Source organism: Balaenoptera physalus (genome assembly GCF_965194825.1).
Source record: "Balaenoptera physalus genome assembly, chromosome: 15".
In the NCBI taxonomy this organism is placed as follows: Eukaryota; Metazoa; Chordata; class Mammalia; order Artiodactyla; family Balaenopteridae; genus Balaenoptera; species Balaenoptera physalus.
In genome coordinates, this window is record NC_138894.1 from 36,660,014 (window position 1) to 36,732,102 (window position 72,089).

Consider the following 72,089-nt stretch of genomic DNA (forward strand, 5'->3'; position numbering starts at 1 on the left):
CTCCACAATCAACTTGATGTAACCTGCATCCCAAAATTGAGGTGGTGGACTTTGCGAGCAACTGTAGACTTGGGGTTTGCTGTATGTGACTGACTGGTTTCTGGTTTTATGTTTATCTTAGCTTAGTATTTAGAGTTTATTATCATTGGTGGATTTGTTTATTGATTTGGTTTCTCTCTTCCTTTTTAAATATATATAGAGAGAGAGAGAGATATTTTTTTTCCTTTTCTCTTTTTGTGAATGTGTATGTGTATGTTTCTGGTGTGATAGTTCTGTATAGCTTTGCTTTTACCATTTGTCCTAGGGTTCTTTCTGTCCTTTTTTTATTTTTGTTTTTAATATAGTTTTTAGCACTTGTTATCATTGGTGGATTTGTTTTTTGGTTTGATTGCTCTCGTCTTTCTTTCTTTCTTTCTATATTTTTTATTACATTAAAATTTGTTTTATTTTTAATATTTTTTTATTTTTTATTTTAATAACTTTATTTCTTTTTATTTTATTTTTTTCTTTCTTTGTCTCTTTTTTTCTCCCTTTTCTTCTGAGCCATGTGGCTGACAGGGTCTTGGTGCTCTGGCCGGGTGTCAGGCCTGTGACTCTGAGGTGGGAGAGCCGAGTTCAGGACATTGGTCCACCAGAGTCCTCCCACCTCCACGTAATATGAAATAGCGAAAGCTCTCCCAGAGAGCTCCATCTCAACACTAACACCAAGCTCCATTCAACAACCAGGAAGCTACAGTGCTGGACACCCAATCCCAAACAACTAGCAAGACAGGAACACAACCCCACACATTAGCAGAGAGGCTGCCTAAAATCATAATAAGGTCGCAGACACCACAAAACACACCACCAAACATGGTCCTGCCCGCCAGAAAGACAAGATCCAGCATCATCCACCAGAACACAGGCTCCAGTCCCCTCCACCAGGAAGCCTACACAACCCACTGAACCAACCTTAGCCACTGGAGGTAGACACCAAAAACAACAGGAACTATGAACCTGCAGCCTGAGAAAAGGAGACCCCAAGCACAGAAAGTTAAGCAAAATAAGAAGACAGAGAAACACAAAACAGATGAAGGAGCAAGGTAAAAACCCACCAGACCAAATGAATGAAGAGGAAATAGGCAGTCTATCTGAAAAAGAATTAAGAGTAATAATAGTAAAGATGATCCCAAATCTTGGAAATAGAATGGAGAAAATATAAGAAACGTTTAACAAGGACCTAGAAGAACTAAAGAGCAAAGAAATAATGATGACAACAAAATAAATGAAATTAAACATTCTCTAGAAGGAATCAATAGCAGAATAACTGAGGTAGAAGAACGGATAAGTGACCTAGAAGATAAAATAGTGGAAATAACTACTGCAGAGCAGAATAAAGAAAAAAATAATGAAAAGATTTGAGGACAGTCTTAGAGACCTCTGGGACAACATTAAATGCACCAATATTCGAATTATAGGGGTCCCAGAAGAAGAGAAAAAGAAAGGGACTGAGAAAATATTTGAAGAGATTATAGTTGAAAACTTCCCTAATATGAGAAAGGAAATAGTCAATCAGGTCCAGGAAGCACAGAGAGTCCCATACAGGATAAATCCAAGGAGAAACATGCCAAGACACATATTAATCAAACTATCAAAAATTAAATACAAAGAAAAAATATTAAAAGCAGCAAGGGAAAAACAACAAATAACATACAAGGGAATCCCCATAAGGTTAACAGCTGATCTTTCAGCAGAAACTCTGCAAGCCAGAAGGGAGTTGCAAGACATATTTAAAGTGATGGAAAAGAAAAACCTACAACCAAGATTACTCTACCCAGCAAGGATCTCATTCAGATTCGACAGAGAAAATAAAACCTTTACAAACAAGCAAAACCTAAGAGAATTCAGCACCACAAAACCAGCTTTACCACAAATGCTAAAGGAACTTCTCTAGGCAGGAAACACAAGAGAAGGTAAAGACCTACAATAACAAACCCAAAACAATTAAGAGAAAGGTAATAGGACCATACATATCGATAATTACCTTAAATGTAAATGGATTAAATGCTCCCACCAAAAGACATAGACTGCCTTAATGGATACAAAAACAAGACCCGTATGTATGCTGTCTACAAGAGACCCACTTCAGACCTAGGGATATGTGCAGACTGAAAGTGAGTGGATGAAAAAGACATTCCATGCAAATGGAAATCAAAAGAAAGCTGGAGTAGCAATTCTCATATCAGACAAAATAGACTTTAAAATAAAGACTATTACAAGAGACAAAGAAGGACACTACATCATGATCAAGGGATCAATCCAAGAAGAAGATATAACAATTGTAAATATTTATTCACCATACATAGGAGCACCTCAATACATAAGGGAAATGCTAACAGCCATAAAAGGGGAAACTGACAGTAACACAATCATAGTAGGGAACTTTAACACCACACTTTCACCAATGGACAGATCATCCAAAATGAAAATAAATAAGGAAACACAAGGTTTAAATGACACATTAAACAAAATGGACTTAATTGATATTTATAGGACATTCCATCCAAAAACAACAGAATACACTTTCTTCTCAAGTGCTCATGAAACATTCTCCAGGATAAATCATATCTTAGGTCACAAATCAAGCCTTGGTAAATTTAAGAAAATTGAAATCGTATCAAGTATCTTTTCCGAACACAATGCTATGAGACTAGATATCAATTACAGGAAAAAATCTGAGAAAGACAAACACATGGAGGCTAAACAATACACTACTTAATAACCAAGAGATCACTGAAGAAATCAAAGAGGAAATCAGAAAATACCTAGCAACAAATGACAATGAAAAAACGATGACCCAAAACCCATGGGATGCAGGAAAAGCAGTTATAAGAGGGAAGTTTATAGCTACACAATCCTACCTTAAGAAACAAGAAACATCTCAAATAAACAACCAAACCTTACACCTAAAACAATTAGAGAAGGAAGAACAAAAAAACCCCAAAGTTAGCGTAAAGAAAGAAATCATAAAGATCAGATCAGAAATAAATGAAAAAGAAATGAAGGAAACAATAGCAAAGATCAAAAACACTAAAAGCTGGTTCTTTGAGAAGATAAACAAAATTGATAAACCATTAGCCAGACCCGTCAAGAAATAAAGGGAGAAGATTCAAATCAATAGGATTAGAAATGAAAAGGGAGAAGTAACAACAGACACTGTAGAAATACAAAGGACCATGAGAGATTACTACAAGCAACAATATGCTAATTACATGGACAACCTGGAAGAAATGGACACATTCTTAGAAAAGCACAACCTTCTGAGACTGAACCAGGAAGAAATATAAAATATAAACAAACCAATCACAAGCACTGAAATGGAGACTGTGATTAAAAATCTTCCAAAAAAGAAAAGTCCAGGACCAGATGGCTTCACCGGTGAATTCTATCAAGCATTATAGAAAAGCTAACACCCATCCTTCTCAAACTCTTCGAAAATATAGCAGAGGAAGGAACACTCCCAAACTCATTCTACAAGGCCACCATCACCCTGATACGAAAACCAGACAAAGATGTCACAAAGAAAGAAAACTACAGGCCAATATCACTGATGAACATAGATGCAAAAATCCTCAACAAAATACTAGCAAACAGAATCCAACAGCACATTAAAATGATCATACACTATAATCAAGTGGGGTTTATCCCAGGAATGCAAGGATTCTTCTATATACACAAATCAATCAATGTGATACACCATATTAACAAACTGAAGGGGGAAAACCGTATGATCATTTCAGTATATGCAGAAAAAGCTTTCAACAAAATTCAACACCATTTATGATAAAAACCCTCCAGAAAGTAGGCATAGAGGAACTTTCCTCAACATAATAAAGGCCATATATGACAAACCCACAGCCAACATAGTTCTCAATGGTGAAAAACTGAAACCATTTCCACTAAGATCAGGAACAAGACAAGGTCGTCCACTCTCACCACTATTATTCAACATAGTTTTGGAAGTTTTAGCCACAGCAATCAGAGAAGAAGAAGAAATAAAAGGAATCCAAATCAGAAAAGAAGAAATAAAGCTGTCACTGTTTGCAGATGACATGACACTATTCATAGAGAATACTAAAGATGCTACCAGAAAACTACTAGAGCTAATCAATGAATTTGGCAAAGTAGCAGGATACAAAATTAATGCACAGAAATCTCTTGCATTCCTATACACTAATGATGAAACATCTGAAAGAGAAATCAAGGAAACACTCACATTTACCATTACAACAAAAAGAATAAAATACCTAGGAATAAACCTACCTAAGTTGACAAAAGACCTGTATGCAGAAATCTATAAGACACTGCTGAAAGAAATTAAAGATGATACAAAGAGATGGAGAGATATACCATGTTCTTGGATTGGAAGAATCAACATTATGAAAATGACTATACTACCCAAAGAAATCTACAGATCAATGGAATCCTTATCAAACTACCAATGGCATTTTTCTCAGAACTAGAACAAAAAATCTCACAATCTGTATGGAAACACAAAAGACCCCGAATAGCCAAAGCAATATTGAGAAAGAAAAACACAGCTGGAGGAATCAGGCTCCTGGACTTCAGACTATACTACAAAGCTACAGTAATCAAGACAGTATGGAGAGGAACCAAGATGGCGGAGTAGAAGGACGTGCTCTCACTCCCTCTTGAGAGAACACCAGAATCACAACTAGCTGCTGGACAATCATTGACAGAAAGACACTGGACCTCACCAAAAAAGATACCCCACAAACAAAGACAAAGGAGAAGCCACAGTGAGATGGTAGGAGGGGTGCAATCACAGTAAAATCAAATCCTATAACTGCTGGGTGGGTGACTCACAGACTGCAGAACACTTATACCACAGAAGTCCCCCCACTGGAGTGAAGGTTCTCAGCCCCACGTCAGGCTTCCCAACGTGGGGGTATGGCAATGGGAGGAGGAACTCCTAGAGAATCAGACTTTGAAGCCTAGTGGGAATTGATTGCAGGACTTTGACAGGACTGGGGGAAACAGAGACTCCACTCTTGGAGGGCACACACAAAGTAGTGTGTGCATCGGGACCCAGGGGAAGGAGAAGTGACCCCAGGGGAGACTGAACCAGACTTACCTGCTAGTGTTGGAGGGTCTCCTGCAGAGGCGGGGGTGGGGGGGTGGGGCTGTGGCTCACCGGGGGGACAAGGACACTGACAGCAGAAGTTCTGGGAAGTACTCCTTGTCATGAGCTCTCCCAGAGTCTGTCATTAGCCCCACAAAAGAGCCCAGTGTTGGGTTGCCTCAGGCCAAACAACCAACAGGGAGGGAACCCAGCCCCACCCATCAACAGTCAAGTGGATTAAAGATTAAATTTTACTGAGCTCTGCCCACCAGAGCAACAGTCACCTCTACCCACCACCAGTCCCTCCCATCAAGCCTCTTAGATAGCCTCATCCACCAGAGGGCAGATAGCAAAAGCAAGAAGAACTACAATCCTGCAGCCTGTGGAACAAAAACCACATTCACAGAAAGATAGACAAGATGAAAAGGCAGAGGGCTATGTACCAGATGAAGGAACAAGATAAAACCACAGAAAATCAACTAAATGAAGTGGAGATAGGCAACCTTCCAGAAAAAGAATTCAGGATAATGATAGTGAAGATGATCCAGGACCTCGGAAAAACAATGGAGGCAAAGATCCAGAAGATGCAAGAAATGTTTAACAAAGACCTAGAAGAATTAAAGAACAAACAGAGATGAACAATACAATAACTGAAATGAAAACTACACTAGAAGGAATCAATATGAGAATAACTGAGGCAGAAGAATGGATAAGTGACCTGGAAGACAGAATGGTAGAATTCACTGCCATGGAACAGAATAAAGAAGAAAGAATGAAACGAAATGAAGATAGCCTAAGAGACATCTGGGACAACATTAAACGCAACAACATTTGCATTATGGGGGTCTCAGAAGGAGAAGAGAGAGAGAAAGGACCAGAGAAAATATTTGAAGAGATTATAGTCGAAAACTTCCCTAACATGGGAAAGGAAATAGCCACCCAAGTCCAAGAAGCGCAGTGAGTCCCATATAGGATAAACCCAAGGAGAAACACACCGAGACAAATAGTAATCAAATTGGCAAAAATTAAAGACAAATAAAAATTATTGCAAGCAGCAAGGGAAAAACGACAGATAACATACAAGGGAACTCCCATAAGGTTAACAGCGGAGTTCTCAGCAGAAACTCTACAAGCCAGAAGGGAGTGGCATGATATACTTAAACTGATGAAAGGGAAGAGCCTACAACCAAGATTATTCTATCTGGCAAGGATCTCATTCAGATTCGATGGAGAAATCAAAAGCTATACAGACAAGCAACAGCTAAGAGAATTCAGCACCACCAAACCAGCTCTACAACAAATGCTAAAGGAACTTCTCTAAGTGGGAAACACAAGAGAAGAAAAGGATCTACAAAAACAAACCCAAAACAATTAAGAAAATGGTCATAGGAACATACATATCAATAATTACCTTAACATGAATGGATTAAATGCTCCAAACAAAAGACACAGGCTTCCTGAATGAATACATAAACATGATCCATATATATGCTGTCTACAAGAGACCCACTTCAGACCTAGGGACACATACAGACTGAAAGTGAGGGGATGGAAAAAGATATTCCATGCAAATGGAAATCAAAAGAAAGCTGGAGTAGCTATACTCATATCAGATAAAACAGACTTTAAAATAAAGAATGTTACAAGAGACAAGGAAGGACACTACACAATGATCAAGGGATCAATCCAAGAAGAAGAGAGAACAATCATAAATATATATGCACCCAACATAGGAGCACCTCAATACATAAGGCAAGTGCTAACAGGTATAAAAGAGGAAATTGACAGTAACACAGTAATAGTGGGGGACTTTAACACCTCAATTACACCAATGGACAGATCATCCAAAATGAAAATAAATAAGGAAACAGAAGTTTTAAATGACACAATAGACCAGATAGATTTAATTGATATTTATAGGACATTCCATCCAAAAACAGCAGATTACACTTTCTTCTCAAGTGTGCACAGAACATTCTCCAGGATAGATCATATCTTGGGTCACAAATCAACCCTCAGTAAATTTAAGGAAATTGAAATCATAATAAGCATCTTTTCTAACCACAACGCTATGAGATTAGAAATGAATTACAGGGAAAAAAAAACGTAAAAAAACACAAACACATGGAGGGTAAACAATACGTTACTAAATAACCAAGAGATCACTGAAGAAATCAAAGAGGAAATCAAAAAATACCTAGAGACAAATGACAATGAAAACACAACAATCCAAAACCTATGGGACGCAGCAAAAGTAGTTCTAAGAGGGAAGTTCCTAGCTATACAAGCCTACCTCAAGAAACAAGAAAAATCTCAAGTAAACAATTTAACCTTACACCTAAAGGAACTAGAGAAAGAAGAACAAAAAAAAACCCAAAGTTAGCAGAAGGAAAGAAATCATAAAGATCAGAGCAGAAATAAATGAAACAGAAACAAAACAATAGCAAAGATCAATATAACTAAAAGCTGCTTCTTTGAGAAGATAAACAAAATTGATAAACCATTAGCCAGACTCATCAAGAAAAAGAGGGAGGGGCTTCCTGGGGGCACAGTGGTTGAGAATCTGCCTGCCAATGCAGGGGACATGGGTTCGAGCCCTGGTCTGGGAAGATCCCACATGCCATGGAGCAACTAGGCCCGTGAGCCACAACTACTGAGCCTGCGCGTCTAGAGCCCGTGCTCCGCAACAAGAGAGGCAGCGATAGTGAGAGGCCCGCACACCGCGATGAAGGGTGGCCCCCGCTTGCCACAACTAGAGAAAGCCCTCACACAGAAACGAAGACCCAACACAGCCAAAAATAAATAAATAAATAAATAAATTAGAAAAAAAGAAAAAAGATAAAGAGGGAGAGGACTCAAATCAATAAAATTAGAAATGAAAAAGGAGGAGTTACAACAGACACCACAGAAATACAAAGCATCCTAACACACTACTACAAGCCACTCTATGCCAATAAAATGGACAACCTGGAAGAAATGGACAAATTCTTAGAAAGGTGTAACCTTCCAAGACTGAACCAGAAAGAAACAGAAAATATGAACAGACCAATCACAAGTAATGAAATTGAAACTGTGATTTAAAATCTTCCAACGAACAAAAGTCCAGGACCAGATGGTTTCACAGGTGAATTCTATCAAACATTTAGAGAAGAGCTAACACCCATCCTTCTCAAACTCTTCCAAAAAATTGCAGAGGAAGGAACACTCCCAAACTCATTCTATGAGGTCACCATCACTCTGATACCAAAACCAGACAAAGATACTACAAAAAAAGAAAATTACAGACCAATATCACTGATGAATATAGATGCAAAAATCCTCAACAAAATACTAGCAAACAGAATCCAACAACACATTAAAAGGATCATACACCATGATCAAGTGGGATTTATCCCAGGGTTGCAAGGATTCTTCAGTATAGGCAAATCAATCAATGTGATACACCATATTACCAAATTGAAGAATAAAAACCATATGATCTTCTCAATAGATGCAGAAAAAGCTTTTGACAAAATTCAACACCCATTTATGATAAAAACTCTCCAGAAAGTGGGCATAGAGGGAACCTACCTCAGCATAATAAAGGCCATATATGACAAACCCACAGCAAACATCATTCTCAATGGTGAAAAACTGAAAACATTTCCTCTAAGATCAGGAACGAGACAAGGATGTCCACTCTCACCACTATTATTCAACATAGTTTTGGAAGTCCTAGTCACTGCAATCAGAGAAGAAAAAGAAAGAAAAGGAATAAAAATTGGAAAAGAAGAAGTAAAACTATCACTGTTTGCAGATGGCATGGTACTATACATAGAGAATCCTAAAAATGCCACCAGAAAACTACTAGAGCTAATCAATGAATTTGGTAAAGTTGCAGGATACAAAATTAATGCACAGAAATCTCTTGCATTCCTATACATTAATGATGAAAAATCTGAAAGAGAAATTATGGAAACACTCCCATTTACCATTGCAACAAAAAGAATAAAATACTTAGGAATAAACCTACCTAGGGAAACAAAAGACCTGTATGCAGAAAACTATAAGACACTGATGAAAGAAATTAAAGATGATACCAACAGATGGAGAGATATACCATGTTCTTGGATTGGAAGAATCAATATTGTGAAAATGACTCTACTACCCAAAGCAATCTACAGATTCAATGCAATCCCTATTAAATTACCAATGACATTTTTTACAGAACGAGAACAAATCATCTTAAAATTTGTATGGAGACACAAAAGGCCCCGAATAGCCAAAGCAGTCTTGAGGGAAAAAAACGGAGCTGGAGGAATCAAACTCCCTGACTTCAGACTATACTACAAAGCTACAGTAATCAAGACAGTATGGTACTGGCACAAAAACAGAAACATAGATCAATGGAACAAGATAGAAACCCCAAAGATAAACTCATGCACCTATGGTCAACTAATCTATGACAAAGGAGGCAAAGATATACAATGGAGAAAAGACAGTCTCTTCAATAAGTGGTGCTGGGAAAACTGGACAGCTACATGTAAAAGAATGAAATTAGAACACTCCCTAACACCATACACAAAAATAGACTCAAAGTGGATTAAAGACCTAAATGTAAGACCAGACACTATAAAACTCTTAGAAGAAAACATAGGCAGAACACTCTAACACATAAATCACAGCAAGATCCTTTTTGACCCACCTCCTAGAGAAATGGAAATAAAACAAAAATAAACAAATGGGACCTAATGACACTTAAACGCTTTTGCACAGCAAAGGAAACCATAAACAAGATGAAAAGACAACCCTCAGAATGGGAGACAATACTTGCAAATGAAGCAACTGACAAAGGATTAATCTCCAAAATTTAAAAACAGCTCATGCAGCTCAATATCAAAAAAACAAACAACCCAATCCAAAAATGGGCAGAAGACCTAAATAGACATTTCTCCAAAGAAGATATACAGATTGCCAAAAAACACATGGAAGAATGCTCAACATCACTTATCATTAGAGAAATGCAAATCAAAACTACAATGAGGTATCACTTCACACCAGTTCAGAATGGCCATCATCAAAAAATCTACAAACAATAAATGCTGGAGAGGGTGCGGAGAAAAGGGAACCCTCTTGCACTGTTGGTGGGAATGTAAACTGATATAGCCACTATGCAGAACAGTATGGAGGTTCCTTAAAAAACTAAAAATAGAACTACCATACGACCCAGCAATCCCACTATTGGGCATATACCCCGAGAAAACCATAATTCAAAAAGAGTCATGTACCACAATGTTCATTGCAGCTCCATTTACAATAGCCAGGAAATGGAAGCAACCTAAGTGTCCATCGACAGATGAATGGATAAAGAAGATGTGGCACATATATACAATGGACTATTACTCAGCCATTAAAAGAAACGAAACTGAGTTATTTGTAGTGAGGTGGGTGGACCTAGAGACTGTCATACAGAGTGAAATAAGTCAGAAAGAGAAAAATAAATTCCGTATGCTAACACATATATATTCAATCTAAAAAAAAAAAAAGGTTCTGAAGAACTTAGGGGCAGGACAGGAATAAAGACGCAGATGTAGAGAATGGACTTGAGGACACGGGGAGGCGGGAGGGTAAGCTGGGACGAAGTGAGAGAGTGACATGGACTTACCTATACTACCAAATGTAAAATAGATAGCTAGTGGGAAGCAGCCATATAGCACAGGGAGATCAGCTCGGTGCTTTGTGACCACCTAGAGGGGTGGGATAGGGAGGGTGGGAGGGAGATGCAAGTGGGAGGGGATATGGGGATATATGTATATGTATAGCTGATTCACTTTGTTATAAAGCAGATACTAACGCACCATTGTAAAGCAATTATACTCCAATAAAGATGTTTTTTAAAAAGGGGAGGTAACTAGGTATGAAAATAAGAGAAAATCTAAGAAGTTATGCCACTTTCTTAAGGGATGGGACTTATTTTCTGTGGTCCCTAGAGGTGGAACTCAAACCAGAGGGCTCCAAGAGGATCTATTTTAATTCAAAATGAAGAAGAAATCTTTCCCCTCCCAGTGGTCCTGAGATGGGATGAATTTAGGGGGAGTATTCTGAGATTCCTGCCCTGAGATGTAACTGAGCATAGCCTGAACATGTCTTTTAAGGTCTCTTTTGGCCCTCGAGAGACTGTACCCCTTGAATGGGAAGCGAGGTAGGTATGGGATCATGGAAAGTAGAGCGATAACTCCACTTTCTCACCCAGCCCTCTCACCTCCATCCAAGCCACAACTGCAGAAAGAAACCTGGGCAGTTAGAATTCTGCCTCCATCTTGGAAAACTCAAAATCCTGCTGATAAAGGAGAGGACCTTGAGTCCTTGCCAGGCAATTCATCCCATCTCTCAACTCACCAAACAACAACATAACCAAAGAAAAATCTGTAATTACATTAGTAGTCCTTCTCACAATCAATAAAATCTTAGAGTTGAGGAAACATCGTATTTTCTGGGCTCTTGTGCCAGTTCTCAGAAAAAGATAGAGCACCAGTGTCCCATTCATCACAGAGTCTAGCTCCACCTGATCATGAAGAAGAAGGAAAGCCCCTACCGTTCCCCCCTCCCTGGAGTACTTTGCACCCATTCCCTCAGGAAACCCAGTCCCAGGGGGGAGGCATGGGGGAACTCCTTTCCCAAAATGAGACACAGCTCTTGACCTCAGGGATGGCTCAGGTCTCTGCCTTCCTCTTGTCAGGGCCCAGCCTTGATATTCGTATGGGGAGGGGTCAGACAAGTGGCACAGATTAATGAAAGGGTGGACAGCCCAAGCAGGATCAGGACCTATTACAGGTTCTAGGGAACAGAGGGCCCTTGGGTACAAAGGGGCTCCAAGAGAGGGTGCAGGATGTGGGTTGGAGCAGACAACGCATCCTTCCTGGAATGGACTTGAAGTCACAGATTTGTAAGTTTCAGTCCTACACATGGCATCCCCCACTATCACCAACTTTAAGGGAATTTCCATCTCCTCTTTGCCCCTCGGCTCACCCTCCACCCCTGCCCAGTGTCCGGGATGGGTGGGAAGGGAACCTTGGAAATTCCCTTTTCAGGAACATGGGGGTGACCCAGAGAGCAGGGGGTGGTGGAAACAAAGGGAATACTGAAAACTGGGAAGGACCCCTTGGCTTCCTGCCTCCACTTTCATCCTCAGCCAGTGCATCCTCTGAAAGGAGGAAGGATTCACCAGACCCACTGGCAGGTGCTGAATTTTCCCAAGGCCTCATGCCCACACTCCTCCAGTCCCCCATCCAGCCCATCCCACTGGGGAGTCAGAAGGCCCAGCCGACAGCTGGGTTGTGCAATCAGCAGCCCAGATGTGGCTGGGACTCTGGCTTGCGGCAGCTGCCTCTGTCATCACCCAGGCCCTATGGCCTTTATTTCACCCTTGAGCTGTATTCTAGCAACATTCCTGTCCCTATCCCAGACGGGCCCCACCCTGGCCACCATCCTCCTCCAGCAACTCCAGAGAACACTTAACAGCTGAGAATCATAGGCCCAGCTCAGCCACACAATGCTTACTATGTTGTCCCACCAATGGGGAGGACCTTACCCTCCCTGGGCCTCAATAGATGCGTGCTAATGCTTGAGCCCTAAGTTCTCTCCTGAGTTTCTTCATCATTTCTGACGCCCTTGAGTTTAGTGATGCATTTATTGGCTCCCCACAGGAACTTGGATAAAATATAAAACCTCTTTTATTGCCCTTGGGTATTCTAACCAGGACAAGGTCACATCCCATTCAGCAGCTACCATGACCACTGTTTTCATGAAGCCTTGGGTGTGGTCAATTTTCAGGCAATGCCATTGATCTTTGGCTTCAGAATTGGCAGTCAATCAGACTTACAATAATCTCAGCCTACTCTCTGCTTCACACAGGACTGCCTGGCTCAGAGGAGATGCACTGTAGTTATTTGCTAAATGGAAAAATGAAATAAAGATTCAGAGAGATAGCTACCTGAGGTCACACAACAAACTAACGGCTGACATAGGGTTAAAGCCCAGGTGTCGGGCCTTGGAATCAGATTCCTTTCCCCTGCACCATACTCTCTGAATTCATAATAGAGATGGTGGTGATGGTGGAGAGAGTGATGGTGATAAAGGTGGTGGTAGTGATGGCAGTGATTGTGGTGATCGTGGTGGTGATGGTGGCGATGACGGTGATAGTGGTGGTGATGATGGTGGTGGTTGCAATGATGGTAGTACTGATGCCAGTGATGGTGGTACTGGTGGTGAGAGTGGTGGTGATGAAGGTGGTGGCAATGATGGCAGTGATTGTGGTGATAGTGGTGGTGATGGTGGAGATGTGTTAACGGTGGTGGTGATGGTGGTGGTTGCCATGAGGTCAGTATTGATGAAAGTAATGGTGGTGATGGTGGAGATGATGTGGTTAAGGTGGTGATAGTGGTGATGATGGCAGTAAAGGTGATGATGTGGTAATGATGACAGAGGTTATAGTAGTGATGATGGCGCTGTGGGTGGAAACGGTGGTGATGATGGTGGTAATGATGGTGAAAATGCCTTGATGTGATAATAAAGATGAATTCCCCTTCTCTCAAAGGATTCTCTTTAGGAATGCATAGCACATTCCAATAATTTCAGCTCTAATCTTCAACTTTGGAATGATTCAGGATCTGAGCCCTTACTCTAATCTTTCTTCAGCAGCAGAAATTAAGCCTCCTGAGGCAGCCATGAAAATGTGCTGCTCAGAATTGCTGCTTTGATGAGCATGTGGAGAGACAGCTCCAGCTGCTGCCCTTCTGGATCCACCACAGTGTTTCCCGTGCTTCCCAGGGCTACTCCAGGCAGTGACAGAGCACAGCAGGGCTACTAATGCTGGCCCATTCCTGGAGATGCAGGGCTCTTCAGCCACGTGAATTTGATTCAGGGGCTCCCCATCCTCCGCATGGCTGACTTTCTTGGAACTGTACTGCAGTCTCAGACTCTTTCTCCCCAGCCCTCCTTCCTTCCCTCCCTCCTTCACAGGGGGCAGACCTGCGCTGCGCTCTGAAGGCTCCCCTCGCTCCCCTTGCTTCGTCTCCTTTATCCTGGGAGGGTGTTCCTCCTTTATCCTTCCCAGGTGTTTCCCCTGGTAAATCTCTTTCGTGTCTTTTCACGTCTTGTTCTATGCTTTTCAGAACACCCAGGGGAAAAAACCTGAGTGATCAAGCTGGGTAATAACATTCTGGCGAAAATAAAATTTTTAAAAATAGATAAAACATTTTTTGAAATGAGATGGATTTTCTTCTCTGACTTTCAAACTGCCTCTGAGAACAATTCCAGGCTGGGATGTGTTGTATGCTTTGAGAAATAAAGTAAAGTTTGCCTTTAGAGGATTAAATCCTTGCTAAGGACTTGAAATAGACAGGAAGAAGGGAGGAAGGTGAAGGAACCATAGAGCAAAGACTTTGAGACAGGAATAAACTTGATATGTCCCAGGAATGACTAGGATGGAGGAGAGGAGTCAAAGAAGAGGTGAAGCTGAAGCTGAAAGGAGGAAGGAATGAGGGAAAGACGTGGAAGCCAAGGAGAGGACATGGGATTTGATGACACAAAAAAACAGGTGACACATAGGACTCTCGGTCAGGTGGGAAGTACATTACAAACTGGCTGGGCAAGGAGGGCTCACAGGGAAGAGACCATCTGGAGGCAGCTGGGGTCATCCAGCCAAGCAGTGATGAAAGTGGGATTGAAATGGTGAATGCAGCATCAACACAAGAGATGGGCTGAGCAAGAGTGAATCCGTCTTGTCATCTCACTGGATGTGACCCCTGAAGAGGAGGTGAGGCAGTGACCCTCGGGCTTCCAGTCTGGCAAGTAGACTTGTGGTACCTCTGACAGAAACAAGATGGTTGAAAGAAGTTATGTTCTGGAGGGAAGATTATGAATTGGTTTTGGTCATGTTTTTCCAGTAGTCCTGTCCACCAGGGACTTGGAAATGTGGGCCTAAAGCTTAGAAACGAGGCTTTGGACCGGGACATGGGCTTAGAAGGTGAAGAATCAAAGGAGCTGTCCTCCGAGGGCGATCGAGGGTGTGTGACAGATGCTGTGAGGGGAAAAGCAGACCTTGGGAACTAGCCACAGTGGTGGTGGGGAGGACGGAGTAGAGCACGATAGAGAGGGAGTGAGATGGAAGTAGGAAGAGAGAAAGGCAGAGGGTCCCCTGTAACCAGGGGAGGCCTGGAGGCTGGATCGTCCAGCCTGAGGGGTTCCCATGTTGGCCCTGAAGGGAAGTGGGGACGGGCATCTGGGGGTTTCTCGTAACCTCAGAGAAGCCCTCCTCTAGAGACAGGCCAGAACAGAGGGGTGACGTTCTGGCAGCGCTCGGGATGGCTGTGCCTGCCACCGGGGTGTCCTCCCACAGGCTGCTTCTGTGGTCCAGTGGACACATCGCCCCGGGGTCAGCACCGGGGCGGCAGCAGCCTCCTTGTGAGATGGTGGTGCTGGCATCTGCTTCCCTGGAACAGGGGCTAGGAAAACAGATGACCTCAGGCTGAAAGCTCTTAGAAGCATTGCTCAGAAGAGGACGGAGAGGACAAGGCTAAAAATACACGCAGACCCAAATTCCCTACCTCTCCAGAAAAATTCCAGGTAGAGTGTCCTACAAACATGTCTGACGCAGGCCCCTGCAATCGGCTGTTCCCTCACCAGCCTTATTCATCATGCTTGTCTCTGGCCTGTGCAGCTGCCCTCCACCTAGGCTGGCTCCTCTCTATCTCCGGGGCAGGCTGGGTTCATTCCTAGCTCCTGCCTGTGCGTACGTACCCTCTTCCACCTGAGGCACCTTCTTTATCCACTGGGTTTATCCCCACCTGTCCAGGACTCATCTCACAGACCCCCTCGCACCTCCTCCTCCCAGGAGCCTCCCAGGCCACCCATGCCGGGACTGACCTTCCCACTTCTGAGTCCCCTAAACCAAAAACCTGAACCATACCACCGACCATCAGATGGTCTGTCTTTCCCTCAGCTTCTGAAGGTTAGATGGATCTCTTACAGCCATAATAGTATCTTCTTAATGGAGGTGGGAACAAGAAGGGACTCCTAATGTTTTCCTTTTCTTCTATCTTCAAAAGCACTCAGTCTAAAATTAGGCACGTGTAGGTACTTAATAAATGTTAATGATCAATTGAATAAATAGAATAGCTTAGTTCATTTGAATATACTCAGCTTATTAGCAATAGAAAAGGGGGTAAAGAATGTGGAGGATGATGGGGAAGGATGGGGAGCCTTACCGCAGTGTGTGTGTGCACACGCACGTGTGCGCCTGCCCTTGTGCATGATATGTGTGCAAGACTCTGTACTAAACCAAAGGAAAGAACTAGAATGTTTGGGATTCCTGAGTAATTTCTGGGATTTTTAAGACAGACCTTGATACTCTGAAGAGACAATGCCCCCATCTTTTGTTCTAGAACTGCCTAGATCTTTCCCTGAACCTCCTCACTTTGGCTGAAGATCAGGGAGCCCTCCTGGTGGGACCCCGGAGCAGAGGATTTGGATGGTTCACTGCCTTGATCACTCTAATTTCTGTTCTTCAGGGGAGGGGGATGGGCACACAGAGTCCAGGTCATGTCTAATGGCCGACCATTTCTTTACAACGAACTGTTCCTTTGCTTTTCTCTCAGGACCCTCTCCTTCCCCCTGCCTCTATCCAAATGCTTCATTCCTAATCTGGGAGCCTCTAAGCTACAGAAGCCCTGAGCCCACCATAAGATCTGACCCTCAGTAGGTAGCCCAAAGTTGCAGCAGGATGGAAGGGAGGGAAGGAGGAAAGGGGGGAGAGGAAAATTCGTTTTCAGATCTAAAACGTCTGGCAGGAGGATAGTAAAGGGGAAAGAAAGGACCAAAATACTTAGACTTCCTGCAGCATCATTCGGTGTCAGTGCAGCACACACAGTACACAATCAGCACAGTGGCTCACAGAGACGTTGCCTGATCTCCGTTTTAACAAAGTGACTATCGAATAGTCAAAATAGTAAACATTAAAGTTTTTTTTTTTTTAATTTAATTAATTTATTTATTTACTTTTTTTTTTGGCTGTGTTGGGTCTTCGTTTCTGTGCGAGGGCTCCCTCTAGTTGCGGCAGGTGGGGGCCACTCTTCATCGCGGTGCGCGGGCCTCTCACTATCGCGGCCTCTCTTGTTGCGGAGCACAGGCTCCAGACGCGCAGGCTCAGTAGTTGTGGCTCACGGGCCTAATTGCTCCGCAGCATGTGGGATCTTCCCAGACCAGGGCTCGAACCCGTGTCCCCTGCATTAGCAGGCAGATTCTCAACCACTGCGCCACCAGGGAAGCCCCATTAAAGCTTTTGATATGCTGGGGAAGGGCACAAGATTCTGACCCCCCATAATTCAGCTTGACTCATGGGGGGACGCCCACTCCATCCCTCTCCAATCTAAGGAACATCAGGGGAGAATCTTGGACCTTCTCCTCATCTCCCTCCCAGCTGCCCCTGGCTAGCCGAGTTGGCGATCCGGTCAGAGCCAACACTTCCCTGGCAGGTTTCACGGTGGATGGGCTGACTCAGGTGCCACCTTCTTGTTTCTTTCACTTCCTGGGACTCAGCCTTCCCAGGCCGGCCAGGCCAGCCTCCTGTCTCCTCTCACTTCCTGCGCTGTAACATGGCTCCTAGAGAAGAAGGCAGCCACTTCCTCACAGCTTGTCTGTGGCCGGGTGGACCAGCCTACAGACGAGTGGGAAGGTGGTTGCCAAGTCTGCCACACGGCCCCAGGCTGCCGAGTCACAGGGCGCTGGGGGCAGGAAGCCCCCCTTGGACTTCCAGGCAGAGCTTCCTGTCTACTCAGCTCATCAGAGCAGCTCTGCTTTGGGGAGATGCTGGGCACTCGTCCAGAGATTAGGGAGCTGCTACTTTGTTTCCCTTTTGGATTTTATCCTTATGTTCAAGACTCCCTTGGCAGGAAAGCTGGAAGGCAGGGAGGTGAGCAGTAGAATTCAGGCCCCAGACCTCCCTGGGAACCCCTAACAAGGAGCCAGAAGAGCGATAACTCAGCAAAGATGCTAATAATGCATCCTCAAGGTCACATTTCCATCGTGTTCTGCTCCCGAGGCAGATAGGGTGAAGAGCACAGATAGGAGACTTGAGATTTCGGCTCTGTCCCGAAGGAATCCTTCCTCCTCCACGGCCCAGTCTCATCATGTGTAGAATGAGAAGATGACCCCAGAGGACCTCACAACCTCTCATGTTAAGCAACTTCAGGATCGGAATTCAGTTTGACGCCTTCAGCTCTGTGTGCAGGACAGAAGCCGAAGGAACTTAATGGTGGAGCGGTGGAGTTAGGAGAGAAACTCACATGTGTGAACCAACTGGAGACAAATGCTTGGCAGAGTTTGATTGAATGCCTGAGTGAGTGGATCAGACCGGCAGTGCCGGCTTGTGGGCTGGAAATCTTGCAAGGGAGCTGTACATCCATATGCCCTACAAGCATCTACCGAAGGCTGAATAAATAATACAACTTGCACGTATATGTGTGACTATTTTTCAAATCATCAATGTTGCTGTCACGAATGAAACACAGATTCACTCGAAAGTGGTCCTGCATGCGGACCGCCTTTGGGTTTCTAGGTAGTTTCTCAAACAGCAGACCTTACAAAGACAACTGCGGTTAACAGTGAAATAAAACGATATCTGTGCTCTTCTTTAAAATACTCAAGGGAAAAAAGGCAGGGGGTAGATGAAACTAGAAGGAGAGAATGTTAATAATTACTGAAGCTGGATGATGAGTACATGGGGGGCTATTATACTGTTGTCTTTACTTTTGTATGTTCAAACTTTTCCATAATAAAATGTTTTTTGAAAAGTATAAGTGCTCTTATGTGGTCATTCATGGAATCTTTTGACATTTAAAAAGGGATTTTTTTGTGGAAAGCTGTTCACAATACATTGTTGGATGAAAAAAAAGCAGTTATGAAGTTATGAAGTCATACCATATGTAAGTATGACTTCAATTCTTTTTCTTTAAAAAAGTGAGTGCAAGTATGCAAGAGTGTGTGTGTGTGTGTGTGTGCACGCGTGTCTAGAAAAAGGGCTTACTTTTCTAGATGGAGATGTGAATGGTAGTTACCTCTAAGTAGAGGGAATAGGGCCATTTTTATTTTCTTTATTCTGTTTATCTGTATTTCCAATGAATCTGTTTTCCTTTTGCTATCCACCCAAAATATTATATTTTAAAACATTATAATAAGTATTCTTAGAGTCAAAAAGGCTGGGAGGCATTCATTTGGACCCTCCAGTATGGTCAGAATGCAGGCTTCAGGGAGATGGGCATGGGGACCAGGCCTCGGGAAGCTGTCATGGCAGACCGCCTAGCACTGGGTCTTAAGGACGAGCAGGGCTTAGACATCCTGAGGCGGGTGGGAGGGCGATCCAGGCAACACTAAAACAAGTACATCCTGTCTTGAGACAGTGGCCTTCCCAGAGCAGGGGTGAGCCCAGGGGCCAGGGGGCCAGGGGGCTGTGGAGCAGGGATGGAGGGGTTGGGTGGGGCACGGCCTTTAAGGGCCATGGGGTTCTGGGAAAAGAGGAGCCTGAATGTCTGGCTAAAAATTGTCCCGGGTATGTGAGTGAGTGTGCACGCGCGTATTAACTGTGGCATTCAGAACAAGGGATAATTGGAAAAACATGACTGATGCTGAGCCACACGCATTCGGGGACATGTGGCTCCAGTTCTGGGATTGTTTGTCATTCCTTATTTCAGGAAAGCAGGAAGACAAAAGATGTAGCTTCGAACGCAACGAAGACTCAGATGTCACCAAGGAATCAATATGGGGCCAGGACCACCATCTACCAGCAGCCGCCTTTTGGGGCTGCCACCCACCCCATGACCAGCCTCATGCCTGGGCTGTCCATATGCACTGTGCCAGTTGCCAGACAGGACCCAGGGCCCTCCAAGATCTGAGCTTTCGCACGCTGGGAGAGGGAACTCTGGCACCTTCCCAAGAGTTTGCCGGAAGGGAGCTGGAGGGGCAGCGGGATGGAGAGGAAGAGGCTACATTACAGGCAAACTGGAGACAATCCGGGAAACTCCCAGAAACCCCAGCACAAACTGTGGAGCGAGCCTGGGTGATCCACAGAGGCCTACATGACCTCATGAAGGCACAGAGGACACTGGCTTCCAAAAGCCAGGGAAGTCGATGGCCCGCTTCTCTGCACTGCTGTGTCCTTACTGGCAATTGAAGCGGAGGCATCGGGATTGGGGCAGGGGCTCAGATCAGACCTCTTGGGGACCTGGAGCGTGAGGAAGACTTAAACAGCATCCAAACGCTAGGCTGGGCAGGTGGACTCCTGCTGGGATGACCTGCATTCAAACCCTTTGAGTAACGTGATGGAGAACGGGCTTGCTCACTGCTAGCATCCAGCTTCTCTGAGTTCCTTCACTCACTGGGACCCAGGAGAGTTTGACTCTTCACCTCGTGCATAAAATCTTGGCATTTTAGGACTGGATGTGACATTACCAAAACTTGTTCTGACCTTTGAGAGAACACGGTGCCTGGCTCTGAGTAGTGGCTCAACAAACGTGAGGTCCATTTACTGTCCTCATCCCAGCCCTGAGTCCCAGGAGGCCTGGGTGGCAGCCTCACCAGGAACACAATAGCTTCCTCCTTGCTCTTCCGGCCAAGTCCCTTCCCCCTTCAATCAGCCAAAAATAAGGTTGGAGTTTTTCAAAATGTTTACTAGGAAACTAAGAAACAAACAAAGCAAAATGGAATGCAAATGATGGAGGTTGAGGAACTATTACAGAATTCCAGAGTTTATCAACAGTCTTGGATCAAAGAATGCAACCTAAATCCCCCAGGATTTTTTTTCTTTTTGGAGAAGTGTTTCTTATTTCTTATTCTTATTGTATTGTTCTAATTCTCTTTCTCATGATTTTTGCTAATATTTTTGAGCATTTGCCATGTGTCAAGCGCTTTGCAATGTGACCATGAGCCATTTTATCATACTCAAGCAATGTGCACATATATCATTTTATCAGGCTCAGAGGGGTTAAATAATTTGCCCACATTCGCTCCTCTGTGGCAGGAATGAGAGCTGAAACCAGGCTCTCTGACCCCCAAACCTGTGTTTTGATCATCTTCTTCCCTGCCTCTCTTTGGCCATGTGTCTACATCCCTCCTTGTAATACAAGGCATCTAAGGGGGGGGTGGGGGTAGGGTGGGCAGCCAGAAGGCACATGTAAACCTTGGAATCCACTTCTGGCCCAGGCCTACTTTGTTCAAAGGCTCCCAACACTGACTGTGAAACAGTTTGCAACTTCAAGAAGACAAATAAATGGGACTGCCTTGTATTTCCTTAACTTCTATTTCTTAGGTACTCAGGTACACAAAGTTACAATAATACCCAACTTACCTCTTGGCTCATTATCATCATTGGTTCATATGTGGCTCTACAGTATTTTTTATTTACATATTTTTGTTTATTTCTAAGAAACTGAACGCCCACAGAGCACCCCCCAACATGACAGGTAATGAACAACTCCCTGTGTTCCCCTCCCTTCCTGCCCCCTGACCCCACCGCTTCAGAGTAACTATGCTGAATATCATGTGTACCATGCTCTTTTGTTAAAAAAAAATGTAGTTTTATCAGACATATATGTACGTTTAAATATAAAACTTTTAAAATTTTACTTGTTTTCCAACTTGGGGGATTATAGCTGAGCACCAGAACTTTCCAAGATTTCTTTTTTTCACACAGAATTATGCTACCGAGATTCATCCGTGTCGTAGTGGGCCCTTTCTCTTTTTTCTCTTTGATCCTGTCAATAAAAACAGACAAGCAAATAACTTTGCCAAGATTTTTGACCACCTTTGCATCTGATATATCTTGCATTGTCGCTTGAGTTGAGTTCTCTTCTTAAAGGACACTTCAAAGAGTGTCTTCAGTGTGGGTTTTTCATGGCTGGTCATCCAAGTCCAGGTATCACTAAGAATATTTTCATTATGCACTGTCACTCAAATGACAATTTGGTTAGATATATAATTTATGTATATAAATAACTGTGGTAAGAATGCATACCTGAGATCTACCTTCTTAACAAAGTTCTAAGTATACACTACAGTATTGCTAACTGTAAGCACAATGTTGTATAGAAGATCTCTAGAACTTACTAATCTTGCATAACTGAAATAGATAAGTTGAGATTATATCAACCTAAAAAGCTTTTTCACAGCAAAGGAAATGATCAACAGGGTGAAAAGACAATCTATGGAATAGGAGAAAAAACTTGCAAATTGTATATCTCATAAGGGGTAATACCCAAAATATAAAAGGAGCTGAGCAGCAAAAAATAAATAACCCAATTTAAAAATGGGCAAAGGGGCTTCCCTGGTGGCGCAATGGTTAAGAATCTGCCTGCCAATGTAGGGGACACGGGTTCGAGCCCTGGTCCGGGAAGATCCCACATGCCACAGAGCAACTAAGGCCGTGTGCCACAACTACTGAGCCTGCGCTCTAGAGCCCTCAAGCCACAACTACTGAGCCCACGTGCCACAACTACCGAAGTCTGAGCACCTAGAGCCCGCACACTGCAACGAAGAGTAGCCCCCGCTCACCGCAACTAGAGAAAGCCCGCGCACAACAACAAAGACCTAACACAGCCATAAATAAATATATAAATTTATTAAAAAATAAAAATAAAAATGGGCAAAGAACTTGAATAGACATTTCTCCAAAGACATACAGGCCAACAGATATGTGAAAAGAGGCTCAACATCACTAATCATCAGGGAAATGCAAATCAAAATCACAATGAGATATCACTTCAAACATTTTAGGATAGCCATTATTTAAAAAAAAAAAAAAAGAGTGTTGATAAGGTTATGGAGAAATTAGAACCCTTGAACACAGTTGGTGGGATTGTAAATGGTACAGCCACTATGGAAAACGGTATAGAGGTTCCTCAAAAAATTAAAAAATAGAACTACCATATGAACCAGGAGTTCCAAAAGAACTGATCCAAAAGGACTGAAATTAGGATCTTGAAGAAATATTTGCACTCCTATGTTATTGCAGAGTCATTCAAAAGAGCCAAGATGTGGAAACAGCCTAAATGCCCCATTAGTGGATGAATGGATAAAGAAGATGTGATATATACATGCAATGGAATATCATTTACCCATAAAAGATGGAAATTCTGCCATGGTGACAACATGGATGAATCTTGAGGGCATTATGCTAAGTGAAATAAACCAGTCACAGAAGAAAAAATACTGCATGATTCCACTTACATAAAAACAGAAGGGAGAATTGTAGATGCCAGGGGCTGGGAGAAGGGGGAAAGGGGGAGTTGCTGTTCAATAGTTATAAAGTTTCAGTTATGCAAGATAAGTAAGTTCTATAAATCTGCTGTACAACATTGCCCTGTGTTATTTTTAAATAATATTCCCTGACCCCATCTACAAAGCTAAAATATACCTAATGCAGAATGCTCAAAAAGCACACAAAAGCACAGAGCAAAAGCCATCTGCAATCTTACCACCCTGAAATTTCTTCTGTTAATAGTTCAATGTGTATAGATCCTGCCAAAACCTTCAAGAAGGTTGTAATGATGTACATGTCAACTAGGTGCTTGAGACTCCTATTTCCTGAGACCCAATACTAATGATGGATAATATTGATCTTAAAAAGTTTTGCCAAACTGATGGTTAAGAAAAAATGTAATTCCTTGTTGGTTTAATTTGTATCCCCAGAGCTGCAAGATGGCAGGGCATCACTTCATATGTTCATTGGCTATTGGCACTTCTGTGAGATGCTCATTCTTACTCTTCGCCCAGTTTGCTTTTGATTTGAATTTTTTCTTGTTGATTTGTAGAATTTCTTTGTATATTATTAATATTAACCCTTGTTATATGTGCTTCAAACATTTTCTCCTCTAAATTAGAGGGAATGTGATTTTCATTTAACTGTCTTTGAAAATACAGATGTTTAAAATTTTCATGTAGTTTCAATATTTTCCTTTAACATTTCTGAGGTTGTGCAATGCCTAGGAAGGTCTTCCCTATCCCACAATTAGAAGAAAAAAAATTCCAGAGGATCCGAATAATTATTTCTCTGGCAGATATGCAAACGGCCAACAAGAACATGAAAAGATGATCGACATCATTAACCATCAGGGAAATGCAAATCTAAACCACAGTGAGATGCCATGTATCTACTAGGATGGCTATAATCAAAAAAACTGATAATTACAAGTGGAGAAATTGGAACCCTAATACATTGCCGGTAGGAATACAAAATGGTGCGGCTACTTTGGAAAACAGTATGGCAGCTCCTCAAAAGATTAAACATAGACCATATGACCCAGAAATGTACTCCTAGATAAATACCCAAGAGAAATGGAAACAAATGTCCATGCAAAAACTTGTACACAAATGCTCATAACAGCATTATTCCTAATAACCAAAAAGTAGAGACAACCAAAAAGTTCATCAACTAACGAATAAGTGAATAAAATATGGTAGTCCATACAATGGAATATTATTTGACAATAAAAAGGAATGGAATACTGACATATGCTATAACATGGATGAACCTGGGAAACATTAGGCTAAGTGAAAGAAGCCCATCACAAAAGATCACATGTTATATATAATTCCATTTATATAAAATGTACAGACTATGCAAATCTATAGAGACAGAAAGTAGATTAGTGGTTGCCTAGAGGTGGAGACGTGGTAATGGTTGTATAACTCAACAGCTTTTGTAATATACTAAAAGCTATTGACTTGTACACTTTTTTTTTAATTTATTTTTTTGCTTTAAAATATGCTCTTTATTTTCTTCTCCAATTATAAAAACAATACATTATCCAAACAGATAGTTTAGGAAGCACAAAAATCCACCCAGGAAAACGACAACAAAAGCCCCTCCTGAGGCCGTGCACCACGTACAGATGATGGCTTTTAAGTCCGGGCAGAAGACAGAAGAACTCATACTAAAAGGAAGGCTGCAGTAAGGCTCCAAAGTTTCTGCACATAGAACGGTGGCCTTAAAGTCTCCTCCCTTGACCATTTTGATGCTGCAGAGCCCAACCCACCCGGGGACACAGGAAGAGCACGTCCCGGCTCCCTGGGGACAGGGCTGGCCTCTCCTCCCCGCAGCCAGACGCCCACGTCCATGGCCACAGGGGATGCCCCAGGGCTCCACGGGGCATAGCGGGGACCTGCGGGCAGGGACCCCAAGCCTGTGGGTGCGACCGTGTGTCCCAGAGCAGGCTCCAGGAGACGGGGCTGGAGTCCCAGCTCTGCCGCCCACTGCCATTGGACCAGGCAGTCTCTTGGGCCTCGGTTTCCTCTTCTATAAAACGGGAATAACGCCCACCTCATGTGCTCCTGAAGGGACTAAATAAAACATGAGAAGCAGGTCACAGCACGGGCACATCTCAAGGGTCAATAAATATCACAGTACCCATCACTCCTTCCCATTAACCTGCATAATGTCAACACTGTGGCTCTCATTTTTTAAAAAACTGTCCCTCTGAACGCTGACCAAAGCCCGGGGGTGGGGGGGGGCAGGGGGCTGGGTAAAGGGGAGGTTTATCCTATCCAGAGCCAACTCAAGTCTAGATCCAGCCAGGCCTGCCAGGTGACGAGAACCCGTGAGCCAGCAGCCTGGACCTTGGACCAGAGAAGAGCAGCCCTGAGAAGGTCCTGCGAGGGCCGCATTCACACTGCAGAGCAGATAGGGCCCAACAAAGGATGGGCTTGTGTGGAGGGGCCCCATGGGGGGCACCGAGGTGACCTGGCAGACCTCGGGGGAAGGAAGCCCTTTCACCGGCCACGCTGGAACCCTCCCTGCAAAACAATGAGTCCCCCATCATTGTTTTGTCTTTAATCACATTTTTAAACACTTAACATACAAACATCTGTTCCCTGATGTTTCATCTTTGTGCGTCTGTCATCCTCAAAATGAAAGTCCAGAACCTTCTGCACCAGTTTTAAAGTCGGGCTGAACGTTTAGTAATGAACAAAGCTGCTTAAATTTCCCTATAATTCTGTCTAAGTCTTCATGAAGTTTATCATAAGTAGGGTCATCATAAGGGAATTTCTGAATCATTCCAATCAACGATACTAAGACCTTCAACTTTTTGCTGTCTTTCTCAGTGGCGCAACGGTGCAGGAGACATCTCCAAGCAAAAGCAAAACCTTGGTAGCACCCGATCTCAGATCCGATTTTCGCTCCATGTAACGTGCCATGCTGTCGTCCTTCAATCATACCCAAACTACCTCTTTCTTCATAGCCTGCCTTCCTGATACCCTTCCCGGTGACACCGCTTCTGAGGAGGCGAAGTCCACTTCCGGGGGTGGCTGCGCGGGGCCGACTTGTACACTTTAAATGAGCAAATTGTACGGTATGTGAGTTATGTCTCAATAAAGCTGTTTTTTTGGGGGGGGAGGGGGTTGTTGGGTTTTTTTTATAATCTGTTTAAGTGAAAAGGAAATTTATTTACTCTGACAATGGAAAGTCCAGGACAAAGACTTAACATCAGGAGGTTTTGGTTTTTATCCATCTCTCTCTTTGGTCTTTGGATGCATAAAATTCATTCTCAGACTCTTTGTGGTTGGTCACATGGCCATCATCAAATAACCCAGGAGCATGGAGTGTTTTGGTTGACAGACCTGGATCACATGCTTGACTCTTGATGCTGAGGAAGAAGCTCTATCCAGATCACATGGACCAAGAATGTGTGAAGGAGTGGATCCTCAAGTGAAGTTTGTGAGCTATTTCAGGAAGAAGAGGCAACAGATGCTGCTGCAGCAATAGATATTCAATATGGAGACAATCAAATCTTCTGAAAATAATGGTGTTTTTGCATCTTTGTTTCCAATATTTATGCTACCGAATTTTTTTTTCTTGTTGCATTGTCTAGGATGTGCAGAACTATGTTGAAAATTGTAGCAATAGTATTCCTTGACTTTAATGGGAATGCCTATAGTATTTTACCGTTCTAGATAAAATGATGTGGATAAAATCTGACACTCTTTACCCAGTAAGAAAAATACCATTCTAGGCCTAGATGGCTGAAATTTTTTAATTAAAAGTTAATTTTGAATTTTATTGAATGTCAATTGCTATGATCATGAATTTACTCTCTTTTATTTGTGTAATGAATTACATGAATAAATTTTTTGACATTGGACACTTTCTGTATTTCTGTGAATTGCTTTATAATGGAGGGGATGAACAGACTACTTTTCTTATAAAACACAACAAGTAAGTTGTGACATTTTTCTATTTCAGGAGAGCTCCTGGTTAACGGAGAAAAATTTACATACCCATGGAGGGCATATATAAGCCAGGATTCAAGGATATGGAAAAAGGATATGGCAGCTGGCTCTGTTTTCAGGCCCAACTTTTAGGCCTTTGCCTTTCCTGGACCCAAGACACTTACAGTAATCATGTAAGAGGTAAGTGCCCAGGATAGCCCAATCCACCAATTGCTCCTTCTACACGTGACCTATATTAGGGATGGTCATGGGGGTAACAAACAGGATCAAGATCTGATGGAGTGAAAGAAGTATTCAGAAGACAGATGAGGACATGGTGCAGAGAGCCTGTGACTTACCTACAGTTACACAGGTTTTGAGCCCAGGTGGAATACCTCCAAAGCTTGAGCTCCTAGCCTCACCACTATACTATCCTGGAGATTGGTCTGTACTGCTCAGAACAAGGGCTATAAATTCCTTGGAATAGAAATTTCAGGGAAAGGAGGAACCAACATCCTTGTTCCTGGCTGGGTCTGAGGTCTCTTCTGGGCCACAGAGCCCTTTTCACCAGGATCAGATGCATGGTTCCCTCCAATACTGCTGCCCAAAGGGATTCCCAAAGATCCAGTCCACCTATTCTCACACGACCCACAGTTTTGTAGAGAGAGAGAGTTTTTAGGAAAAGGAAAAGCTTATGGAAATCCCAGCCAGACTCAGGTGAGAAAGGACTGACCCCATCACAATGTCCATGCAGCTAACAGCTCTTATGTTCAAAACTGCTAGAGTGGACATCAAAATTAATGGAACCAGGGTTCCTTGGAAGCCTACAGGGCTTTGGTAATCCCTGAAAAGTCTGACTTGTCTTAGTTATGATGAAGGGAGTGTGGGAAAATGTAGGACAAACATTAGTAACAGCTGAAGACAATGTTGGAAGCCCTTGGGGTTAGCCAGCTCTTCCTAACAGAGGATGGTGTTGATTTCATGGGACTGAATAAGGAAAAATACCATTCATTCATATTTTTGATGAATACTTACCTAGTTCCTTCTGTGTACAAGGGAGCCCACCAGTTGCTGGATATACAGTGTTGAACACAGTAAACACGGCCCCTGTTTTGACAGAGCTTTGAGTCTAGTGAAAAAAGAGAGTCAACAAGAGAACAAATTTCAAATTCTGCTAAGAGGGAAAAGAGAGTGTGCTACAGAAGAGGAAGAGAGGGGGTACACACATGGAAGTGTCAAGGGTGAGAAAAAGCCATCTCGTTGAGGAGGGAGGGAGGCCACAGCATGGGTGAAGTCTTGGCAGTAGGAAAGAGCATGTTTTGTTCAAGGAACTGGAAGGTCAGTATAGCAGGAGCATCACGTGCTGGGGGAGACTCATGTGAGATGACCTTGAAGAAGTATCAGGGCCAAATCATGCAGGGCCTCTTTGACCATGTTAAGGAGTGTGGATTTTATTCTAAGTGAGGTGTGAAGCCATTGAAAATGTTTTTCGGCAGGCGAATAAAGTAATCTGATTTCTTTTTTTTTTTTTTAATTGCTCTAACTTCTTTGTGTAAAATAGATAGGAAAGGGCAGCATAGGAAATAGGGAAACTGGTTAAAGGCAAGTTCCCAAATGAGAAATTATAGAAGCTTGGGCCAGAATGGTGTCAGTGGAAATGGAGATAAGTAAATGGACTAGAGATGTATGTTGGGGGAAGAATGAATGGAACCTGCTGATGAAGACAATGTGGGATGTAAGGAAATGTGGAGAACCCATAATTACTCCCAGGTTTCTGGATAGAGCAGTTTACTGGATGGTGATGCTATCTTGAGATGGGAAAGAATGGGGAAGGGGTGATTCTTGAAAGGGTAAATCGAGAGTTCTATTTCAGGCATGTAGAAATTAAACATCTACTTTTAAAACTCTCTTTTATCTAGGATCACACACTGGGCCTTACTCTGGGAGACCCTTGTCTGATGAGGGTGGTGTGGGCTCTACTAGCCAACCACCACGGACTCGAGCACAGGAGAGCCCTGGAAGATCTCATCACCCACTCTTTGCCCCAGACCCACAGTGGCTGTTCTCCAACAGCCTCATGGGGCCCCAAGTACCCCTTCCTCATTTCTCCATCTGGACAGGAGGATGGAGTTGACCCTGGGAGTGATTCTTGGTCTCTACTGGGAAACTGGGTCCCAGCAACCTCCTCCCCCTGTGTCAATCCTCTTCCCCTAAATGCTTCCCGGCTTCCCAGATTGTCTCCAGATAACCCGTACCCTCTCCCCAGGGTGCAATCATCATTCCTAGGGTCAGTTCAGCTCCTTGTATCCCTCAACGTAGGGAGAGTCATGAGTCCATCTGTCATCACCCACCTCCCTGGGAACTGAGGAGGGCAGAGAGCCAGGCCAACGGGCAGAGCACATCTGTATCTCCTTGTTCAAGCCCAGCTCTTCTGGTTAATCTATGGAGAAGTCCAGCTGGAAAGTCTACAAAAATCACAGGAATCACTAGTTTGAGCCTTCTGCCCACACACGCCCCCTCCCCATCACCATGCACATCCTGTTCGTCATCCCAGACTTAGCTTAAAGGTCACCTCATCTGGGAAGGCTTCCTAATTCCCAGACACATCTAGTCACTCTCTCTCCTCCACTTTGACCAGACCACAGTGGCAGTCTGATCATGCTGTGCTGATAATGAAATGGTTTGGTTACCTCTCTCTCTTTCCATCAGATCTGTGCTGTCTAACATGGTGCCCACCAGTCACATGTGGCTATTTAAATTTAAATTAATTAAAATTCAGTAAAATAAAAATTCAGTTCCTCAGCTGCTCTAACCACATTTCAGGTGCTCAGTAGCCATGTGTGTCCAGTGACCCCCATATTAGACATCACAGATTGAGAGCATCTTCTCGATCCGTTGACTAGCACTGCATTAGACTAAGAATCCCCTGAGGACCAAACTGGGTGTTATGCATCTTTGTGCCCCTGCCACCCAGTATAAAATCTGGAACATAGAAGATGCTAAATCTATATGGACCGAATGAGTAGATGAGAGAATAAGTTCTGGACACCTCATGTCAAGAGGAATATGGATGGCCTGCATGAAGTATGTTCCGAAGACAGGAACCAAGAGAAAATACGATGGAGGGAAAAGACAGAGAGGACAACTCAGTGTGGGTAAGGTGGCCTTTCTGTGCCCCAAGACACTAGAATGCTGTTGCCAGTGCCCTTCAATAGCACCACTATGTCGGCACAGAGTTGCATGGGACTGCTCATGCTACCAGCCTCTCCTCTGTGACATTTTTACCTCTCTGCCAATCCATGTCCCCCATTGTCCTTGAAATCCCCTGAGAAGTCTCCCTGACCAACCCCTCCTGGTCCTACTTCCCACACTCTGTCCAGCATCCCCAAGTATAATTTGAAGGAACTCCATTTGGCAGCTGTGGTCACTGCCCATTTTGTGTCTCAGTGCATATGTCTCATGTCCATGACTCTGCCCTCTCCTTTGGGCTGATCAGCCAACAGATCCCCAAGGATGAGGCCCCCTAAGACCTGGACTCCCCGAGGGCAAAATTTTACTGATCAAGATGAGTAAGGGCCCCCCCCAAGGAGCCCTTTCTCATAAGGCAGAGGGCCCTTAAGGGAAAGACCATGAGATCTGATCTTGTGGGAACAATTCACCCAGAGCCCTGCCCACCATGGCAGACACAGAGCAGGGGTTCGAGGGAGCTCAAGATGATGCTACTTCTCCTGTATAATATCAAGTGGACTTTATGCAACAGTTTCTCCTCAGGGCAGTGGCTGGGCCCTGGGTGAAGTGAGGGACACAGGCCTGAACCTTGAGGATTTGAAGAAGTTGAATCTCCCCTCTTCCACTGCCCTGTGTTTTCCTGTATCAGCTCCCATTTCAGCACCTTGAGGATTGTTTTCTGAGAATCCAGGGGAGATGGACCGGGCAGTTCTGTAGCTCTGACTTGGCTCTTTACGGGTTCCTCATCGACCCTAGAGCTATCCCTGCATCCACTGCTTCACAGAGACCCTCCTGCCATCAGGAAGGGCTCTCTGGCCCTGGCCTCTTAGAGCCCTGCTCTCACCCTGGGCCCATTTCTCTGTGGTCCCCTGAAGTGTATGCACAGAACTGGTGGTAGTAAAGCTTTGCTCTGCCCCTGGAGATAGTTCAGCTTCCTTCCCTCCTAGAAACTAGGCCATTCTCAACAACAGGCCCGAATCCCAAGATGGCGACCCTACCAATGCCCAAGTTGTGGAGGGGGATGTAGTATTTAGAATGTCTTCAGTCATTCACCTTGTCCTTCCTCTAGGCTCTCAATATCACCCTCTTTGACACAAACACTATCCTTTAAAGAGGATAGCAGCTGTTCCCTTTGTCCCATGAAACAGGTCTGGTCGTCAGCAGCTCACCTTTGGAAGCTGGAGGGTAGGCACACCCTGTGCCCCACACACAATCCCTTCTCACTGGTTCTATGTGACACCCCTCCCTCCCATCAGAGGAAAGTCTCTTAGAGTCATGATGTGAAAGGTTCAGCACAGTTCATCTGTATGGGAACACACATCTGCTTATCTGCTATGAGGAGGCTTGGTCGCATACAATTTTGCATGAGAGGTGTCGGGAAAGATATTCCAAGCCTCAGATCTGGCTCAATGTTTTCCCACTAGATTCATTCCTTTGGGTTGAGACTTGGCCTCCCCAGACCCTTTTATTTAAACAGCAGGCTTCCTGCCTCCCCCGAGGGGCTCCTGGGGCTGGTACCACAGGAGAGCTTTGTGAATGCCAGCTGACTCTGTGAGTGGTTCTCGAAAGGGCACCCGGAGCAAGTGGCCACCCCAAAGCCAGCCCCTGTGCTCGTCTCTCCCCAGCTGCCATGGCTGGGAGTGGAGGCTGTCTTTCCCATGTTCGGGGCAAAGGAGGGGAAGAGCTGGAAGTCATCAGGGTGTTGTTTTTGCCAGTGGAGCCCTTGAAGTGGAGACAGGAGAAAAACAAACAAACTCATGTCATCTCCCCAGGGTCCTGGAAGAGGTCCCTTTCACAGCCAGGAATGTGACAGGGAGTGAAGTCAGCCAGGAGGCTGCCTGCGGAGGGAGGGACGCAGGCAGCTGGGCCGAGGATCAGAGGCGCAGAGCCGGGGAAGGGGCCAGAGCTGGGAGGTCCGCTGCCACCATATCCCCAGGAAGGGGCAAAGAGCCACGAGGGAGAGATGTGCCCCAAGGCTGGGAAGGCCCCACGGCACAGCCAGACTTGCATCTCAGCTGGGCCACTTAGAGTCCACTAAAGGATCCAGCTGATGTTCTCCAGAGGTCATTTTTGTGGCATAGATGTGGCAATAATTACAGGGATTTGTCACTGATTCGCAGGGAGACCGTAACGAGGAAGAATAAGAGGGTTAGAAGTAGATACACAGAGAGCAAAGAAGGTCCCAGGAAGGAGACAAAGTGCCAGGGAGGGGACCAGCCCCAGGCTGAGCAGCCGAGTGAGACCAAATGGACGAGAGTCAAGGTTAGGCTGAGCTTGCCCAGCCTTCTGGCTCCACAGGAGGCCTCTGATAGGTCGCGGGTGGCCACGTGCACCACACTGCTGCTGTTTCAGGAACCCCGACCAGAAATCCACGGCATGTCCCAGCCTCACCTCTCTATCGTGGGGCAGCACTGGGCCCCAGGCTCAGTTTTCAGCTCACCGCAGTCCCTAGGAACAGGGGAGGGGGCGAGGGGAAGATGTGGGGCTTCCCATACATCCCCCTTCCTCCTCCAAGCTACCGCCATGACTTCGAGACCGCAGGCGCGGCCCACCTGCTCCCCCTTTTCCCTGTGCATCTGAGGGGGTCTGAGATGTGCTCTGCTCTGGCTCCCAGCCGTGTGGGAAAGCTGGGCTACACCCTGCGGAGCCAGCAGCCCAATTCTCCCAGCAGCTCTCTCGGTAGCACTGGGGTGACTGTAAACAGTCAGCGACTCAATATCCCCTTTCTGCAAAAGGGAGACACATCCCGACCTCATCTCACCCACAGTGGAGGGTTAACAAGAAACCAGAGTTGCCAGAGCACTCAGGAAGCAAACTAAAGCATCTGAAGTATTCTAGGAGAAAGGCCTCTCTTTGGGAATCTTCTGCTGTAGATGCTGAATCCGTCCCCAGCCTGAGACGCGGCTGTCAGAGCATCTGCTCCAGCTTCTCCACGGGCAGGTGGGAGGACAGAGGCCCACCTGGATCGCAGGCCAGCCTGCTCAGCATGGCTCTCAGGGAGGCCAGAGGAAGGGGAGCATGGGGGGAGGCAGGCCCATCCTCTGGAAGCCTTGTCCTTGTTCCTGTGTTCTGATAAGTGCGTTCTACCTGGTACCTGAGACCCAGGATCCACCCAAACCCATTCTCCGAGTCTGAACCTCCACCCTGAGATCCTCTTCGCACCATTTTGAAACCCAGGCCTGGGCTTTGCTCTTGCCTCTCCTCCCAGAGGCCCAGGTTCCCTCTGAATCCCCAGCCCAATGGCCAGAGCCCTGTCCCTGCTGCCAGACCCCTGACACCCCCCACCTACCGCTCCTCCTGACTCGCTGGGCTCTCACTAAGATGTGAACCCTCTGTGGGCAGGGATCTTGGGTCTCTTGTTCACTGATGGATCCAAAGCTCCTGGAGCAGTGCTAGCACAATGGAGAAACCAATATTTGTTGAATGCGCAGAGGCCTGAACCCATCATAAAAGAATCGGTGAGAAAATGGAACCCATGGATTAACGGTGAACCCACCAGGAAAGACACTCTGGGGTGGACACCTGCATCTCACAGCCCTTGCCCCTCACCACAGTTTGTCACCTCTCCGAAATGACTCAATCCATCCCACAGAGGAGCCCTCCCTCCACCAGCCCAAGTCCTGTAGCTCTCCAACGCCTGGCGGACTCCTCCAGCCTCCTCCTTCCTTCCTGGGTGCTGAGTGTCACCATGGCCCCAGGGACAGTCCCTAATCCATCAGGCTACAGGCTCACCATCCACATGGAGCTCACCAGGCCCCATCTGGTGGGTCCATCCTCCCAGCCTAGGGTGTGGCTGCTCAGAGCTCACCCCTGTCTTGGAGGCTGTCTAGGGTGGGGGCCCTGGCTGGACCCAGCTCCCAAAACCTAATGACTCATCAAGGGATCAGGTTTCTTCAGCCTCCCTCATATGTGCACTCCCAGTTCCTCTCCCCTGCCTCTCTCTCCATGTCCTTAGCACCCTCTTCCACTTGCTGGCTTCCCAGGGGTCCAGATCCAAGGCCATTTCCAGCTGCCAGCACCCAGACCACAGGGAGGCCACTATCTCTTCTCCCTGGGACTCCAGACCCAAGGAAAGGCCAGGACCTTATGTTCCTCTGCTACATTCCAGGCAGGACTCTAGCGGGAGAGACAGGGAGGCCACCAAGGTGGTTTGAGCTCCTGGGAACAGCCCGGCTTCTTCCCTCCCACCCCACTCTGCCTTCCCATCACCTCTCAAGCTTTCGGCCTCTAAGTTGCCAGAAGGAATCTTGGCCCAAATCTTCACAACCCCTCCTTCCACCTCCTCCAAGGTCACCTCCTCCTCTCCCTCTTGGCAGGGCCCTGAACACCCCACTCACCCTGTCATTCCCTTTTCCTGTCCCTGAGAAGTAGCCTGCTGGCTCAGAGATCTTAGAAAAGTTCTAATGAAGGTATAGCCCTAAAGCATGACAACCCCTGCCATTTAAGGGATATCATGTCTGCACTGTTCCCTTCACCCCAGCACAGACAGACCATAAACCAGTGTGGAGAACACACTCGAGGGAGAGACTATCCCTCAGGCTGTCCCCTTAGCCTCAGACTCTCCTGCCCTGGACACAGACAGGGCCCTAACTCTGGTCCTCATTTGACCCCAACTGTCCCTTCACAATGACCCTAGGCCCCTCCAGCCAACTCTCAAGTATGGGACACAAAGCACTTGAGAGAGCAGATTTTAGAGGCTTTTGGAGACCCTCCTCACAGCCCACCTTGGGTGGGAAGGGGCTGGTCTCCCACAGTTCACTGCCTCATAGAAACTCTTCTGACATCAGGAAGGGCTCTCTGGCCCTGAGCCCTTCCAGGCCTGCTCTCATCCTGTCCCTGTTTCTCTGTGCCCCACTGGCTCGTATGAAGGTTTGGAGGGTGATGTATTTACCGTGTCCTCAATTATTCACCCTGCCTGACCACTGGGTTTATTCAAGCACTATCCCTTCTACAGCCGTGCTCATCTCTTAGGCCCCTCTTAGGCCTCTGATCCCATTCAGCTCTCCTGAGGTCTCCATGGGTCTCTCTCCTGACCCTCGCTTGGATCCCCACCAGCACTCTGAGTCTCTCTTAAGTGTGGATGTCCCTTCTTCCATGCTTATCTCATCCCTGGGGCTCCTGAAACGCCATGTACTGTCATGGCCTGCCCTTCTGGATATATCGGGGTCTCTGGTGGGTCCGGTGTGGCAGAAACACTGAAGATGATTCCAGAGGTGGCCAGAGTCCCAAACACCACATTTCCTGCCCCAATTCTTTCCCTTCCCTTTCCCCAACTGCCTAAAAATGTGCCTCTTATGGATTTGTTTAAATAATAATAATTTCTGTTAAAAATGCAAGCTGTTCTGCAAAGGCTAGGCCCTTCCTTCCCTTCCTCACATTGACCTTCTATCTCTACCATCTGACCTTTACGGAACTTTATTAAACTGCAAAAAGACGGGGCATCTCTACTGCTGTTTTTCACCAACTCCACCTTATGTTTCTCTGTTCCTTCATTTGCCAAATATTGATCAACACCTGCAATATACAAAGTGCTGGGCACTTTCTGTCTTCTTTCTCCATTAAAAAAAAAAATTATTTATAAAGTAGAGCCAGGAATCCCAGACCAAGATAAAGTCTGACCAAGGATAAAGCTGGTCCATCCCAGGACTGAGTGGGGCACAGAACGTGGTGTGCGGAGTGGAGACTAAATTCCAAGAACCCCTTCTGACTTAAAATTCCAGTGGGCACCTGCCTCTCCACTGCTCGCTAATGAAGCCACCATTGACCAGCAGCCCCTCCCCACCCCCAATCCACTTGCACTCAGAAACCAGGGAGAATCTTCAGAACACAAATCAGATCCACATCCCTTCATGGTGCACAAACTACTGCATGATCTGGACCCCGATGACCCTCCCGTCTCATCTCAAGTTGTGCGTCCTCTCACTTGCTACAGACACACAGGCTTTCTTTGGGACCGCCACGTGCCATTTTCCATGTGCCTCCCTCACAACTTACACACGTGCTCTGCCCAGCCCACCACACCTTTCCCCACCCCCACTCTCTTCTTCTTGCCAACTTTTTCACATCATCCACATTTCAGTGTAAGTGGCACTTCTTCAGAAAGGGACATCTAACCTGACCTTCAGGTGAGATCAATGCCCTGTTGTATGCTCTCATCATTACCCTTAGCATCATGAAACTTCAATAACCATTTTTGTAATCATGTCTCTTTCCCTCAGCTAGAATCAGCATCTTGAGAGAGGGGTCCTGTCTGGGTTGGCTGCAAACATTGGGCTCACTCAAGTAGCTCCAGGCCTTTGTGGGAAAGAGCTCCAAGGCCTCTGACACACCCCTCCTTCTAACCGACCGGTTGAAGCCCGCATGCCAGATCAGAGCAGCAGAGAGGGAACCAAGCTGGGTTGGAGATGTTGCTCCAAGTACGTTTAGACCAGAGCTCCCAGTAGCCTGTACAGCACATTTGTGAGATTAGGAAAAGATGCTCCTTTTCCTGGGATGCAGGGGTGCAGCCCAATAGCAGAGCACAGGCCTTCATGAGTAGAGTCAGGCCTGGCTGCCTTTCAGCTCCAGCCTACCCATGGAGCAAGTGCCTTTTTGCAGGACATGCCCTGATTAAGACCCAGGTACAAAAACGGGCTAATTTGCAAGCTAGCTAAAGGCACTGACCCATGTTCTGAAACTCAGCAGCTTTCTCAAGACCCAGTTGGGGCTCTAGAAGTTATGTCCTCTCTTTTCTCACAGGGCCTTTGAAGCCTCTCTCAGAGTTCTATTTCCTAATCTGGCTCTGCCAACATCTCAGGCCCTTCCACAGCTCTGGCCACTTTCCCTCCCTTAGTTCTTCCCAAACCAATGTTTCCCCCTCCCCTACTCTCTTCCCACTTCTGCTGACATCTGTCATGGGCCTTACTAAGAATCATGTTTGAGAAGGGGGCTCATGCCTTGGGGACAAGGCATCCCCAGCTCTGAATACTTCAGTGAGCTCCCAGCTATGCTTCTGCAATTAGTGACAGCAGGTTGCAGGAGTGAGAGGTATGTGTCTCCATTCAGCCAGGGGGAAACATAGGTGTGAATTCCAAGAGCAGGGCTCTGGGAGGCAGCGGAGAAGCCAGTATTGCATCCATCTGAACAGCAGGAGAACCCACATTGTGTGATAAATCCACTGCAGCATTCCCAGTCCTCAGCAAGTTCTGGATGACCAGTCAGTGAGCAGCTGCACTGCAGCTGGGACAGCTCCTGCCCTCCCTGTCCTCCCCATGTCTGACCTCCGCAGGCCCAAAGGATCACACTGCCCCCCAAGCCAGCAGCCTGTCGTCAGCATCTTATTTCACTCTCTCCCCATCCTCCCGCTCAGAGCGTGCGCCACAGCTCATTCTCCCAGGGTGTCTGAGACAGAGCAAAGGCACAACTCAGGTGGCAGATGACAAGCACTTCAAGCCCCATCAAAACTGAGCCTTTGGCCCCTAGGGGTTTTCCCCACATGTTGCCACAGGGATTCAGTCTGGCCACATGAGGCTGTAGACATCTCGCTGTCCGTGTCCTGCTTCCTAGCTGCTGGCACTCTCCAGAGCCGAGGGAGCATGCCGTTGGAGCTCCTGGGGACCCAGATCTGTGGCTTCTGGCTTGAAGTAGTGTGAGAACTGCCTTCTCTTCCCTCCACCAGCTGCCCAGCCTTTTGTGGGCCTTTCTCACATTCTGCCTTCAAAGAGGCAGCTGGTGCTGACAGCAGAGGCCCCTCATTGTTCTTCCACTTCTATCCTGGCTCTAGTTCATCAATTCTTGTCAAGAAAGGAACTGAAGCCAGGGGTTCTAATCTTCCCAGCTCAGAGAATAATTTATTCAGAAAACCCCTCTTCCCTTGGGAGCTTGATTTTGGTATTGGGTTATAATGGGAAGGAGAAATCCAGGCCAATGGACTTGCTTGCCATAGAGATCTGGACATATCTTAGCCAGCAACATCAACTTACTGCAGTCAAAACCATCATCTTCAACACCATGATCATCACCACCATGAATATGGTCATGAAAACCATTACCACCATTGCCACCATCCAATGAACATCATCAGTCTCGTCATCCCCCTCATCGTTATCAGCTTCTCCATTATTTTCACCATGATTATTATCAACAACACCAACAGTCATTACCACCTCCACCACCAGCAGCACAATCATCCCCACTTATTACTAACATCTCCACCACAGTCATTGCTGTACCACTTTCACAAGCATCCTCATCAGCTTCTGTTGATCAACAGACATTTATCAACATCCTCATCATCACCCTCATCAGTTTTAGCATCAACACCACAACAGTTACACGCTCACCATCTCCTTCACAGATATCATTACCACTGCTGTCATCGAGCATCCCCAGCATCTAATCACTATCACCTTCACCATTACCACCACCAAGCATCACTTATCCTCTTTATTCGGATGATTTTCTCTGTAATGGATTCTGTGAAATTCAGCTCTATTCGAAAAATCTATACTAAACACAATCTATGAATTTAACACTCAGTGGATTATTCAAGTTGAATTAGTTGACTTTTGCTGTATAATGAACAACCCCCAAAATTGGTGGCTTAAAACAACAAATATTTAATTATTTAGCATATGATTCACGGGTCAGTTGGGCAATTCTTCTGGTCTGGGCTGGCTCAGCTGATCTCCACTAGGCTTCCTTACACGTCTAGTCAGCTGATAGGTCAGGTAGCAACTGGATGAAGGGTGGCCTCGCTCACATCTGATGGGCACCTTAGTTCTCCTTCATGTGGCCTCCCATCCTCCAGCGGGCTAGCTCAGGCTCATTCACACAGTGGTCTCCGGGGTCTAAGCTTAGCAAAATGGCAAGCCCCAATGCACAAGGGTGCTTTCCAAGCCTCTACTTACATCATGTTTGCTAATGTCCCATTGTCTAAAGTAAGTCACAAGGTTGGCATAGACTCAAGAGATGGAAAGACAGACCACCTCCTGATGGGAGAATCTACAGTGTCACTTTGCAAGGGCATGGATTCGGGGAGGGGAAGAATTTATGGCCATTTTACAATTTACCATACAGTGGGCTTAGAAAAAGTAGAAGACCTATTCTTCACAACCAAGAGCACACACTGGCTAAGAAGGCTCTAATATAATGCACCTTTTTATTCAGAGGAGTGCCCTTGGAGTAGCTTCCAGAACTGGAGTAACTTCCTACCCAGAGTCACTGAGTCCTTCCATTTTGCCTAATTCAACTTCTACAAACTCCTCAATTCGTCACCTTCATCTTTTGTCTCTCAGATTTCCTTCTTCTCTGGCTTTCTCTGGTCTCTAAGGACCATGACTCTGCAGGGACCCCCTTTTCATCCTCCTCTTCCAGAGACTCTTTCCATTTCTGCTGGACACGGCTTATGAAACGTCTCAGATTCTCTCAGACCCTCAGCTGCTTACCCCCCCCCCCCTCAGCTGCCACCACAGTCAACTGACTCCACACATGCTCACACAGTTCTGTTGTCTGAGTTTGACCAGCTGCCCCGCCAGAGTTTCAGGCTCCTACTGCACTTTCTGTCTTAGAAGAAACATCAATATGCAGAGTGTGGGCTCTGAATTCATAAGCAACTGCTGAAGGAGCTGAGTGATACAGTCAGGACGCTCAGGTTAGCTCCCTATGAGATGGATTTTGGCAGAGAGAAGATGGGAGAGGACTTCAGATAAAATTCTCTCTCCTTTCCCTTTCTAATGGATTGTTCTAAGGCACACTTTTTCTGTACAGTCTGTCCAGAAATGTCCTGCCTTGCTGATGGGATGCACTTACATCTTGATCGGCTGTGTCTCTTTGCAGCTCGTCAGGCAGCAATGGCCGGTGCAATAACTATCATCTTGCATTCGTCCCCATCCTTTACTGCTTCACTTCCACTTTGCTTCACTCTTGCTGCTCTGGATTTGCACCTCCCAAATAAAGCAGTATCACGTAAGCCTTACCTCAGGCTCTATTTTCTAGGGAACCCAAACAAAGACATCATCTTAAAGGAGTTCATAGTCAGGGATGTCTTAGGAGGAAGCCAAGGACATCAGGGGCTTACTGGTTATGCCTTCTAGCAAAAGAAGGCTGCAAAATTGACAGATTTTTTGTGGTGTTAGACAGTGGAGGGTGGGACATCTTCCCCCCACTCAAAACAAAATAGTAACCCATTTCTAGGAGGCCAGGGCTTGGGGATAAGGGTCTAGGAACTCAAGTCCCTGTTGTCCCAGCTCCCTGGGGAAAAGACTTCCTTTTTATTTTCTCTTTGCCCTGACACAAGTACGCAGGTGCAGGCCCAAAGATTCTTAGTTGTGCTAAGTATTAGGATTAGTCTTTGCTTTCTATCTGAGCCGATGGGTGTGAAGCTTCCCAAGTCCAGAGATCACCTGGCAGCTCCTTGCAGACCAGGACTTTGACTTCCTCATCAGGCTAGGTTTTTCCAAAGGCAGGAAATATGTGGCTCCCCCTAAAATCCAGCCCAGGATGACTCAGCTGGTCAGGAGGACAGAGCCCAGCCATGCGGCTGACGTAGACTCTGCCTGCTCCTCTCTCCCCTGATCATCTCCACTGTCCCCAGCTGTGTCCTGGCCTCCTCTCTCCTTCCCAGGGTCCGGCTCTCATTAGAGAGCTCACCACCATGCTCCCCTCGGTCTTCCCTGTTGGAGATTGAGTTATGTACATGGAGTTGTGGTCCCCTTTGTCCTTCTGTGTGTGTTCATGAAACTGGATGAATGAACTTTCAACAAGGTTCTAGAACAACGCTAGCAAGTAACCCCACAAAGGTATTTATACAGTGGGAAAATATTTTCATTTGAAGAAATTTAAAGCCCCTCACTCTAATTACTTTGCATTTGGGTTTCCCAAAAGTCCCAGCAAACCAGAGACAGGCCATGCAATGTTTCGGTCCTTGTGTCGCAGGACTGAGACTGAGTCCATGCCTGGAGAGGGGCGGGTGGTCACTTGGCCCTGGTCTCTAACTTAGGGCAACATCAACTCCACATCCATCTCCTGAGCAGCTCTCCTGCCTTTAAAGACACCTGAGTCTAAAACAGAATACAGACAAAATATCACTGCTTGCCCATTCCTACCCGTGGCCCAACCGCTTTTGCAGGAATTCTCCTTGCAGCTCACCCACACCCTTCTGGCTGTAGTTCAAGCCTGTTTCTACCTGCCAATTCGTAGTGAAACTTGGTGCTCTGCTGCCATGCTTCATTCATTGGCTCTGGTTTGCAGGGGCACAGGGTTTAGCTGGCTCCTTGGAGCTCTGGTTAACACTGAGTTCTACTTAACACTCAAAAGTCCAAGAGCACTGGCCAGGCAAGGCCGGGTTCTGTCCTTTCTCCTGCTAGGCATGCTCTCAACAGGCACGGCTAGGTCTTTGATTGCCAAAGTATCCTCAAGGGCAACTGCTGGGGTATGGCATGGGCTGCTGAGACCCATCCCTAGCACAGCAGGGTATGGGCTGCTGGGACCAACCAAGGTCATGCAGCACCTCTGGAGGGGCAACCCTTGTGTTCTTGGGTCCATTGTGAGATGCAGTCCATCTGCCGATGATATTAAATCATAAAATACGGTGCTCAGGGCATGGTGAAACTTTGCAATGCCCTGTCCCTGTTGAAAGCCCCTTGGATCTGATTGGTTTGGGATCAAGGGCAGACACCAGGATTCCTCCACTAGAGCCCTCAGTTCCCCTTTCCAGACTAATGACTACATTTAGCATACAGCAAGGAAGACAGGTGAAGACCTTGTCTTTGCAAACAAGACAGCAGGGGAAAGGGGAAGGGAAGGACCATCTAAGGAGCCTTTAGCATGTATGTTATCCTAGTAAACACTCAGAACGGCCCAATGGGGTAGGCTGGCCACCCCCATTTAATCTCAGACGTGGTCTTCTTAGACAAAGCTCAGGTCTCTTCTTTCCTTCTGGAAAGGAGGAGGGAGGGAGGGAGAGAGAGAAAGTCTTTGGTAACAAGCAGTCCCAGTTCAGCAGCAGCAGTTGGGGTTTCTCCAGACCCCACCACAACTCTCACCCTACCCAGTAGGCTGCTTTATAGCTGTAAATAACATGACAGCCTGTCTCCAAGCAGACTCCAAGGAGAGAAATTGATTGCCTCTTATTCTAAGAAGGTTCACCAGGGCTCCCTCTCCCTGTTTCTGTGATGCTCTTGATCTCCCCTCCCGTGTCTCAGCTTCATGCCCAGATGCTGAGGGAATTCCTGGCGTCCCAGCTAGGTATGGCTACGCCCAGAGGAAGGCAAAGGACCTGTTTTCCTGTGTCTCTGTCTTCAGAGTGAGGCATCATTTCCTGGAAGCTCCCAACAGACCTCCTTCATATCCCACTGATACATAAAGGGATTATTGTGATAGATAAATTAGAGCAGCAGCTGGGATCAGGTAGGCTTTCTCTAAGAGGCAGCTCCAAACCTGCCTGGAGTAGCTCCTCCAAGCCCCACCTCACACCAAGCAGTGTATGGGGAAAAAAAGGAAAGGCCTCTACCATCCTGCCTCAGGGCCTCACGTCCGACAAGGATGCGAAACAAGACAACATAGATGGATAAGTGACTAGGCATAACCTCAGTTCTTAGTTCTCAGGAGTTGGACAGGAGGCCCTAGAGAGAAGGCGGGGCCTCTGCTAGGCCCGCAAGACGCCTTTCACTGGGGCTGAGACACAGAGGCAGGATTGGGCTGGACACTCGAGAGACCGTGTGGAACTGAGCAAGCTGGGTAGGAAGAGGGGGACACAAGATTAGGAGGGAAGAGGAGGCTGATCTGAAAGGAGGGGAGGCTTGAGCTCAGAGTCGAAGAAATTCAGCAGCTGTCATCTCGGCCCTGGGTCTGGGCAGACATCCTCCCTCGCCCAAACCGCATACACCCCATAAAAGGTTTTCTCCGGGTAAGACCCTGTGAGGACATGCCGGGGAAGCCAAAGGCCAGTACGGGAGGACAGAGCAGCTGGGAGTCTGGAGATGGCCCCGGACAGACCGTGAAGGCCTCCCCCGGGAAGCTCCCGGCAGGGGAGAGGCACCAGCACCCCTGCGTATTCCCTCAGGTCCATGATAATTACCGTGGAGATGGGAAAACTAGGGAGAGTGTGCCCCCCACTGGCCAGCTAGGACAGGACCACTGCGAGTGTCGGGCCCAGGCCAGGCCGGAGAGGCCTTCAGGCCTTAGTCCATCTCCCCCAGGGGCTGCCCCGTCTGGGGAAGGACTGCAAGCCTCCAGACCGTGTGCCTTCCTGGTCCTGGGGAGGACCTGTGGGGCCTCTCCCTGTCTGGAACTTAATTTATGTGCTCCCACTGCTGTCGGCCGGGTTTTGCCCCTGTGGTCAGAGAGCCGGGGACAGAACAACCTTGGTGTGCACGCTCAAAAGGGAGTCTATCAGAAGTCTCTCTCCCTCCCCTGATATTAGGGTTGGTGAAGTTCCCAAATATGGCACTGTTCAGAGAGAAGCTGTTCCTCCAGAAGGCAGGAGTCTGGAAAGCTCTAAAGGATCTTCTGAGGGAGGTAAATCCCAGCAGGGTGGGAGGGGAGCGTCGTCCCAAGGATTTTCCAGCTCAGTGGGCTCCAAAAATGAAGAGAAAACTCAGGTCTCCCCCAGCCCAAGAGAGACTGGGGCTCCCTCCAATGTGAGAGGCTGGAGGCCAAGGTTTTCTGGCCTCTGGCTTTCCCTCACTCAGGTGTTCAGGCTTCTAAGGGAACCTAGGAGTTGAACGAGTTAATTATTTTCTCTTATACGGGAGAAATCATGCCTTTTATAAAGGTTTCCCCAGACCTTTCAAAACATAATGACGTTTCCCATCACCTTGTTTTTCTTCCTCACCTAAATCCCTCCTGCTGCAGTTTAAGCCTCTGGGACAGAGTAACGTGCTAGGCCAAAGCTGAATGTTTCTGTCTTAAGAGGGCCGCAGCTTCTGGGAGAGACAGGCTAGGCCCTCCTCAAAGGAAAGAGGCCTGCAGCAGACAAATATACAAAGTAGAGCAGAAATCATAAACACATTTTATTTCTAAATAATTTTAAAACCACTGGCCTTGTAGCAAATTGGAATATATTTCCAGAATCGACTCAGAGAGATTTTTTTTTACAGCAACATATGAAAAATGTCATTTAAACATCCACCAACAGCTGCACCACATGTTGGGCTCTTAGGAAAACACGTTCATTCTTTTCATCAAAGTCCCTTGATTAATGTTCCACTTTTCTTTGACACTTTTTCCATAGTTTGGGGGGGAAAAAAATCAAAGGCTGTACTATTATCTGGAAGAAAATTAAACCAATAAGATTTAATGTCTGCTGTATTCTACAGTCATGGTAAAAAATATCGTTTAGGCCTTGGGCCAAATGCAAATGAACATTACGCAGAGGGTACATCCCTGCGTGGGGCTTTTGGGAGGGGCGAGGCTGGGGCAGATGGGGGGGCAGAAAGAGCTGGGGCTGGGGAAACAGTGGGGAGGGCTAGCGTGAAGGTTTTGGGGCCAGAGGAAGGGAGGCGGGAACAGGTCTGCACAGAGGAGATTTTCCTGACTGCCAACCCCAGAGCAGGGGGGCAGGGTGTAGAGTGCATCGAAGGGTGGGGACCAGTATTGCCCACCTGCAGCAGGGCCTCCTGGGATGCTGGGATTTTGTGAATGGGACGGGCAGAGGAGGGAGACGGATGGAGCAGGAAAGAGGGAGGAGAAAGCAGCAAGAGGAGCGACTGCGCCAGTAGGAAGGCTAGGCAGATGGAGTGAGGGGAAATCGCAGCGTGTCTGGCACGGCAGCTCATGCTGTAATTTAAAGGTCAACTCAGTGGAAGAGGAAGAGAAAAAAGGGGGAGGAGGTGGTGTTGAAAAGACTGCCTCTTCAGTATGGCACTTAACCCCTCCCATGCCCATGCAGCCCCACTTGGCCTTTTCTCTTGACTTGATGTCCTCTGAGTTCTGGGGTCCCCCTGTTCCTACCTCCCATCCCCCAGTGTGGGCTCTGGAGGCGGCAGACCTAGCTCTGCCTCCTGCCTCCTTCCGTTACCTCATCAGAGTAGAAGCCAAGTAACCTCCCAAACCTTAGTTTCTTCATTCATAAAATGGGGATGATAAAACCTAATCTCCCCAGTTGATTATAAAAGTTAAATTGTATGACAGTGTAAAGGCTGGGAAAACTCATTAAAAAGTTGCAAATCTTTCTGGGCTTCTCTAAAGAAAGTGGCTTGAATTCCCTTCAAGAAAAACGTGTCCCTTTGTTCTAGGAAAACCACCATTTGGGCAAATAAAAACTAGTAGCCATCCTTTGTCCTAAGGCACCCTCTGTCCTTGGAGACAACTGGTCACCCTTAGACTGAAGGCTGTGAAGATGACATTTGCTCGTTGTCTGCTTTCCTCTTTGTCTTTCACCAGTTTATTTTGTAAATGAGTAAATCTTTTAGCAGAATATCTCTCTCTCTCCTCTCTCCCTCTCTCCTTGCTCCCTCTTTCTCTCCCCCCCCCACCCCACCCTCAACTGGCTGAGTTGCTTCTTGGGGAGGAATGTTACTTTTCTCTGCATGGATTTGGGCTGCTTTGTGCCTATAAATTATAGCAAGTTCTTGAGCAGCTATGGAGGTTTCTGTTGGAATGGTTTTTTGCCAGAGGGCTGAAGAGGAAACCCCAAGGGCTACACAAAAGACTTGCAGGCTTGGGTTAGAGCTCAGGCTGGGGGAGGCCGTATAAAGTAAATGGACAGGCCCACAACTTCCTGCTATGGTGCTATTGAAGGATGAAAAGCCCAGACTGAACCAATGTGGTGCTCTCTTGCCATGCAAGGGCCATGGGACAAGCCCACACTGCCTATTGTCTATGGCGGGACAGAACACAGGACATGAGGGGGTTCCGGAGACCATTCCTGTACTCCCAGGCCTGCTGCTGGGCTAGAGTACCCTGGTCTCATGGAATTGGCCCAAGGACTGACTGGAACCCAACTGGCCCCTTGCTTCCCTTCCATTACCCCCAACTGTGCAATGAGTCTAATTTAAAGTCATAGCCTAGACTCTACTGTTCTGGAAGAGCCAACTCCTGCTCCTCCTATCAAGACATGGCTTTGAAAGGCTTCGGTTGGAAAGATGGATATGGCCACGGTGCCATGGCTGGTGATGGGGAAGATGGAGGGTCCTTCTTCAGAGCCCCCACCACTGGGGCTGCAGGTAGCCACGTTCTAAGCCAAGAACTAGGAAAGTTATACCTCTTCCTCTGGTCTCTCGAGTATGATAAAGGCCTCCTCTCCTTTGAACCCACAATGACCAGGATACTTCAGCCCAGGACAGGTTTGCTGCTAGGCTGAGCTCTCTGGTTAGATAGTAAAAAGGGGCCCCAGCCTCTTGGCAGGCAAGGATGACATTGCCTTGCTTTCTGTCTTTCCTTTCCTGTTTTTCCCCAGTCTGTGGTCCCTTCTTCCTTGCAATGAAGGCTGAGCCTCTCTTAGAAGGTGGGGCCTTTCAGCGCAGGGAAGCTCAAGTCTACCCTGAGCTCTACGCTGGTTCTGGGTGTGTCAGGACTTAGCAGGGTGGGGTAAGGTTGTTCAGAAGAGGTGCCCAAAGAGGATCAGTGCCTGGAGATGCGAATGGGCCTTGACCTTACGCCTGGTGGGCAGCAAGGAAACTCTAACTCAGGGCCCTTTGGCAGCCACAGGGCTAGCAAAAGGGAGCCCTTGCCAAGGGAAGAAGCTCCCTTTGTCCACTTGAGGGCTGTAAGAGAACCCCTGGGGAGAGCAGCACTCTTCCATAGCGACCACCAGGGGGCTCTGGGGGACCCCGCAAGAGCTGCTTCTGGAGGAGAACCTTCAGTGACCCCTGGCCTGGCCTGTAGCCCTAGAGCAAATGAGAGAACTTAAAACTGACTAGCAGAGAGGGCACTCCCTGTCTCCACAGGTATGTGATGAAGGCTGAAGGAGTTGTCTTCCAACAGGGGAATTGGTTTCTCATGCAAAAGTTTGACATGGGTCCACCCTGGTCCAAGATCCCGTTGGCATGGCCCAGGCAAGCTGACACTGTGTTCCCATTAGCTGATCAGCACACACAGCTCTCTGCCACCAGCCATCCAAAGGACAGCGAAGACTAAAACCAACCAAGCCCGTGAGAGACAAACACAAGTTTCATTCATAGTCTCAATAGAGCCAAATGTAGCTGTTGGCAGTTCCGTGCAGATAATTAGAGAGACAGCTCACATTTGCCTAAAATAACTAAAGAATTGAAGGAATAAAACCTTTAGTTCCAGGGCAAAGGAAACCTGGGGGTTATGATATGTCAACACATCATAAACTGCAGAGGAGCCTGAGGGCAGAGGCAACACCTCCCTGGTTGGGACAGAGGCTTCCCCAGGGCAGAGTCTCTGTCGCCTGCCCCCGACACCACCTACCACATTGGTCCAGAAAACTCTCTAAGGGTGTTTGAGAGAGCTGATGGGCCCACCTCTCAGGAGCCTAGCTGCTGGCTGGGGCTCCTGGAATGGGTTCTGGGCTGGAACACTGCACCCCTGCAGTGGTCCAGATGAGAGGCAGCCTGTGGCAGCCCCCAGCTCCCAGCAGCATCTGGTCCCCTCTCAGCAGCCCTGCCCCTAAGGCCACAAGAGAACGTTATCCCACCAAGAGTGTCTGGCACGCAGTGCTGCTGACGGCCCGTCTCCAGTCAGCATTTTCAAGAGCTACGTGCCCCTGGTACACAAGCCTCCTGTCTCTAGGGAGAGCTTGCGCCACCCACCTCCAGCCTCTGCCTCCTTCCCAGAGTGAGCAGGTCTCCCTGACAGCCCGGGGTCCCCAGTGCCAGCTGCAGCCGCTTCTCTAGGTCACTCTCGGCTCCAAATCTTCCAGCTGCTTGGCCCCCTCTCCAGCCTGAGTTGTCCCGTGTGCCAGGCCTGCTCTGGGCAGTGGGGACACAGAAGTGAGCTGCCCTCTGTGGACCTCCTATTCAGGATGCTGACAGCCTCAAGAATCCTCTAGGGTTTTGCTTTCCAGAGATCCGTCCCAGATCACAGATCCTGGCAGAGACTAGAGGCTATGGTTGAGGGCAGGCTGTTGGGACAAGGAGGGATAGTCAGAATCAGGCTTGCCTGGGATGGGACTCTCAGACAGTTTGGGGGTATCAGCCAGGAAGCTGGGAGGCAGGGAGAAAGGGGAGAGGACGCACCAGCGGCCAGGCTGGGCTCTAGGCTTATAGTCTCTCGGAGTTGGGTTGGGCTCAGAGAGGAGGCATATTGATTAAACTCACACTGAACTATGTGGGCCTCACATCTGGGTCTTAGCCCAGACTTCAGCACTCACTCACTCACTCCCTCCCTCCTTCCTTCCAGCCTGTTTCCTCCTCTGAAAATCATAACGATCACCCCTATCCCTGCCCTGCCCCCTTACAGGGATGCAGTGAGGATCACATGCGACATAAAGACCACTACGAGCATAAAAGGTTTCATTCTCCAGCTCATACTTACATCCCTGCGGGAGAGGGAGCCCACTACCTCTCATGAGGGTGTTGGGTGTGTTGAGGTGGTGTCCTCACTGAGTAGCTCACAAGAAGCACACTGGAAAACCAGAGAAAAAGGCTCATGCAGCTCGAGGCTTCAGCTGGAGACTGGCTCCACCAAGGCAAGACCCTGACTGGGCAGAGGACAGACCCCAGCAAGCCAGAAGGTGATGCTTCTCGTCTTGGAGACTTCCCTAAGCAGCTTTCTCAGCCCTATCCAAACACCTCCCTGGCCTTCACCTGCTCTGTCCTTGCCCGCTGGCATCTGCAGGTCTGCTAAGGTCTGGGACCCTGTCACCCACTCTGAAGACCACACATCTGAGAAGCTAAATGGATTCTGCTTGTGAGCAGCGGTTTTGCCCTGAGCTGCCCCCAGAAAGCCTAAGGGACATCTCCCTCCACGCAGGAGACAAACCCCTGAGATGGGGGGGCGACCTCAGTGTCCCCTCGAGGAGGAGATCCCTGGGAGTGAGGGCATTTGGGGCAGCCCAGGGGACGGGGATGAGAAGCAGGCAGCAAAGGCAGGCAGCTGGTTCAGACCCGTGGCAGGAAGTCACAAACAAGATTCATCCTGGAAAAATGCAACTAATGCTGCACAGCTGGGGCCCGCTAATCAGAAACACAGGCCCAGAGGTGGCAGCAGGGACAGGCCCAGAGGGCAGGGCCGACAGCGAGGTGATAATTGGCAGCAAGGTCTAGGTCTGTCTCCCCACCCTCTCTGGCTGCTGTTTGGAGACAGAGGTTGTCACACTGCGATCTGAGAAAGGGGCAGCTTCTCAGCCCCTGACCTGTCTGCCTGGAGGGGGACGCGTTGCTTATCCATAACCCTAACATCAACTTAAACAAGAGCTGAAGCCTTGGCCCGGTCTCCAGAGGATGGAGTCGGGCACGGTGACCTTTACCTCTTCGCCTCCCTGGTGACAGCGCCCCCCCAAACCCTTGAGGTGTGTCCCCCCATCTCCCAGCACAGCCGGCCATCAGGAGAGGTTCAAGATAAGCCTCTGAGCCCTCAGTGGTCTCCTCTCCATCTGGGCACAGGCTCTGTCCCCTGGGAAAGGCATGAAAGGGAAGGGATTCTGGGGCTGAGGTTATGGGGGGGAAGGTGAAGGACTGGGCTGGGCCAGAACCCCTGAAAGAGCCATTTCTTTGAGTTCAGGAAGCATTTATGAAGCTCCTGCTGTTACCTGCATGCCAGGCACTGGGCTACAAGGTGAATGCAGTCTCTGTCCTCAGGGGATCGCAGTCTACTTGAAGAGAGAAACAAGGAGAGAGGGGCTTTCACCAGAGGTAAGAGCCACGACAGGAGGGCCCCCAGGAGCTGGGGGCTGGGAGAGGGGCACCTGCACCCGCCCAGGACCAGGAGACACAAGATGCCCACCAGGATCCTCCAGGACCCCAGGGTGCGCTACTGGTTCTCATTCTCCCCTTCCCTCCCCTTTCCCAAGCTTTCCTTCTGCCCTGGCCACATCTGCCCTGGGGCAAGTCTTTGGGGCCAGAGCCTGGAGATAGAGGATGGAGGGCCCCCTGCAGGGGAGAAGAGACCAGCCCTGCAGAGCCTCAGCCCAGAGGCTGTCCCCTCTGAAGGGATCTTGCAGTCTCTGTGCTCCCCCCACCCTCAGCCTCTCCTCTGCCCCAGACCCTGCCCGGCTCCACGTGTAGTCACAGCAGCCAGAGGAGGAGAGACATTGGAAAGGCCACCTGGCCCAATGGCACCCATGTCAGGATCCCCTCCGGGCCTTACCAGCCTCTGCTGGAGCACTACTGGGGATGCAAACCCCAACATCTGAAGGCATCCAAGAGCGCTTTTGACAGTTCTGAAGGAGCAAAAGAGCTTCCATGCCCTCCAGGGGCCAGAATCCGCCTCCCTGACTCTTCCAGCCTCGGGTTCCAGAGCTAGGCTCCGGAGCCTCATAGGAGAAATCTTGAAGAACACAGCTAATGTGGCTCTAGCTACCTCCCTTCCCAGGACGCTCGGCCCCTCCCAGCCCTGCTGCCTCAGGGACCCCCCCACTCACCCCAATCCCCGACCTCCAGGGCTCCTCACTGCCCTTGACCTAACACTTCACACCTCCCTTACCAAGGCCCAGACAAATCTGCGGCTGCAGCCTCAGGTCAAGAGCCCCAGGTGTCACGCAGGTGACAGACAGCACAGTCCCTGGCTTCAGGATCAGCATCAAGTCCTACAGCTTGTCTCAGGCTGTCACTGGTTGGAAGTCACTGGTGGCTCGTCCTGTTGGTAGGAACCTTTCTTTCGCCACCCAAGTTGTCTACTAGAGGCACCTCCGAGAGCAGAGGTCCTCTGAGCCCCTGGAGCACTCTGACGGCGTGCGCAGGCCCACAACCTGCCCCTCCCATCTCCTCCCAAGCCTGACTCGAGTCCCCACACTGCTCCGGCAGAGCTGTCACTGAAGGGTAAGGCTTGGTATCTGGCCGGCCCTCCCAAGTCACGGAAAGCATGGGAGGCATGAGGCAGGGGGCCTGGGGTAGAGGTTTGAGAGATGGAGGTCGAAGGGATAGGAAGGATGGAGTGGGATTCCGGAGGGCGTGCAGGCAGGGAAGCCGGGGCTGGGCACGGCCTCCGGGAGCCTGAATGGAAGAAGCAGGGGTCAGAGGTCAGGAGCAGGAAAGGAGATGCGGAACCAAATGGCAACGGCGGAGCTGGGAGCTGCCGTGTTGGAGGTTTCCTTACTGCCTGAGTGTTTGCCATGGAATTTCCCGGCCTAATAAAGAAGAATTTAAATAGACCACAAGTTGCTTAATGTTGACTGTATAAATAATCCAAATCCCCAGCTCCCTTTGTTCCACAAGCTATTTGTGTCAAGAAAGGGGAAGGGGGGTGGAATCTGACAGAAGCCACCGTCCCAGATCTCGGGATCTGGGGACTCTGTGTTCTCCTCCACCAGGGCCCCAGGGAGCAGGGGTTGAGGCCTGGGAGGGGGAGATTCCGGTTTCCCAGCGAAGCCTGCCGTTTGTGAGCATGCACACGCTGGCACGTCATCCCCAGACAGACTCACGTGTGTGCATGTGTGCGCGCGCAGGCCCGCACAGGCCGACTCTAGTGCACACGAACGCGTGTACACACCCAGACACACAGCAAGCACAGCGGGGCTCAGCTGGGGCGCCAGGCACAGGGCCTGTCACGGGGCAGGTCCCAGCCCCTTCCCTGCCCCCTGCTGCTCAGCGACCCAGGGGCCACCTGGCTCGGGAAGAGGGACCCTTCAGAATGCTGGTGGGTGTGTGGCAGAGCGGTTTCAGTCACACCGAGTCACTTCCAAAGAGGGTTCCTGTGGAGTAAGCGCACGAAAACCGAGTTCAGAGTCTCCGAACCCCACAGCCGGCCAGTGACCAAGGTCTCCATCCCCTCCTCCCTCACATAACCAAGCCTGCCACGTCCACCTATGCTGAGGTCTCAGAGGAGAGGAGGAGACACGGTCAGCCCAGAAGGTTGGGCCCAGGGCCAGCATGAAAGTTTCTAGCCCCTCAGTGATAGGCATGGCAGGAGGAGGGCAATTTCGACACAGAAGAGGTACCACCCAATCTGTGGTACCCAAGAGAGAGAAGAAGGAAGGGGAGAGAGTGGAGTGGAGGGGATGGGAGGAGAGGGGCAGGGAAGGGAGAGGAGAAATGGGGAGGGGAGAGGAGAGGCAAAAGGGTGCCACAGGGCTGACGATGACCAGCTACTTCTGCCTCGTGTCCATTCTGACTACTCCATCCCTGTGCGGACCCAAGTTAAATATCTTTCATTTCATCCTCAAATGTGCTCTTGAGCACACTCACACACACACCGCACGGAGCAGAGAGGGTTTGGGGGGTTGGGGGGGACGTGCCTCACACATATTCCCAGGTTAGAAATTCCTGTTCCAGTCCTAATTTTGCCTGGCCCCTGAGCCCCAGGCCTTTCCTAGTCCCCTACACCATGCCACAGGGGCACGGCTCAGACTAGAACGGTAATTGCCGTCTCTGTGCCCAACCCCAAACTCTGCGTGGCGCAGCAGATGCCCCAAGAAATCAGTAGCAGGGACTGGATGAAGACCAAGCCCAGTATTAGGGAACTTCGTTGGGGTGGGATCAAAGCTCCTATCCCAGGAAGCCACAATTTAATTATATGCTAAGAATTAGAGAACAAACAGCCACTGAGGAGTAAGCACTCCAGATAACCCAGTATATATCACCAGCCGGGAACAAAGAATGAAAGAGCCTCAAAAACTAAGGTTCTGAGTACGGAGGAAGAAAAGCCCTGTGGGCTAGAACTTTGGGGGCTGTTCATTCTCTAATTCAACCGTCCATTCACCCAATATTTATTTGCCTACCTACTAAATGCAAGCACTAAGCTGGACACTGTCTTTATAGAAGTGTGAGTGTGTGTGTGTGTGTGTGTGTTTGTGCGCGCATATGTGTGTGCGTGCATCTGGCTTTAAGAATTCCTCCCCCGCTTGCCACACACAAACCCAGCCAAGAACAGGATCCCAAGATCACCCTCAGTCTCAGCCCCAATCCCAAGCCCACCTTCTGGAGCCAACAGGTCCTGTAACTCCTTCCCCTGGACCAGTATTGGCTCCTGGATCTAATGGGCACAGGGAAGCCGGGGTGGGAGGGGTCCCCACATCTTTGCAGCCCCCGACCAACTTTGCTCAGGTCCACTAAGCCCAATGACTATTGTGCATATTACCTGCTGCCTTATCTCCATCAAGCCCCCAGCCCAGTGCTTCCTCTCAGCTGGGGGCTCCGGGAATGGAAAGGCAGGTCTGCCCACAGCTTCTTCTCCAAGCTGGCTGGGGGCTCGAGGCTTGGGGCTGCCAGCAGATGGTGTGCATCTCCCAGGCTGCCTGGGAGATGGACAGGAAGGGAAGTGGGCCTGTCCACATGCCCAGAATCTCTGGGCTGTCACCAGGTCCCCTTGATCCTCCTTCCAAGAAGGAAGGCAGGAAAACGTGTCTTTCCGGGCCCTAATCCTCTCCACATGGGCAGGCACCACGGAGAGCCAGGGCCCCACTGCAGGCACGCGGGCCGGCAGGAGCCCCACCATCACTCTGTCCAAGACCCCTCCCCCAGGACCTGCAGGTCTGTGATCGCAGCAGCTTCTGCCTTCCTTTCGGAACTTCCACACTGCCCACCTCCTACTCTCTCCCTGCCCTCTGCCTAGCATCCCTTTGCACACTTCTGCCGAAGGGAAACTGAGGCAGTGCCAGCTGACAGACACCTGGGTGGAAGGAGCCAAGCAAGAAGTGGTTTGCCCTGAGCTGAGGCAGCAACTTGAACTTGAAGCCCTCCCAAGGGCACCACAGGCAAAAAGGCCCAGGAAAGCTCCCAGGGGAGTGTGGGACCCTTACAAATCTACGCAGTGCATCCTTGGACACTCAGAGCAGGATCGCAGCAGTGAATGCCCCTGGGGCTAGCTCCCCGTCGGGGGCTCAGGTCAGGTGGAAACAAGAACAGGCGAGTGGAAGATCCCCCAGCCCGAACGGTCAGTAGGGGGTTAGGGGATCCTTCGGAGGAAGGAAGGGCTGTGTAGGGACCCTCCTGTAAACCAACTCCAAGCTCCTCCCAGCCGGAATCCCGTGAAAGGCTGGTTCACATGACCAACGTTATAGCCCTTTCTTGCTACAGCCAAACAGACCCCGTGCCATCTCCATAGGCTGCGGGTTTCCAGCCTTGGCTCTTGCCCTTGATCTGGGCCATGTGGGCCCACCCCCAACCCCCCATGACCTGGTGTTAGTGACCTCCGGGTCCAACCCCTGGGTGTCTGAGGACATAGAGCCAGCGTGACAAGCGCAGACAGTGGATGCACCCACAGCTGGAGCTCCTGGCAGCCGCAGAGTGGGAAAGAGCTCACGTCTCAGCCCCTCTCGCTCACTTGGGGCCAGCCACGAATGCCAGGCTGGCCTGCCCCCACAAGCCACCACGACCACACAGACGGGACCCCGAGGGCAGGGAGGAGCTGCCAGGAGCTGGGAAGGCAGGAGGGCTTGGCACTGCTTTGATCTCAGGCATCAAAGGCCAGGAAATGCAATCAGCTCCGAAGAGCACTTGCTGTCAGGCTGTCCCCAGCAGGCACAGGCCCAGACCCCTCCCCACTCTCCCGGGCCCAGCCTGGGCCCTAGTAGTCTGGCCACGGGCCCTGGGCAGGGGGCTGCAAAGGCCACCCCCATCCCCAACCAGTTCAACAGCAACTCTGAATGAGAGCTAATTCTGCCAACGCGGCATCTTCCTTTCACACCCCACCCTGTTTCCGTCTCTGTTTCCCTCCATCCCCACCCCGCCTCCCACCCTGGCTGCCCCCCTGACTTTTATTGTCCCAGACATTTGCGTGAAAACAGGAACTTCGTGCTCTGGGCTCCATCTGCTCCTGCTTATTTCTCACTTGGAGCTGTAGTCCACGGTCACACATGCCCCCTCCCCACGCCCCCAGCCCCTCTACCCGGGCTGCCCTCAGAGTCAGGGACGCGTGGCGTTTCTGGTCCTTGGCGCAGGTCGGTGCGCCCTGAGAGAACGGCCTGCCCTTTGGACCCCTCCCCGACCATGCCGTGGCCATGGACACAGTGGGACTGGGCGCTGAGGCTCAGGCTGGACTCTGGAGCCCTCCCCCACCCCACCTCCACCCATCCCGGGCCCCCTCCCGGCCCCAGAGGCACAGAAGAGCTCCCCTCCCTAACAGCCCTGGGAAGAATTCAGGGAGGCATGGGAGGCCTTCCAGACGTGGACAGCATCTTGTGTGAGGAGGCCGGAGTGCACAAGTCCCAGGATCTCCCTCCCTGAAAGGCCCTCGGGCCCAGTATCCATAAGTCACAGGCCGGAGTAAACGCCACCTTGTGTTGCTTATAGGAAGTAAAACGGATAGTACAAAGAAAACGGCGTTGTTAAATAAATGAGTATAAATAAATATGCCTCTCAGAGGGCACTTACTATGTGTTAGGCACTGCTACAAGAATTTTACAAATATTACCTCATGTTTACAAATATGGCCTAAACTATAGCCTCAGGTAGGTGCTACTGTAATCCTCGTTATACAGGTGAGAAACTGAGGCACAGACAAATTAAGGAACTTGTCCCAGGTCACACACCTTGTAAGAGTGACAGAGCCTGGCTTGCTCCACGTTCACAGTCAGTGCCCACTCACACCTCTGAATCTTTGCTCATGCTTTGCTCTAGAAGGCTCTCCTGCCTCTTCCTTCCTATCCTTCAAAGCCCATTTCCATCTTCCTCCTGAAGCCTCGGTGCTCTCATCCCCATTTTAAAGATGAGGAAACTGAGACCCAGCAGTCACTGTATTTCTGGTGAGAACTTCAAGGGCCAGAGTGCCATCTAAAACTGAACTCTGCTTATCTAAAAGTTAAAAACCCCTTTTTGTTGGAGATTTTTCATTCCAAGGTGATGCCCTCAGATGCCAAGTGAGCAGGTCAGGAGCCAGATTGGCCTGTCAGCACGGAGGCCAGGCTGCCAGGCCCTCTGGGTAGGGGTTGGCATCAGTGGGCTGCAACTCTTTCCTCTGAAGACCATACCTCCCCTGGCCAGTGGCCAGTTCTGCCACCACCCCAAAGTCTCTGCCCCTCAGTTTCTGGCAGCTTCTGCACCCAGGCAGCACTTCGGCTGTGCCCCAACTGCACATCAAGCCAGCAAACCAGAACTTGGGAGCTCTCTTTGGGGCTGTGCTGTCATCCTGGGGAGATAGGCACAGCCAAATGGACATGGTGCGAGGGCAATGGGACCCCTGGACTGGGATAAAGCAAGCTGGGGTCTACATCTGGCTCTGTTTGCGTTGGGGCAAGTCATTTGCCCTCTCTGGGCCTCAATTTTCCATTATGTAAAATGGAAAGGGAGGGCTCACCAACACCTAAATACTCTTCCAGCTCAGACTGGATGAAAAGAGAGAACAATTGCAAATAGACCAACAGACCTGGGCCAGAACAAGGGCACACACAGAGGCTGGGTATGTGTGTTCACAAAGGAAGTGGAGCAGTTACTGGAATGCAGAGAGGAGGCTCCGGAGGGCTTCCTGGGGGAGGTGAGCTGTGCACCCAGATGGTGGCAGAGGTGACAGGAACCAGCTCTGCAATGTGTAACTGGCAGGGGTCCCTGCTGAGCAGAGCCTGGGGGGCGGGCGAGGGCCTGGTGTGCTACGACCGAGGCAGGGAGGGGGCCGCCAGCCCCACAGGAAGCCCCAGCTTGTTGTTGGGTAACTTCTCCTCCTGTTTTCTGGGAACAAGCTATTTGGAGAAGAGGGGGAGGGAGACCTTAAAGGCTTCCAGATGGGGGGCCCTTCTGCTGCCGTGCCGCCACAAAGTCTGTGCAACGCTTTCTAAGAATCCCAGCAAATGTTAGCCAGGGTTGCTCTGGGGAGGTCTTCCGAGCCATTCCCCTGCCTCTATGCTCCCCAATATCCTGGAGCCATAGGAGGCCATATAGGAGGCCATATCCCATTCTTTCTTGTTAAAAGGCTGCAGAGACAGAGAGTTTGGGCTCATCTTTGTCGCCCTCCCCCTTCCCCTGAGATGCTCTCCAGGGTCTCGGCATCCCAACATCCCCTCTGTCCACTTCATCTGGGCCAGTCTTCCCTGAAGGCAGGGGTTGGAGGGAAGGACCTGCCACTCCCCAAACTAGGGGAGGCCACTGGAAGTTCAAGAGAGAAGAGACAACAGAACAATCCCGGGATCTCTGTGGAGAGGAGGGGCAGGGGCTGGGGAGAAGGAGAACAGAAAAGAGGGGGGATTAGGGTCCACCCCTCCCCCAGCACACAGCCAGGGCTGCCAGGGCTGGGCTCCCGTGCTTCTCCTGTTGTGGGCTGGGGTTATTTCTCAGGGAAGCCAGGTGGTGCCCAGGCTCAGGGGCCTCCCCTTCCTGCCTCTCTCCCCTCTGACCATCCTGGCTCCAATCCCTGCTCCCGGCCTATCCACACCATCAGCCACTCCCTGAGCTGGGGCGATGAGGACATGCGGCCCCATCCTGGGCAGCGGGCCTCATCTGGGCTGCCCAGTCCAGAGCCCTGGAGGGATCCGAGAAGGATCCAGGCAGAGACATTGGTGTCAGGGCTCAGCCCCGCAGGGTCTCTACCCCGCTCTGTCTGCTTGGGGTTTGTTCACCAGCCTCCAGGTGGTGGGATGGGGTGGGGCCGTGTGGAGAGGGGAACTGGGGCAGTGAAAGGAGACTTTGAGTGGAGGGCTCCACATTTGGGGCCAAGTACCTCTGCCCTTCTAGGTCCTCTCCTGGGGGAGGGAAGGCGTGAGCGCCCAGGACTGGCTCACGGGAGAACCCAGGCCAATCCTGTCAGGACTCCGGGTCTCAGAGGAGAAGCAGGTTCCCCCACAGCCTGCCCCTCCCCAGACTTTTGCAGTTCAGGCCTCTGATGAGAAGGCATTTTTCATGAGTCAATCAGAAACACATGAAGCACACACCACAGGGGTGAGGGACACAGGAGCAGGGACAGGGGAGGGGGCAGACATGCACGGCCAGAGGCAACCTCCCTGGGCAGACAGCTCCCTGACCTGGTCTCCAACCAGCCCTGGACCCAGCTGGGGGCACTGGGTCCCACCCATGGGGCTTCTACTTGGAAGACTGAATGGGGCCTGGGGTCAAGAGAAGCAAAGCTCGCTGGCCCTGCCATGGCTCTACCTCTCCCTGAGAGCCCAGAAAGATCCGACCCTTCCTGAGCAGAAGGGAGCGTGAGGGAGGGGCCTGTGCTCACTCACCCTTGGAGAGGGCCCAGCCAAAGGAGCCCAGGGAAGCCATCCTTGAACCAATGTTCTTGAGCACAGTGGTGGCTGGATTTTGGTGTTGAGGGGCAGGGCAAGGGGGCTCATGCAGATAGAAGAATCTGGCTCCACCAGGCTGTGGCCCTTCCCAACAAATTATTCATGTCCAGACTGGGGCCTGGTCTTGGCTGACACCGGTTTGAGGCGGAAGGAGCCAGAGGGGGCCCTGGTTTACATGTTCCCAGCCTCTGCTAAATCCTTCCTGCTCCAAACCCCTACTCGGTCCCTGCCTTCCACTGTGCCACAGACAGGTCCCTAGGCCTCCCCAGCCTCAGTTTCCCCTTCTCCAACAAGAGTTAGGACAACAGAAATTCTCAGTCCCGGCTGGCTCCGATGATGCTGTGAGTTCCGATGCGGGCAATTTGAGGGACAAATGTATGCAGATGGGTATGCAAATAGGCATCTCCAGGATTTATGGGTGGCCTCAGTTCCAAGGGAGGAGGTGGGACAGTGGCGGGGGCATTTCAATGAGGCGGCCTCAGCGCGGCTGGCCCACTAAATCCTGGCCGGTGTCAGCGCCGTAAAGCACTGTGATGGAGGGCAGGCGGCCCGCAGAGGGGACGCTGATTTACAGCCGGCGGAGTTTCCTCCCTGCAGCCGCGCAGGCAAGCGCCGCGGGACAGGGACGAGGAAGGATTTATGTCCGCTGCTTCCCCACCCCAGCAGCGGGCAGTCGGGAGAGCAGCGGAAGGTGACTTTCACCTTCAGAGGCAGCGGGACGCGGGCAGAGCAGCCTGCGTTTCCAGCCGGGGTTCGCAGGAGAAGGGAGGGCGGAGAGGGCGTTTCCAGCCTGAGCCCTGCCCAGCCCTTCCCACAGGGGCCTCTTCCAGGCGACTTTTCCGCACTAACGTCGCCCCCTTCGCCCCAGCCCCCTAACCCGAACTGTCACCTTCTTCCCTGGGGTCCTACCTGTGTCTGGCCAACTCTTCTGGGCCTGGCAAAGTTCAGCCCGGGAAGACTGGGGCAAAGTGGGTTCCACTGCATTTCCTTCACGGATCAGAGCTCTCCTGAAGTCTAACCTCACTCATGCTGGAAAGGGAAAGACCAGTACATTGTTATCTAGTGGAGGTGACCCTAAAGAGGAAGCTGATCTCCCTCCTATTCACCCAGCTGGAAGGTGTTTGCTGTGTCCTCTACCTTCCAACCCCACTTCCGGCCAGCAGGTGGACGTCCTGGGGTGGGTGTGCGAGAGGGGGGCGGGGAGGACACAGGAAACTGCAGGCGCCGCTCACGCTTGGCTGAAATCCCCACGGCACCGGTAAATTACAGCTTGGTAACACTGCTTCTCCAGTGACTCACCAGCGTGTCTCAGAAATGACTCACGTGTCATGCAACCAGGAAGTCCTACTGTGTGCCCGGGCTGAGGCTGGAGAACTGAAGGCTCAGAGGCAAAGCTCTCCACTGGGGGGTTATCAGGGCTGCCCGGCCCCCAGCTCTGCAGGCCTCTGCTTCCCCTTCCACCATAGCCTGTCCATAAACAAAGTTTACTGTGCTGGTCTCATAATCAAAGGAGCCCGGCCCAAGGTCCCTCAGGTAAAGAAAGGCTCCTTATGAGGATGTAAACGCATAAATCCAAAGGCCTGCTTCAGTGGAGTCGTTCATCTGCTGAGCTCTGTGTTCTGAGCTGAGGCTGCCTCGAGTTCATTTTAGGCACATGCGTGCAGGCCTCCTGTGTGTCTGGGCCACGGAGAGAGCAGCAGGAATGCCTGCCTTCTGAAGAGATGCTTCCCCGGCCAAAGGCTTCACCTCAGAAACCCAGAGGCATTGCAATTAGCGCCGGCGTCCTTCGATTTTGTCTCTAGCGCCTCAGCAGCTCCCTGCCATAAACAGCAAACTCTGGCCATACTTCCTGGGGATCCCAAATATTTTGTGCTTCTGTCTCCCTCCAAAGACCAAATCCAGTTACCACAAGTGCTGTTGCCTCAAGCACATCTCTGTGACACTGGATTTTTTCCAAGAACCAGACTATGAATTGAAGCAAGATTCTCTATGACTCAATACGAATACCAAACTCCAAAGACATTTCCCCCAGGGGGGATTCGACCTGGAGGTTGGTGCCCAAGGTCTCCGAGACTCAAAGGAGCGGGTGGTAGAGGGTAGGGGAAGCCACCAGTGCAAGTGAGAAGGCTACGGGGGAGAGGTCAACACACACAGGACCACCCCCCCCCATCCCCGACAAATACACTCACCTCTTCCTTTCAACTCCATTTGTTCCACGTGCTTTTGGTGAGAATTTGTGGGTCAAGTAGAATCACTGCAAATAATTGTGTTGTTGGTCTGCTGCTCAAGGCTCCTTGTCTAGGAAATAACAGCATCAAAATGCAGCTCCTTCAGCGTTGCCCTGGGCTGTATCAACAAGGAAAGGAGGCACTTTTAACCAATTTATGCAAAGACCCTATAGACTAATAGGAGCCCTGGTGCCAAGTACTGTGAAAATACATTTACATCCATTACCTCATTTAATCTCAACAAAGGTACATGTGATGTCCTTGTTTTCCAGGTGAGAAAATGGAAGCGTGGCCAGGTTGAAGTACTTGCCCAAGGTCACAGGGCTGATAACCAATGGAGGCGAGATTCAAACAGCATCCCCAAACCCAATTTCTCTTCTTGGTTTACTCTCCACTTGTACTCTCAACTCTGTCCCTTGCTTTGTGCTGGTATAACCCACACTACCTGAGCCCTCATCTAAGACGACTAACGTACCAAGTGTTGGCAAATAGGCGGACCATCCAGTACCCGCGACGTTGCTGGAGGGAACGTGAACTGGGACAACTACTTTGAAAAACTATCTGTGAGTTTGTTCCAAAGTTAAATATCCACCTGCTCTGATTCAGCCTTTCCACTCCTAGACATATACCCGAGAGAAGTGAAACAATGTGTCTATGTAAAGACTCTTGCATGAATGGGGCTGGGCAGAAAGGAAGGGAGGGCTAAGCAGGGGCAGGAGGGGCTGGAGAGCTCGGCCCACCCCTGGGCTGCCTCACTTCATTCCCTTCCTCCATAATCCAAGTCAAAAACTCTCAGGAGCTCCATGCCAACCTCGTGGGGGCCAACCAGGGGGGAAGAAGGAAGCCACGGGGGGTCTAGGCAGTGCTCAGAGGGCCTGCTAGTGACTGAGCCCCAACTCTGACTTTTCCATGTGTGTGAAGCAGGGCCCCTGCTGGTGGGAAGGGCTGGGCTGGGCTGGGGGCACAGATAGGGGAGAGGGAGGAGTGGCCCCGGACCAAGTGAACAGCAGCACAGCCAAGAACCGGGCAGACGGTGGAACTAAGGCCAGCTGAGCACAGAGGTTAGGAGCCCACAAAGTGGGTATCAGCCAGGGGACCACAGCACGGCAGCTCTGCGAGTGCCCAAAGCTTCAGCACTTGCACTTGAGATGCTTATGAAGGGCTCCAGACTGGGTAAAAGACCCAGTCTGGCTGGATTTGCCCCGTGGATGGGTGGCACCAAGCTTCTAGGTTGAAAGTTTCAGAAAGCTGCCGCTGGGTGGGGCGAGGCTAGGGCCTCACCCCCTTCCTAGCTCGGCCACACTCCACCACCCCAGCTCTGCACCTGCACTGCTCGTGGAGAGCAGTGCTAGCCTGTGAGCCTCAGTTTTAGCCATTCCAGGCTCCGAGTCAGAGGACTGGCTCCCAGGGGGACACTGGGAACCTCTTCCCCTGCTGGCAAACAGAATCTGCACATCCTGGTCTGGCAGCCTGGCGTGGGCAGAGCTGAAGTACCCTCAAGAACGTCTGCAGGTAGCCCTCTCCTGACGCTGCCACCTTCTGCCTGCGCCTCTGGTTTCGTTTCTGCTCCCTGCTGGGATGGGAGCCTCAAACTTTCTGCTCCAGGTTGCTACCCCAGCCCCTGCCCTCGCCCCTAGGACTCTGCCCTGGCTGCCCTTTGTCCCCCCTGGGCAGCAGCCAGGATGGAAGGCCAGGACTTCCATAGCTCAAAGAGAAAAGAGAGTGCCACTTGGGCTAGTCCCGTGCATCTTCAAAATGGTATTAGCCCCAAAGAAGAGCTCAGGGTCGGGGGGAGAGATCTGAAGTGGAGGAGACACACTGATTCCCCCTCCCAGCCCAATGGTCAATTATCAGTTTGAAGTTATAGCCCGGACTTCAGGAACCTCTCTGTCGTTTGAAGTATAAAAATGTGCTCAAAAGTCAATCAGGAATGTTTACTTTCTACCACCCCTCATTTTGATGACCTAGGTCAGCACAGGGTGTGGGCAGGGGTGAAGGGGCACCTGCTAGTTTGTCTGTCCTGCTAGGGGAACGCAGAGGAGCACGAGTCCTGGCCTTGGCCAGGAGATCGCCCTGCCCCCAATCCACTCCATCTTGAAGCTACTCTGTTTTTCTGTCCTAGGACTTCCATGCCACTCACCACACCTCCCATGTCAAACATGGACCGTTGCAAGGTTTTATTCCCCCTTGTTTTAAAAGCAGTTTCTCTCCTTGTCCCAAAACTCCTCACTTCCACTGCCCAGTTCAGGCCGTCACAACTTCTGATCTGGACTCTTGCAGTCCTACCCCTGAGGTCTGCCTGCCTCTCCCCGCTCCCCTAACCCTCCCTTCCCACCAGCATAGCTGCTCAGGAGAACAATCATTTACTGAGTGCCCACCTACTATGTGCCAGGGGCCACAGGAACTGGAGGCAAAGACAGGCCTGTCTTCCAGTGAAGAAGGTGGACGTGACCCAGTGTGGCAGAGTCATGCTGCAAAACAGAGCCTTCCCCACGTGTGAACTGGGTCCCAGAGTCAAGGGAGCACTTCTAAGGGGCGGGGGGCGGGGGGGCGGCGTGGGTACAAGAAGATGACCAGAGCTCCGCTAGGCAACAATGGTGTTCTCAGTGGTGCCATGGCCTGGGCAAAGGCTCAGAGGTTGGATTTCATGGTCTACTGTTTCCTGATCACACTTACTTATTATACAGGTCAAAGCTCTTATGGCCACATGTGACCCAAGGGCCACCCCAGACTGACTTAAACAACAAAAAGAACGTGGTGACTTTCAACCCAAACTCAACAGATTGATTCAGAGAAGCACAGCCCAGCTGCTTAAAGGACATAACTAGAGACTCAGTTTCTCTCTGTGTCTTTGCTTTATCCTCAGCTCTACAAAGTGACCCTCCAGTACCTTCCAGCTCCCCACTCCAGATAGCAGTGCCAGACCCCCTGACACCACCCTGCCCAAGAGAAGAAATCCTATGTCAATGACACACTCAGCTTCACTCCCCCTCCCTTCCTTGCTGGAGATTCACTCTCTCAGAAATAGAGCAAATGTTTCCTTGAAGCTCACTGGCTATGACTGGGTTAAATATCCATCTCTGAACCTTTCACTGCGACCAGGAGAATGTGACTTCCTATTGGTTCAGGCCAGGTCATGCGCTCCGCCTTTGAGCATATAGGTAGAGAGTGGGCATGAAGAACACCATGACCAGGAACGCCGAGGATGCACCCGAGGCTGGAGAAGGCACCTGTCCGGTACATGAACGCAAGCGAGAGGGTCACCTGGGATTTACTTCAAACCAAATAACAGGTCACCTTGAAAAAGAAGACTCTGGGAGAAAACGGTGGGCCCCCAAGTTCACCCAAGTTCCTTTCCTCTGATTTATTTTTTCATATGAGAGAGCACTATCTCTCAGCAGTGCAACTTTCATCCCTCTATGGGACAATTGTGTGTGTGTGTGTGTGTGTGTGTGTGTGTGTGTGTGTGTGTGGTGGTGGTGGTGTCATCTTCCTTTGGAATATAAGCAGATGTGGGGATTGAAAGCCCTTCCTTCCAAACACTAAACAGTCATGGTCAAAAAAAAAAAAAAGACCACACATACAATGTGATGTTGACACTGAACGCAGCGAGTGCAGCTCTGGGAGCCTGGGGTACCTCCTGCAATCCCGTGGCCACTGTGTACGTGGAAGGGAATGGGGCTGGGACTTTGGGCACCTGTTAGGCCCAGGCCAAGGCCAACTCCTCTTCCCCAAGGAAAAGCTACAGCCCTAGACTCTGGCATTTGCAGGGACAGACAGAAGTGGGTGGGGGAAACTGGAAGGGTCTCAGGCCTCCAAGTCCACAAATCATCCTGTTTTAATGTAAATGGCAATTGCCAAGAGTACAGCATGTTTTCCTGCGTCAGCAGCTCAGTGACTAATGCCCCAAGATAAATGGCTTTGTTTGGCCTTGTTTAGAGTGATTCCGTAACCTTTCCCTCCTTTCCGCAGAGGGGAACCGCCAGATCCCTCCCAAGTGCACCCAGGTCTAAGGATGCCTGAGGTTCAGAGTCTCTGGCTGGGTTGGGGTCACCCCATGTGCAGTGAGAGGCAGGGCCGGGTGAGAACCTGGGCTGCATAGGTCTGAAGTGGATCCATCACCAGTCCTTAGCAAATGACTCTCGAGGAGCTGGGAACAAGCTCTACCCTCCAGGCAGACTGGGGCTGGGGCTGGAGGGAGGCTCCAGAGCAGCCGGGGGCTATTGACTATTGGGGAGAAATCTAGGGCAAGAAGGGCAAGGGTGAGACAAATGGGCAAGTAGGACAAGGAAGAGATTACGCTACCATCTTGTGCCACTTGGGTATTATTAATCCACCTGGACTTCTTTTTTTAACCAGTGAAGCCTCTGGATTTTGAAAGAAGAATTGGCTGTGGACCCAGATCCAGGGGTTTGGGAATCTCAGCCCTAGCGCTTACTGGCTGTGACATCTTGGATGGTATTATCCCATTTTATAGATGAGGAAACTGAGGCTTAGATTAGCTAAGCAATTTGCCCAGAATCACACATCTAGCTCATGGCAGTATCCAAACTTCAACCAGGACGGTATAGCTCCAAAGTCAATAGTGTTGCGTGAAGAAGCAGTTGGGGAAACCAGTCTCCCCAGGTGCCTATTGATTTGTGGAACACCAGCTCCTTACCCTTCCAGAAATGTGTCCTTGCTTTGCCACACTGCAAGTCCTGTGCTTTATGTTCCCACCCTTCTGCTTTCTGAACACACTTCCCAGTTTCCTTGTGCTTGGTGGACCATGTGCTGTGTGTCACTTCCAGGCTGGAGCATTTCATTGTCAGTAGGAAGCCCTTTAGAGCTCTTGTCCTCTGTCACGGCAACCAGCACTTTTCCAAAGAGACTGCTTCATCAGCCCGCATCCTACATTAGGATGATGTGCACAGGCCTCCAGCCAACCCACGATGGATGATGGAGCATGAGTGAGAAATAAACCTTCATTGCTTTAAACCACTGAGATCCGAGGTTTGTTACTGCTGTATAACTTATCCCATCCTGACTGATACTCTTCCCTTTCTGGGAGGAAGAAGCAGGTGCAACCTTCTAGATGTAGGCAGCAGTGTTCAGCAAAGGGAAAGGACAGGGGCACATTTCCATCCACCACGCCATCATGTTTTAGAGATGCCAAGGCCCAGGAGAAATGAGCCTTAGAGAAGACAAGGATTCCGACAGGCCTGAACCACAGAGCTTTCAGACTACAGGAGGTCATCCAGCCCAGCTGAGTTTAGGAGGGCTGGGTCAGGGAAGTCTTATTTCACACAGCCCAGATCAAGGCTGTCCAAGCCTCATGCAAAAGGAGTCAGAATTTGGCCTTGGGAGGAGCTGGCTGGCTCCCTGGCCAAGCGCCAGCAGGGCCCCTCACAGCGGCAGACAGGCACCACTGCAGACGTGCACCCTGGCACCGGGGCCGTGTCACCTGAGTGCAGACTCCCTTCCCCACGCAGACCCTGCGGACAGCGGACAGGGTCCTCTGTGAGCGTGAGTTCTGGAACACGAACTGCTACAGCAGGACTGAGCTGCAGGACGCCGGGAGGATCTCCTGGAAGTGGATCTGACCCTGTGAAGGAGTGAGGCTCTAACCTTCTCTCGGGTTATCTCTTCCCCTCCTCCTGCATAAACAGACTAACCCCATCCCACAGTTCCGAAAGACAGCTAGAGGGAAAGTGGTTAGACTACAAATCAGCCCCTTCTGGATAAGGTGGTCCTGAAGCTGGATGTGAACTGGGGGAGATCCTGGAACCGGGTGATCAGAGGGGATACCTGTAGAAGTGGGGGAGGGGAGGGTGTAGACAGCATTTCCCTTTAGTGACAGCTGCCTGGTGAGTGGGAGTGGAGGGGTGCCTCAAGGCATAAGCGACCCCCAAATATCCCTCCCCCACTTTCCCTTTTCCCTCCAGTCACGGCCAGCCTTTACTCACACTTCCCCTGACATCTCCCCACTCACAGCTCTCCAGAACATCCCCCACACAACCACCCCTCCACCCCCGGCCAAAACTGCTTGAAAGATCTCATCATCCTTCTTATGGAATGCACTGAGTTCCTTCCAAAAGACCCTGGAAGGGCTGTGCCATTTCCTGGAGAAGTGATGAATTGTGGAGCCCCTCTAGCCCTTCCCCCAGCCAAGACTGGCCATTTGGAAGCTGCCTTGGAAGTTACCCTGGAAGCAAATCCTGATGTCACATCTGACTCCTACGGTATGGGTCAGCAGAAGGGTGTAGAGGAAACAGCCCAGCCTTTGAGATCAGATCAATCTGGGTTTCATTCCTGACTCTGCCATGTGCCACATCTGTGATCTTGGGCATGGGCTTAAATTCTGTAAGCCTTGATTTCAAGTAAAACAGTGGAAGACGATGATAACATTAGTCCCCACATCATGATAGCACTCATGTAATGGTTCCAACAAGGGTGAAAGAAGACATAGCCCTTAGCGCAGGGTCTGTCTGATATGAAACACATGTCAGTGCTTAATAAATGATATTTAGCACTAGTATGCTACACTGAGGGGGCGAGAAGCAGAGAGGTTCCTGCCAGCCTCATCAAGCAGTCAGTGAATTTGTTTGACTCAAAGAGGCAGGAAGAAGTGTTGGGGATCTGTGAAAGGGACCTGGTAGGACCCCGGGTCAGCGGCAGCGCCCAAACCCTGGGCAAGCTGAGGCCGGTGCCCACAGACGGAGGAGGAGACTCCAGGGTCAAGAGTCCTCCCAGCCAGCAGCTCTGGAGCCAGCCCTGCACTACCTCAGGCAAACATCTGAACACAGTTGTTCAGTGTCCAGAACAGTTCAGAAACCAGCCCGGGGAAAAGCTCTTCCTTAGTTTTACCCGCATCCATCCATCTCTGTCAGCTCATTTTTGTCTCTGCATTGTCGTGTTGCCTTCTTTGACCTTCAGGTTGCTTGTGAGTATTTCAGGAGAAGTTGTCGGGCTTCCCTGTCCAGGCCAGTGAGGATGCGAGAAGGCAGTAACGACTGCCAGGTCCCATGAAGAGCCCAGAGAGACCAGGGAAGGCACAGGATAAACCAAAATGAAGATGTGGCCTTTAGGGCTGCTTGAAGAAGACAGGGCCTGCTTCCTGCATGATGGCTGCCCAGAGGGGAATTTTAGACTAACATGTTCCAATATGTGTCAGTTATTTAGTTCATTTAGCTTAGTCATTCTGTCTAAAATATATGTGAATAATTAACATGGGACTTTTGGGTCAAGATGTCAAACCTTCTGCTTCCATCTCAACACATAAGAATGACAGATATGTTTGTTGATTTAGAATATATGTATATAACTATGTTAAAGAGAATAAAGAAAGGAAGATCTTCACAGGCAAATGATGGGTTAGGAAACCAAAGTGGTGAACAGGAGCTGAAGGGCAGCTAAGAACTGGGAACAGGGAGAAGTCACTGGGGATTGGGTTGCTATGTCAGGACAGGCTCCTCCGTGAAACCAGGGAGCCATGAACATACAGCCCACCCACCAGGGGAGGTGGATTGACTCTGCTCACCCTCAGGCTGGTGTCTGGAAACACGCTGTCTATCCAAGGCCAGAAATAAAGATGCAGCCCAATAACAAAACTGAGTCTCCACCCTGTTCCCTGTGTAGGTATGAAGTTCAGAACAACTCCATCCATATGGAGAAGACCCCTAGACAAATTTGTTCACATAATATCTTGTTCACAGCTCTGAATCCCACGGTTCAGAGCTGGGGCTAAGGTAACCACAAAGTAGCCCTATGGGGAAGGGCACTGGGGAGAACACCCCCATGAAATACAAACTCTCAAAAAAGATTATTCACTGAAAGAATAGAAGTTGAATGTGTAATTTTCAAACATGTGGAGAAAAAAAATGAACAAAAATTGATTCAACATAAAGTAGGAATGGAGGGGAAGTAAAGAACCAAAGACAAATCATGGTAAATAGAAATAAAATGAGATTGCAGAAATAATTTTAAGTATATTGATATTCATAATAAATGAACCGGAGTGGGTTAAACCTTTATTAAAAAAACAAAATTTCACAGTGTTTTGTTCATATGTATGCTATTTATGAAAGAAGCATCTAAAACTGAGACAGAAGGGTTGGAAATGAAGATATACAAAACACACACATGCACACACAGATGTAAAATGCTATCCGAAAGGGAACTAATGAAATATCAGTTAATAGAAGAAAACATTAATTTTATGGAAATAAAAAAGAACATTTCCTAGTCTAAAAATGAATTATCCATTAAAACGATATAACTATAATGCCTGTGTACACAACTAAAAATACAGACTCAAAATATGTAATTGACAGTATTGAAAGAAGTTGACAAATCCACAATCAGAATAGGCCACTTTCTCAGAAATGAATAGATCATACACTCAAAAATTGCCAAGATTATGAAAGATTTGAATGATAAAATTATAGAAGATTTGATATAATAGAGCCATGTAGTACTTTGCACCCAATACATAGAAACACATAACTTTCAAGTACACATGGGTCATTGTGATATTTGATCTGAACTGTATGTCAAAGCTAGTCTCACCAAATTCCAAAGACTCAGTATGATAGAGACCACATGTTCTGACTGCCACATAATAAAACTCAAAATAAATCATTGAAAGAGGGCACCCCAGAAGCCCATATATTTAGAAAAAAACAAGCAAAACAATCCCACTGCCAAATGATTTATAGGTTAAAGAGGAAATCATAATAAAAATTATGAACATTTTAGAAATGAACAATAATGAGCACATGGCATATCAAAATTTGTGAAGCTGTCCCTAGAGAGAAATGTCTAGATCAATTGGTATTTATTAGAAATCAAGAAAGATTTAAAATAAATAAACTGAGGATTCACATCAAGAAGTTGAAAATAGGATAATGGGGCAAACCAAAAGGAAGAAAAAAGAGAATAATAAAGATGAAAGGCAAAAATAATAAAATAAAAATAAATAACAAGAAATAGAAAGGACTAATGAAATAAGAAGTGGTTGTTTAAAAACAAAAAGAGAAAGCCTCCAGTAAGGCTAAAAAAAGTATTATACATTGTAATGGTAATAATATTGTTTCAATATTGTGATATTGTTACAATCAAGCAAACATAATTTCAGATACAGTAGAGTTATTTAGGGGGCTTCCAGTAGATACTTCTGTATTAATCATGTCTTTTTATTATCTATATTTCCTGATGCTTTGATATCTGGGGTCTTGTTTACCCCCTGAGAGACTGCCCCTCAAAATTCCTAGAGATAGTGAAGGACTCACCTGCAGGCACCCTTCATATGCAAACCAACCAGTCTAGAGCCCACACTCAACCTACTTCCTTTATCCACCTGCCCTAATCACCCCAGGGCAGGTACCAGACAACTAGGGACAGCACTGATGCCCCAGAGACTGCTGAAATTATTCAAACTAGCCATTCCTAAGCCTTCTTACTCTACCTTGCCTATTCTCTCAGAACCACAAAAAAGTCTCTTGTCCATGCTCTTGCCTCACCTCTTCTGCCCCCTAACTGACACTGTGCTTCCCCATGTGGCCCTGCTAGTGCAGCATGCTCCCTTCTCTTGGGAACTGTGAGGAACAAACTACCTTTTCAATGGCAATCATCTCCTGATCTGCTGACCTTGCCATACCTGAAAAACAATAAAATTTATATTTTAAATCAATTTCCTTATCACTAATCCAGAAGGAGAAAGCAGAGAAGGTGGATCAAGTGGAAAATGTAAGAGATGAACAATATCTTTAATCTTAGGAACAAAAGGTCCCAGGGAGGACCAAGCATTATTAATAAAGGAGGAACCACACCTAAATATCTCCTGGTGAAATTTAAATGTCAGGGACAAAGTTCAAAATCCTTTAAGTTTTTTGAGGGAAATAAATTTACATGTCAGGGTGAAGAGGATTGAATTGGAACCAGACTTCTCCTCTACAAACCTAAAAACAAAAAGAAATATAAGAAACATAATAATATCTACAAAGTTCCACGAGGGAAAAGCCTACATTCTAAGACAGGAAAGCTATAATTCATTTGTGAGGTCAATTAAAAGAATATTTTTCAAACATTTAAGCATTCAAATGTATACCACACACTCAACCATCCAGAAAAATTTGTTCAAAGTAATGGCTCAGCTGAGCAAGAAACAAAGTAAAATTTAGGGTTAATTTATTTAAAGTCAAAATTAACATGATTTTAAAAATAATAGAAATGTCCAAAATAATTACTGAAATAGAAAGTACATAAATATAAGAAATAAATTCATAATAATAATCTTATTCTAAAATGTCATTATATCAAGAAAAATGGGAGGTAGAAGTAGGGAGAAATTTAAAAAGCATGAAATCATCCTACACAAATAAATACATACTATGTTCTTTTTGAGGTTGGTAAAGATACAGTATATATATATATATATATATATATATATATATATATATATATATAGTGTGCGTGTGTGTGTCTGTGAGATTAAAGGAACCAGAGGTAGACTGAAAATGGAAAACATGACTTTCTAATTTCTAAATATAAAGAAACTTACAAAGCAAACTTAAGCACATGGGAAAATGAAAAATAAAAATATAAGGAAGCATGAAGAGCAGAAAGCATTATTATCATACGAGATAAATGATCAAATATCCTGACTCCAGAGCTTTGGGACTAAAATGACACTGGGGGGAAATGACACTGGAAACTTCATGCTGGAGACTCTCCCTGTCTCTCATCACTGGGTCTACTTTAGTTTCCCCATTTGCAATAATCCATGTCCTCTGTTTCTCAGTATACCTGTAGGAAGATGGCCATGGCAAGGGCAGTAAGTCAGTGTATATCTCCCTTTGATCCAGAGAGTGGCAAAGTTGAGTGAAGATCCTTAGTCCCAGTTTCCAACACTCAGGGAGGATTCTGATTGGCCCAGCATGGGTCAGGTGTCCATCTGGAGCAAACAAGTGTAACCAGGGACAGTGTCTTACAGAACTCCACACAAAGTGGACCACCTTCCAGGAGAAGGGTAGACAATCTGCTAGGTGTTCACTACCCAAGAACAAACAAAAAGGAAGCAATATTTATATCAGAAAATGTA

General features: G+C 48.4%; 1 long non-coding RNA gene across 3 annotated transcripts; it reads right to left on the bottom strand.

Moving 5' to 3' along the window:
• Nucleotides 1-26,382: 26,382 nt before the first annotated feature.
• LOC309643558 lies at nucleotides 26,383-51,393 on the bottom strand. Of its 3 annotated transcripts, none has more exons than XR_014253825.1 (4): nucleotides 49,004-51,392; nucleotides 28,391-28,484; nucleotides 26,768-26,869; nucleotides 26,383-26,477 (listed from the first exon to the last, which is right to left on the bottom strand). It is a non-coding gene; the product is annotated as an uncharacterized lncRNA (long non-coding RNA). The 3 variants fall into 3 exon arrangements; XR_014253826.1 differs by lacking the exon at nucleotides 26,383-26,477 and having other exon boundaries at nucleotides 26,486-26,869; nucleotides 49,004-49,093; nucleotides 50,220-51,393; XR_014253827.1 differs by lacking the exon at nucleotides 26,383-26,477 and having other exon boundaries at nucleotides 26,486-26,869; nucleotides 49,004-51,390.
• Nucleotides 51,394-72,089: the final 20,696 nt, after the last annotated feature.